The 61906-nt window shown below is 44.1% G+C and overlaps 2 protein-coding genes across 2 annotated transcripts; one reads left to right on the top strand and one right to left on the bottom strand.

Moving 5' to 3' along the window:
- Positions 1-992: 992 nt before the first annotated feature.
- Positions 993-9059, top strand: c11h2orf69 (chromosome 11 C2orf69 homolog). Its single transcript, XM_078551808.1, has 2 exons — positions 993-1882; positions 7895-9059. Exons 1-2 carry the CDS (start codon positions 1520-1522, stop codon positions 8765-8767), a joined length of 1236 nt encoding a protein of 411 aa, XP_078407934.1. The 5' UTR covers positions 993-1519; the 3' UTR covers positions 8768-9059.
- Positions 9060-41382: 32323 nt separating this feature from the next.
- LOC144686264 (histone H2B 1/2-like) lies at positions 41383-41757 on the bottom strand. The gene has a single exon (XM_078551352.1). The coding sequence runs from the start codon at positions 41755-41757 to the stop codon at positions 41383-41385; it is 375 nt and encodes a 124-aa protein (XP_078407478.1).
- Between the last annotated feature and the right edge of the window lie 20149 nt (positions 41758-61906).

Genomic DNA, 61906 nt, shown 5'->3' with positions numbered 1-61906 from the left:
TGAGAGAAAACAGGGAACTACCGATCAATTAGCCTGACATTAGTCAACAGGAAGGTGCTGGAATCTATTATTGAGGAGATCTTAGTGCACTTAGAAAAGTATAGCATGATTATAACAAGTCAACATGGTTTTATGAAAGGGAAATCCTGTTTGACAAATTTATTTCAGTTTTTTGAGGATGTAACTAGAAGGGTAGATAAAGTAGAACCAGTAGATGTAATATACCTGGATTTCCAAAAGGCATTCGATAAGGTGCCACATAAAAAGTTAATACACAAGGGCTCATGGAGATGGGGTGATATATTGGCATGGATAGAGAATTGGTTAACGCACATGAAGCAAAGCATAGGGATAAATGAGGTGTTTTCAAGTAGGTAGGCTATGATCTGCGAGGATTAATGCTGGGACCTCAGCTATTTACAATATATATGACTTAGACAAAGGGACAGAGTAATGTATCTAGGTTTGTTGATGATACCAATCTAGGTGGGAATGCAAGCTATGAGGAAGACACAAAGAGGCTGCAAAGAGATATAAACAGGTTAAGTGAGTGGACAATAAGATGACAGGTAGAGTATAATGTGGGGGATTATTCACTTTGGTTGTAAGAACAGTAAGGCAGAATATTTTTAAAAAGATTTGAAACTTGTAAATGTTGAGGTTCAAAGAGATTTGGGTGTACTCATAAAAGGAACTCAAAAAGTTAGCATGCAGGTACAGCAAGCAATTAAAAAGCAAATGGCATGTTGGCTTTATTACAAGGGGATTGGAGTACCAGAATAAAGAAGTCTTGCTACAATTGTACAGGGATTTGGTGAGACCACATCTTGAATACTGTGTGCAAATTTGGTCTCCATATTTAAGGAATTATATACTTGCATTGGAGGCAGCACAGTGACGGTTCACTAGGAACTGTTAAATGCTGGCCTCGCCATTAATGCCCACATCCTGTGAAAGAATTTAAAAAATAAGATTACGGACTAGTTAGTTAAACGCGATTTGTATTTAACAATCCATGATGCTTTTCTTAATTAATCCAAACATATCCAAATGTCTGTTAACTTTTTCTAGATTATTGCATCTAAAAGCTTTTCCACCACTAGTGAAGCTGACTGGTCTGAAGTTGCTGGGTTTATCCTTGCACTGTTTTTTGAATTCTACAATTCTCCAGTCCTCTGGCACTACCCTTATACCTAAGGAGGATTGGAAGAGCCGATCCTTTGGTTGGCATCCCATGTCTCTGCAATTTCCATCCTTACTTCTCTCAAGTATGCATCAGACCCTGGTGTCATATTACAGCCAGCCTTTCTAATACCTCTTTGTGAATTTTAGTCCATCCAGTGTCTCAGTTACTGGTTATGATGAAAGTTCACAATCTGAAACTTGAACTCTGTCTCTCCACAGACACTGCCAGACTTGCTGAGTATTTCCAACATTTTCTGATTTTATTTCCGATGTCCAGTATCTGCAGCATTTTGCTTTTGTCTCATTTATCTCCTCTGGCAGTTGGGAACTGGGCATGCGCACTCTGTCCCTCCCTGATGGCTGCAATGGTCTCAGGCGCCTCCAGGAGGCGCAGATACTCGGCGCCGCCGCCCTGGAGCGGAACTCTGGACCGAGCCGCTCGGAGTGCGGAGCTGCTGTCGAGGCCTTTCTCTCCGCGGTGGTGCTGCTGCTCCAGCTGGGTACCGCAACGATGACCAGGCCCGGTTGGGCACCGGCGGCCAGTCGGCTTTGGAAAGTGCCGGGTTTTGAAGTGCTGAGGTTGAGCGGTGTGTCGGGCTGGGGCTCGGCCAACAAGAATGACCTGGTGCTGGGAGTCGGCGACAGCAACCGGACCGGAAGCCGGCAGCATGTCATCTACTTCCCGGGGGATGTGCAGGTCGGTGCGGAGGCCGGGCAACCTTCATTCTCTCTTCCTCTCCCCGCCGCAGTCAATAGCTCGGGCGGGCAGACCCGGTCCATTCTGGGTCCGGCCTTGGGGGGCAGCCAGTTGCAGTTCCATTTTACGCAATGCTGCGCTGGTATTTGGTTTCTTTTTTGCTTAAATCTGTTGGATATTTATTAATCACTGGGTACTTTCCCCTGGGGAATGCCAGTGGACCTGCTCATCAACTTTGGATTCCGCCCAAGTGTGTGTTTTTGTTTATTCCATCTGAGGGTTTAATTAAATTTCATCCAGCCTTAGTATCTGCACAGCCTTGCCTTAAGCAGATTTTTTATAAAGATTTAATTCGTTTCGAGGTTGACAACCTTTATCAGGTCTGTTTTATATTTATAAAAACAAAAAGCTAAAAGCTACTGCGGATGCTGGAAATCCAAAACAAAATAAAAACAGAATTACCTGGAAAAACTCAGCTTGCTGAGTTTTTCCAGGTAATTCTGTTTTATATTTAACCTGAAATCATTTTTGATGCTGGACAAAGGCCATTCACCATTAGTGGCATGTGCCTTCAGCTGCCCCTACTCTTAGGAATTTCCTCTCTCAACCTCCACCTCCCTCTCTTTTGAAGCCTCTCCCTTAAAACCTACCTCTTTGGTTATCTGTTCTAATGTTTCCTCCTTAGGCTTGATCATTTTCATTTGGATAATTATATCTTGGGATGTTTAACATAAGTTGTGAGCCAGACAATTGAATTAGAGGGCAGATTGTGGGTCTGGACAAGAAGGATGACAGATTTCCTTCCCTAAAATAGATTAGTGGACTGGTTGCATTTTTATGACAACCCAATAGCTTAATAAACACCAAACAAACTTTTTATTTTGGATTTATTGAATTAACTGCATTCAAATTTGAACTTGTTTCCAGGCCTCTATTATTAGTCCAGTAGCATAACCACTATACTACTGTACCCGCTCCGGTCTGTTCTTTGAATACTCTAATAGGGGCAAGAACACTGAGGTGGGGAAGAGTGAATAGAAGAAATGCTTAAGGGATGCTCATGAAGTTGTTTTTGACAACCATACCCCAGATTTTAAGTTAGGTTAGTGAAATCTTGAATATTGTGACTTTTAATAAAAATATTGAGAAACTAAGAATTGGTCAAGGATCAAGGCCTACAGTGTAGGGGACATCCAAGTTGAAAAGATTAAAGGAAATAACAAGGTGAACCAATGGATGATTAAGTGACACCAAGTTGGGATGTTTCTATATATCTGAACATTGTTGGAGGAAGGGCAAACAAGACAAGGTAAAGTGGTCATGGGGTGGGGAAGGTATTGCATAACAGACTATAATCTTAATTTCAGCAAACTGAGAATCTAGTTTTTCCATGTGATTATATTGCTTTGAAATGATAGACAATTTGGAATTGTTGGATATAGAGTTTGGTGCTGACTGGAATATATATTTCTTATCCAATGCTTTTCCAGGTGAAATAAGGAATGCAGAAGAACATTGAGAACAAATTAGTTTGAGTGATCACACTCCATTTCCTAGTGTGCATGGAGTTAGAAAACTGAACTGTGTCTAATTTGGCAGTAATTAGCATTCTCAGTCAAATGCCATAAGTATGAGAAAGGAAAGAAAATGTTTTACAATATGAGATACTTATGAAGTTGGGACTGAGGCTGTTGGGAAAAGTAGAGGAAACTCAACTCTACAATTAGCCTGGGAAAGTTTGTTTCTGACGCTGGGTTTGTGAATTGATGAGTACCAATTGGGCAGGGTGGTCTTGGTGAATTATAAATCAGATGTGAAGCCAGAGGAATTTTAAATTTTGTTAACCTATTGAACTGGGAGATAAAGCGGTAGGGACCTGTATCTGTCCTTTTCAATTAACTTTCGCTGGGATGTTTCTTTATCCAACTTGAAGTCTCCTTTCACAGCTGAAAATCTTTGGCCATTGGAGAGTACATGTTTGTCAGATCTAATCAATTTGAAAGGGAGGCTGCTACTATTTTAAGGAGGAAAAGAGCTCAGAAAAATCATAGTGATGCTTTACAGGCGGGAAATCATATTGACGAGCTACAAGCTTGGTGCTTTGCAGGTAGATAACCGATTCCAATTGGATACAGTATACTCACTATTAGGCTGCAGCTCTGTTGTAGAACTGAGTGCAGGAAAGTCACAGATATGCAGACAATCTTAGCTGCGTGTGTGTTTACTTCAGGTTACTGTCTCGAGGTTCCAATGACCACAGCCTAGCTGTTGTCTAAATTAGAATTGCTACCATCAGAAATAGTGCTGCATTTATATATAGGTAAGATATTGGAGGTTGTGTGATCACTGTTAACAAAGTACAGCATCTTGCATTTTTAATAGTGCCTTAACATATTGAAAAATCCCAGGGTGCTTCACAGGAGTGTTATCAAATGAATTTTGACCCTGGGCCATTTAAGGAGATAATAGGACAAAAACTTGGTCAAAGAGGTAGGTTTAAGGAACAACTTAAGAGTAGAAGTATGGAAATGTTTAGGGAGAGAATTCCGGAGCTTAGGGCAAAGCAACTAACAGCATGGGTGCCAGTGGTGGTGCAGTTAAAATCAGGGATGAACAAAAAGCCAGAGTTGGAGGAGAGCAGATATTACAGATGTTAACACGGTGCGCACTCTCTAGCTTTCAGGACAAAGAATTGAAGCCACTCTGTAATCAGCTGTAACCCCACCTCCCCATTTAGTTCCACTAACAATGGTAAATCAATCCTAGTATTGTGTATGTGATCCTGGTACGCAATAGGCAAACTATAATTTCTGTGTTGCATTTTTAGTGAGGAGGTGGCCACAAATGATAGCTTGAAAATTCAAAGAACTATCATTGGATTGTAGTATCTTTTTGTCAAGAAAGCAAAATTATTAAACTTGTCCTGTGTATTGGTAAGAATATGTGAACTTTCTGATATGAATGGTGATTTGGTTTGGTAAAAATTTAATGTGCATTATGAGCAGATGAATGTGATTTACAGACAGACTATTTTAAAGCACTGCATTTTGTGAAATAGGGCCATTCAACTTAAATTTCCAGCACATGAAACTGAATTTAGTTGTTGCAATTGACATCTTCTGGTTATAGAAAGGTCTGCTCACAGAGGACATGGCTTCTGGAATTCAACAGTTCCTCAGATGCAGGGACCATGAAAACACCATTCTAAAGATGATTTTCGGCCAAACAGTGTAAGGTTAGGTAGATCTTAGGAACTTTTGCTTTGCCTTTTAGGAGGGCAAGGAGAGAAAGAGTCTGACGTGGCAGGAAAGAACAGCAAATGCTGAAAATATGCAGCAGTTCAGACAGTATCAGAAAAAGAGGTTATTAATGTTTTGGATGTGTACATTTCATCAGAAAAGACAGTTCAGTAAACTTGACAAACTATAAATGCAGCTGAAATTGAAACAGACTGTAGGCAAAGCTAAGTGAGTTTTCTGGCTGTGGAGGAGAAAGAAAGAAGTTAATAGAATGTTACAAAGGATGAGGGACTTCAGTTAGAAGGAGATATCAGAGAAGCTAAGATTGATTCCCTTGGAGCAGAAAAGGTGAAAGGAATTTTAGTAGAGCTGTTCAAAATCTTGAAGGATTTTGATAGAGTAGATAAGGAAAAACTATTTCCAATGACAGGAAGTTCAGTAAGCAAAGGATATCGATTTATGAAAAGAACCAGAGGTGAGAGGAGGAGAAACTTTATACATAGTGAGTATTGGTGATATGGAATGCACTGCCTGAAAGTGGTGGAAACAGGTTCAATAATTTTCAAAAATAAATTGAATAAATACTTGAAGGGGAAAATTTGTAGGGCTATGGGGAAAGGATTAATTGAATAGCATGCACCATGAGCTGAATAACCTCATTCTGTTGTGTCCCATTCTATGATTCGGTGATCACTACAATTTGCTGTTAAATATCCTATGTCTATCTCATCGTGCAAATGACAGCAATCTTTTACGGTACCATGGGACAGTGTTTTCCTAGTACATGCTCACTCTTTGCTTGTATAGGACATTAACATTTATATAATGTGTGAGATCAGTGGGGCTTTGGGTGTGCAAAAGGTGAATTTTTTTTAATAAATTGCCTAATGGAGATGATATAGTTGATCAGCTCTGAGAGTTTACGCTTGAAATCCATTAAGTTTCTCCTCCTTTTTCTTCCGCCTTGTTCCACATTTGGCGATTGGTATGTTGCCCAAGTGGCTCGTCATATCAGTTTAGACAGTAACCATTGGTAGGCTTTTGCATTGTTTCACTGGACATCAACCAAATTTAATTCTGCCTTGATGTACATGTGTGCGCACTTTCTAACAGCTGCCACTTTCCAGGAGTGGGACTTCTGGCTCATTTCATTGCCCTCTCCCTTCCCCCAAAAAATTGGAGGCACTGAGGCGAATTGTGGCAGCAGGCCCAGCAGTTAAGTCAGCGCAATCCTGACTGGTGATCAAACTTGTTAATTTCCTGGTGTGTAACTCTGTTCATAGCAGAGGATGGAAGTAAAGTTGTAGCCACCAATGGAATTCTGATTGGCTGTAAGTTTTTTAAAGTCCATTTGACCCATTTATTCTATATCCGAGCTGAAGTTTCCAACAGAAAAAGGGATACGGTTGGGAATGTGATGTGGTTTGGCTCTGAATCTATGGTTACAAAGTTTCAATAATGGTAGGTGTCAACTGATGACAGCCTGCATTCAATACATTAACCACATTTAAATATAATTTTGATGCAATCCACAAATCAGCTATGTTCATAACTCCTTCGCATACGTATGAAAATAGTTCTTTAAGCTAGTAGTTCAAAAATGTTTGTCTGTGGAACATTTAAGATAGGTCAAAAACCTCTCAGACTACCTACTGGTCTTACCCCAACTGTTATTGCGTGTCACTGCAAAAAAAACTCAATCAATGGGAAGAATGGCACTGCTTTTGATGAGACATCAATGAGCTGATGTCTGGTTCCAAGCTGGAGAGCAAGAGTCTCATGTCAGATTCCACGTTTAGCCGGTTCTCCCTTTTTGATAGTAAGTTCTAACTTGGGCAGTGTAGCTTTCTACAACTCTGCTCCTTGAACTTAGAATTTAAACATAGGGTAAGTCATCACTTCACAGTCCATGATTAATTGAACATGCATAAACCTACGTAACATCCGTGTCGTGCAGTTGTTGCCACAAAATATCCCCGGATCTTTCTGCACTGTCAGCAGCTAATTCAGTAAAACCTTATTTTTCCGGTGCCAAGGATTGTCATTTAAAAAATAAGATGAAAATCATGTATGATATACTCTAAAACTATGATTTTGTGTCATGCAAAAAAGAGGTTGTGTTGGTCCCTATTGCAGGCTTGCTTGTGCCTGGCACTCAGGCCTTTGCCAGATTTTGCATAGTCCAAGAAACCTAGGGAGGATAATATAGGTTCATAGGGAACATTTCTATTTAACTCCTTTAGTTACGTATAGCAACATGGTTGAAGCTTACACGTTGGAAGTTCAGGTTAGCGATTACCAAATTGAACTCCCAGTGCACTCAGTATTTTTATTTTGTTGTGGATTATTTACCTCCACTACCCAGCACTGGAAGAAAATATTGGGACATCCTCAGAGTTTCTAGAATTTTTCTCATGTGTATTAGAGATTTGATGCTTTATACTATTAGGATAATGATGTGCCTTTCTTAATTGGTCTTGGAATGGAGAAACATGTGGAAGGTCACATTATGATTTACAATGAATCTGAACCTGTTATATTATTTTGTCAAAACAAGTGCCGTTGAAAGACATGTATTGAATGTGTAATACTGAGGGTGCAGGTGATTGATTGGAACTCAGTTTTTCAAATAAAAGTAGAAAAACCTGTGCAAAATATATTCATCCACACCTTAATTCTAGGTAGAAAAAACAACTAACACTAGTGTCTCAAAGCATAAAGTCTAAATTTTTCTCACTGTGACAGCAATTGATGCATTTAATTATTTTTTTAGAATTATCATGATGAAATGATACGCCATCCAGAAAACATCCGCTGGCAGCAGTGGAGTCTGGAAGAAGTTGCTGCTTTGCTGTTCCGTCGCTTTCCTGACAGTCACATCTGGATCATAAAGGCTTCCCGGATTCACCTACATAAGTTCAGTTGCTACGACAACTTTGTGCAAAGCAGTCTGTTTGGTGTGCCTGAACATAACTTGGACTCTAGGGCTTTCAAGCACCTTCATGCACTCTTGACCAATGCTTTCAAGCAGGTGCATAGTATCCTACATACATGGACAAAACCTAGTGAAAGTGCTCACAGTTCCTTTGCCATTGCACCTGATGAAAGCTCCAGTACACATTGTGAAACACCAAATGGTTTTGCAGCTAAAAATAACCTGGGTATTTCCGATCTGGAGTGCGCTCATCCTGGAACACAAAGAGAGTGTGAAGACTTGAAGTGTACCGATCCTTCATTGAAATTTATTTTGATTGGTTTCAGCAAAGGTTGTGTGGTTTTGAATCAGCTGCTGTATGCATTGCGTGAAGCAAAGAAAGACGAGGAACTAGCTGCCTTCATTAGTAATATCAAAGAAATGTATTGGTTGGATGGTGGTCACGCTGGAGGAAACAACACCTGGGTCACCAGTCCTGAAATCTTGAAGGGATTTGCAAAGATGGGTATTCCTGTGCACGCACACGTTACACCTTATCAAGTGCGGGATGAAATGAGAGCTTGGATTGGAAAGGAACACAAGAAATTCATTCGGCTCCTTGGGGAGTATGGTGCAAAAGTGACAAACCAACTTCATTTTGAGAACGAAGCCCCTTCTGTGGATAATCACTTCAGGGTGCTTCAAACGTTCAAAGCTGCTTTGGATCCATAGTGACAGAATTATTCCACGATGCTCTGTTTCAACTGTTCCCAGTGAAGCAGAGTAGAAAAATCATGACAAGTAAATGTGTTTAATAGTTTGAGGGCTGAGTAATTACATGTAATTTTGCCTACTACAAATCTCTAATAGAGACTAATCTGTTTTATGTACGTTGAAGTACTGTCTTGTTGCATTTATTTTGCATTTCTTTCTGTTGCATTCTGTTGACTTCCTGTAATAATATTGATGGGTGCAATTGTCATCAATCTTCAAAAAACAATTAAAACTCTGGTTTCAGGGGAAATGTGGGACAACTGAATTTTTGTACTAACCCAGATCAACTGAATAGAAAAGACAAACTAATCCAATATATTGAAAATGCCTGAGGTTATCTTATTATGAGCATTCTAACACTATTGCTGGACCTCCCTTCCAATATCGATCCTCCAAAAGTGCTGGAGGAACTACACACATGTCCTAACATGATGAAGGATGATCGTCGATGGTGTGAATTTCAAAGGGCATGGGGTGAATCCCAATGGCTAGATTAACATTTTCCCAAAATCTTTCCAGTTCCTTGTTGCCTCTCATGATCTGAATCTTAGTAACCTCCTGGGTGATGCTACTTGATTATCAAGTTACTAATTAAAGTTTAATGACTGGAAATAAAAGGTATATAGAATTATAGAATAGTTTAATACAGAAGGAGGTCATTTGGCCCATGCCAGCTCTCTGCAAGAGCAATTTAGCTAGCCCAAGTCCCACATCCTGTCCTCGTAGCCCTGCAAATTCTCTCTTCAGGTGTTATAGCTTATGTACAAACATATGAATTAGGAGCAGGAGTAGACCATTCAGCCCTCGAGCCTGCTGCACCATTCAATAAGATCATGGCTGATCTGATTGTGGCCTCGACTCCACCTTCCACCTCCCCAATAACCTTTGATTCCCTTGTTAGTCAAGAGTCTATCTATCTCTGCCTTAAAAATATTTAATGACCCTGTTTCCATTGCTTTCTGGGGAGGAGAGTTCCAAAGATTCACGACCCTCAGAAAAAATTCTCCTAATCTTTGTGTTAAATGGGGGATTCCTTATTTTAAAACTGTGTCCCCCTAGTTCTAGTCTGTCCCACAAGGGGAAACATCCTTTCAGCATCCACCTTGTCAAGTCCCCTCAGGTTCTTATGTTTCAATAAGATCACATCTCTATCTTCTAAACTGCAATGGACACAGGCCCAATCTGTCTGACCTTTTCTCGTAAGATAACCCCTCCTCCCGCGCCACCCCGCGCCCACCTATTCAGAACCTTCTCAGAACTACTAATGCAATCATATCCTTTCCTCAAATAAGGAGACCAAAACTGTACACAGTACTCCAGGTGTGGTCTCACCAACACCCTGTACAACTGTAGCAAAACATCCCTACTTTTATATTCCATTCCCCTTGCAACAAACAACACTCCATTCCATTTACCTTCCTAATCACTTGTTGTACTGCATACTATGTTTTTGTGATACATGTACAAGAACACCCAGATCCCTCAGTACCTCAGTTCTGCAAACTCCATTTAAATAATATACTGCTTTTCTATTCTTCCTTCCAAAATGATAGTGTAGACATTGGACATTTAACATGTGCTGGTGTCATGAAATACATCTTTTGACTTTTACAGCAGATTTCATTGGCTGTTCCTGGAAGTAGACCTTGCATACCTTACGAAGTGCTGCCTGATATCTAATTAAATGTTGGCAATACTTGTAGATTAGTTTGTAACAATCTCTATCAACTACTGAAATATAATTTTGTCAGCATGTAATTCTCTTTTGTAAGGAAAGAAATGCACACTATCAGACCCCCACTCATTCGGAACTCATTAATGATTTTAAAATAGACAAGGTAGTATACTTTCCTGACTTATGGATGTTCTAAATTTGTAGCCAACTAAGTTGAAGTGTAGTAATAAGACAGTGAGTTGCACCTTCCACCCTCCTCAATTAACACCACTCACTTTCTATTTAAAATCTTTTCAGGTGCTATGAATATTGTTTTATAAAATAAATTGGACACGGACAGAACCACTCGAAGGACTTGCACTACTGAAAAAGAGTTTAGGCATAGCCAGGTAAGTTTTTTTAATCGGAGTAGTATAACTTCAAAACTGATAGCTGAGACTGAAAATATATATAGTTCATGCACAAGCAAACATGCAGACAAATCAGGGGCAAAGTTAAATCAAAAGAGGAACAAAATTGAAAGAGGGTGATGCCATACAACCAAAAGAGCACTTGAACTGTTAGGCGTAAACAATCGTAGCTCAAAGGGCACCCATGAGTTAAAATAGGTGAATTAGAGAAGTAAGGTTTGAAAGATGAACAGAAGTATACATGAGATGAAGTCATAAAGTGTGTTTTCTGTAAGATATTTGTGGAGACCGCTAGGTTTAACAAGGGTGAAGTGATGTGATCCTCTCCTGATATATAAACTTTATAAAAAAAAAAGTGTTATAGCTTCAGAGAGTAGACCACAGGGGCAGATATTTATGAAATGGCCAGGAAAACATTGACCCTTAACAATGGCCCATCAGGGATTGGAGCTGGGAACCAGCATGATCAGAAACCAAGTTGCTACACAAAGACCAGTATTGAGGGGATAGTGGAGGGTTTAGAGTTGGTTAGAAATGTCTGTGAAGCTACCCAAGAGATCACATTAAATTTTAGTCAATACAGCAGGAAACAAAGGGCTACAAATTTGATTGCCCCTGAAAAGGGGCATGGGAACCATGATGTGTGATTAACCTGTGCCTGTTCAGAAGTAATGTAGAGAGCACATAAACTTCTTGCTGGTTGCTTATGTACATGATGGTCTGCAGCCCAGTGCTAAACACTAGTATGTGACTGCATGCCCCAGCAGGGGCCCTAAGTTCATGTGAGGCTGCAGTACTTAAAACCAGCCTGCGGCGCTTCTTAAAGGGGTGGTACATAATGGCTGTAATAGGTACTGGAAGTGGCTGGGGAAGTGTTTTTGACTCTCAGAAGAGCAAAGATGGGATAGCAGAGTGAGTTCCCAGATTTTCCAGTGCAGAACTTGCTCTAGTGCAAGAGGTGATCAGGAGTAGAGAGGTCAACTTCCCACAGGAGACCAGAAGGACTTCCAGACAAGCACTTGGTAGGGAATGGGAGCAGAAAGCCATGGAAGTTAATGGGAACAGTGTGGCTCCAAGAAACTGGATGTAGTGATGAAAGAAGCTTAAAGACTATACAGGTGGGTCAAGGTCAGTGAATTCATCTTCAAATGTCATATCCTTACAACTGAGCCACAAGCCTCACTGCACTACACATTATCACACACCTACTGATAACCCCTGTTTTAAGTGCATTCTGATAATATGTTTCCCTCTTAATGAAGATAAATCGAAAAACGTACTCAAACTGCGCAACATTTCATTTTGATTTAATGTGGTTTCTTTCCATATGATGGAATGCTGTGCATGTACAGTTTGTTGCACGTGTGCAGTGCGCCATGTTTGCAATTCCAAGCAGTCGTGCATACATTGAAAACTAAATTGCTTTCTGTGACAACGCTAGAAACTTCATTGTGAAGATTATGCATCACTGTATAGGTGTCTTATTTTCACTTGCAGTATTTTAAGTTTTATTTAACATTCACTGCAAATCTGTTCTTCAGTGTAAGAGATGATATCTTGGAGGGGGCATCGAATGAAGCTTTGTGGATAGAGCTTAGGAATAAAAAAGGGGCAACCACATTATTAGGTGTTTATTATAGACCCCCAGATAGTCAGCAGGAAATTGATGAGCAAATATGTGCACAATTTGTGGAGGTGTGTAAAAACAGTAACAATAGGGTAATTATATTAGGTGATTTCAACTTTCCCAACAATAATTGGGATAGACATAGTGTTAAGGGCTTGGATGGAGTGGATTTCTTGAAATGTGTACTGGAGAACTTTTTAGGTCAATATGTAGAGGGTCCAACAAGGAACAGTGCAGTGCTGGACCTAATTCTGGAGAACGAAGCCAGGCAGGTGGCTGAGGTGGTGGTGGGCAAGCATTTTAGCGATAACGACCACAACATGGTGCAGTTGAAGTATGTTATGGACAAAGAAATCGACAAGTTGCAAAAAAATGTTTTGGATTGGGGGAGAGGGGATTTTAGTAAAATAAGGCAGGATCTGGCTAAGGTAGACTGGGAACGGTTACTTGTGGGGAAATCTACAGAGGAACAATGGAGGGTGTTCAAAAAGGAAATGGGGAGGGTACAGGCTAAACATGTTCCCTCTAGGGTGATAGGAAGGAGTAACAAGCCCAGAGAACCATGGATGACCAGAGATATTCAGGTTACGATGAGAAGGAAAAGAGAGGCTTTTAGCAGGTACAAGGGAAGCAAATCAGCAGAGGCATTAGTGGAGTACAGACAGTGCAGGGTGGAGCTTAAGAAAGGAATTAGGAGAGCAAAGAGGGGATATGCGAAAGCTCTGTCTGGTAAAAGTAGGGAAAATCCCAACGTATTCTATAAGTATATCAATGGGAAGAGGATAACCAGGGAAAGAGTAGGGCCCATAAGGGACCGGGGGGACAATCTATGGGTGGAGCCAGAGGACAGCGCTAGAGTGTTGAACAAATACTCAAGAGAATGAGGATGAAGGTTTTGATCTCGGGGAGAGAGACTGCGAGGTTCTTAAGCAAATTGATATAGGGATTGACAAGGTATTGGAGGTGTTGGCAGGCTTAAAAGTGGACAAATCTCCAGGTCCAGATGATTTGTGTCCCAGACTGCTGAGGGAGGCAAGGGAGGAGATCGCAGGAGCTCTGACCCGAATTTTTAATTCCTCTCTGGCCACGGGGGAGGTGCCAGAGGACAGAGAACGGCTAATGTGCTTCCGCTATTTAAAGAAGGGTTGTAGAGATAAGCCAGGGAACTACAGGCCAGTGAGTCTCACGTCAGTGGTAGGGAAACTATTGGAGAAAGTTCTGAAGGAGAGTATCTATCTCCACTTGGAGAGGCAAGGTTTGATCAGGGATAGTCAGCATAGCTTTGTCAGAGGGAGGTCATGCCTAACAAATTTGATTGAATTTTTTGAGGAGGTGACCAAGTGTGTAGATGAGGGTAGTGCAGTTGATGTAGTTTCTATGGATTTCAGCAAAGCCTTTGATAAGGTCCCACATGGGAGACTTATAAAGAAGGCAAAGGCATATGGAATACAGGGTAATTTAATAAGGTAGATTCAAAATTGGCTTAGTTGTAGGAGGCAGAGGGTGATGACAAAAGGATGCTTTAGTGACTGGAAGCCAGTGTCCAGTAGCGTACCACAGGGATCTGTGCTCGGTCCCCTATTATTTGTCATTTATATAAACAACATAGATGACTATGTGGGGGGTAGGATTAGTAAGTTTGCGGATGATACAAAGATTGGCTGGGTGGTTAACAGTGAGGTTGAGTGTCTTGGGCTGCAGGAAGATATAGACGGGATGGTCAAATGGGCAGATAAGTAGCAGATGGAATTTAACCCTGAAAAGTGAGAGGTAATACACCTTGGAAGGAGTAATTTGACAAGGAAGTATTCAATGAACGGCATGGCACTAGGAAGTTCTGAGGAACAAAGGGACCTTGGCGTGTGTGTCCATAGATCTCTGAGGGCAGAGAGGCGTGTTAGTGGGGTGGTGAAAAAGCCATATGGGACACTTGCCTTTATCAATTGAGGCATAGATTACAAAAGTAGGGAGGTCATGTTGGAGTTGTATAGAACCTTGGTGAGGCCACAGCTGGAGTACTGTGTGCAGTTCTGGTCGCCACATTATAGGAAGGATGTGATTGCACTGGAGGGGGTGCAGAGGAGATTCACCAGGATATTGCCTGGGATAAAACATTTAAGTTATAAAGAGAGGTTGGATAGACTTGGGCTGTTTTCATTGGAGCAGAGAAGATTGAGGGGGCGACCTGATCGAGGTGTACAAGATTATGAGGGGCATGGACAGGGTGGATAGGGAGCTGCTGTTCCCCTTAGTTGAAGGGTTAGTCACAAGGGGGCATAAGTTCAAGGTGAGGGGCAGGAGGTTTTGTGGGGGATGTGAGGAAAAACCTTTTTACCCAGAGGATGGTGACGGTCTGGAATGCACTGCCTGGGAGGGTGGTGGAGGCGGGTTGCCTCACATCCTTTAAAAAATACCTGGATGAGCACTTGGCACGTCATAACATTCAAGGCTATGGGCGAAGTGCTGGTAAATGGGATTAGGTAGGTAGGTCAGGTGTTTCTCACGTGTCGGTGCAGACTCGATGGGCCGAAGGGCGTCTTCTGCAATGTGATTATGTAAGTGATTTGTACTGTATAAAATTTACCCTAATCATATCTAAGTGACAGCCCTGGTCACTTAGAGGAAGACCATTAATTTAGAGGTTAAGCTTAATGTGCTTAGGGATCTTGAATAAAGTGATTGTGTGATTGATACTGCTAATTCCATGAACCTGGCTGAATCTACTGTGCATACATTAGGAAAACTCAAGAGAAAATAAAGATCAGTAGTCAGAGTGCTGCTCCTACAACTGCCATAAGGTTGCAACATCTGTGCAACTTTGTGATAGAGAGAATAGAGCACTAGGTATTTGGATTGAAGATCAATGCCAATGGCAAATTCCTTTAAGCACAGCCTAATTTGAGAATTTTAAATTAGAGAAGGGGGAAGCAGCTTCAAATGCACCATTTAAAGCAAGTTCAGGCTTACTTGAGCATTTCAAGAGGAGGGCAAACTTACATAACCTGATTTAAAAACAGAAAATGCTGGAAAAACTCAGCAGGTCCAACAGCATCTGTGGAGAGAGAAACAGTTAATGTTTCGAGTCCGTATGACTCTTCACATGGACTCAAAACGTTAAATCTGTTTCTCTCTTTATAGATCCTGCCAGACCTGTTGAGTTTTTCCAGCATTTTCTGTTTTTATTTTGGATTTCCAGCATCTGCAGTATTTTGCTTTTACGTCGCCTGAAATTTACTGGTGAGGGAGGAAGTGTTGACTCAAGTGCCGCAGATGCATACCTGCAACTTTTAAGACTATTATTGAAGGGAGGTCACTTACTCTGACAAGTCTTCAACTTTGATGAGACAGGTCTCTTGGAAAAAAATATGTAACGGAACTTAATTTCTGCAGAAGAAAGGCATGCTCCTGGGTTTAAGGCTGTGAAAGATAGGAATGATAGGTTTTTGGATCCAGTACTGAGGGAGATTTTAGATTAAAACCTAGGCTTTTGTACTGCAGTGAAAATCCAAGCACTTTAAAAGGGGTTTGTTAAGGCCTATGATATATTTATTTATTCATGGGATGTGGGTATCGCTGACTGGGCCAGCATTTATTGCCCATCACTAATTGCCCTTGAGAAGGTGGTGGTGAACTGCTTTCTTGAATGGGTCTAACAAGAAAGCATAGGTAACCAGGAACATTTTTGAAGATGAGTTTACTTCTTACTTCTACCTTGCTGGTGAAAATTATTGCTAAGCTAAGAACATTGTCTAGAAGGAACAATGCTTTATAGGCAATGTGTCTGGATATGCAATTAACTTAATTATTTGTCTGTTAATATCAGGATTGAATTTCTCCCAAAGAATACTGCAGCTTTAATCCAGCCCATGGATTAAGGTGCAATCACTTCATTCAAGGCACATTACCCCAAGGAAGACATTAGCCCAGTGTTTGCTGTGACTTGGATAAATAAATCTATTGAATGTTACAGAGCAAGCTACACGGAATGACAAAAGTTTTCCAAGAAAAGTCAACCATTGACTTCAAACACCTTAGACTCTCCATCAGCTCTCCTTCCATCAGCCCTCCCTCCAATTATGGCTACCAAGTGAGATCACAATGAGTCTTCTACAGACAGACAACTAATTTTCAATTTTCACACTGTACAGTACTGTAAATGCCAATTTATCACTTTGTTACTTATTCCTGTGTTTGTTGTAATACCTAAATTACATTAAATACATTAAATGAATGCATAAAATAAGTTTTTAATCTAAAAATTACAGATCAGGAATGTAACCCACCCTTATTACATGCTTCGTTATGGGAAAACAATTTTCATTTAACATGTCTTTTAGCATGCTGTTTTTCAGGAACACATTAGAAGTGTGAAATGAGGGACAGCTGTACCAACAGTATCGATCTCAACTCGTACTCAACGTTCATAGCTGCACCTCACCCTCACACACTTCACTGCTGAAAACCTCATGCCCACATTTTACACCTGCCACACTGCCAGTTATTCAACCATGACAAGCATATCACCCAAAAACATTGCACCACACTCAATGACACACTTCAATCTCTCTCATATGACAAATGTCAACCACAGGCAGCAGCACTTAGCCTGTGGGGGAAATGTACAAGTGTATGCCCTCACCCCCCCCCCACCCACACGGAAGATGGTAGTTGCTAGCTGCTGACGATATCAGAATGCACCTTTTACTTTCTCCCACTGCAACTCTATCCTTGTGCCTTTCTCCCTGCATCTACCCAAGAACTGTAACAAAAACAGAAAATGCTGGAAAAACTCAGAGGTCTAGCAGCATCTGTGGAGAGAGAAACAGAGTTAATGTTTTGAGTCTGTATGAAAAACCAGGTGGGTTTTTATGACAATCTGGCCATGGTTTCATGGTCATCATCAGACTTTTAATTCCAAATTGTTATTGGATTCAAATCTACCATGGTGGGATTTGAACCCCAGTCTTCAGAACATTTTCCCTGTGTTTCTGGATTACTGGTCCAGTGACAATACCACTATGCCACCACCTCCCCTCAAGAAAATGCTGTGATAGTCCATAAGAGAGGGATAATGAAGTGTGGGACTATTGTGCCATAGGAGTCTGGGTTTGTATTCACTGGAACATGGTGTTGGCTATTGCCTCCCTTCTCCTCTTCCTTCTCTTCCCAAGATGCTCGCTAAATCCCTGGTGGCAAGTGCTGTGCTTTCATGATGATAATGTTGTGGTGAAAGCACCATAAATCAGGACACCTGCTCTAGCAAGTACTGGATGGCTTCTTCCAAGCATTTGTAGCTGTGGAATCATTGCTTTAATGCCCCAGTGATCTGCTCGATAATGTTTCCTGTGGCAGCATGGGTCCCAATGTATGTATGTATGTGGGTCATGTGTGGTTGGGTTGTAAAGTGGAGTCATGAGCCAGGTGTAGAGTGGATAGCCCTTGACGCTCCATCTGCTTCTCTCTGTTTAGAGAGAACACCATGTACTTCCCTCTTCTGGCATGAAGAGCTTCTGCCATGTCTCTCATGCAACATTTCACTGAAAACTGGGAGATGCTAGGTATGTCACCTGTTCCAGTCTGGAAGGATCCCAATGTGCCAAAAACCAGGGTTATCATTGCCTCTGGCAGTACCATCCTTACTTTGCTCTGAGACTGCAGATCTGGTTCCTAGAAGTGGCAGAATTATATAAGCACCTCATTCATAAAATTCTTTCGAGTTATCAACAGTCACAGATTGCAACTCTTTCGAGTACAATCACAGTTCTTGGTTTCCGGGAGTGGGACATGAACCCACAACCCTCTGATTCAAAGGTGAGGGTGCTATGAACTGAGCCACAGCTGACACCAGCAGGACAAATCCAACCCAGCTAATTACCATCCCATCAGTCTACTCTCAATCATCAGCAAAGTGATGGAAGGTGTTATTAACAGTGCTATCAAGTGGCACTTACTCAGCAATAACCTGCTCACTGATGCTCAGTTTAGGTTATACCAAGGTCACACAGCCGCTGACCTCATTACAGCCTTGGTCCAAACATGAACAAAAGAGCTGAACACCAGAGGTGGGGTGAGAGTGACTGCCCTTGACAACAAGGTAGCATTTGACTGAGTGTGGATTCAAGGAGCTCTAGCAAAACTGGAGTCAATGGGAATTGGGAAAATCCCCATTGGTTGAAGTCATACCTAGCACAAAGGAAAATGGTTGTGGCTGTTGGAGGTCAGTCATCTCAGCTCCAGGACATCACTGCAGGAGTTCCTCAGGATAGTGTCCTAGGTCCAACCATCTTCAGCTGCTTCATCAATGACCTTCCCTCCATCATAAGGTCAGAAGTGGGGTTGCTGATGATTGCACAATGTTCAGCACCATTCAAGACTCCTCAGATATTGAAGCAGTTGGTACCCATATGCAGCAAGACCTGGACAGCATTCAGGCTTGGGCTCATAAGTGGCAAGTAACATTCATACCAAACAAGTGCAAGGCAATGACCATCTCCAACAGGAGAGAATCAAACCATCCGCCCTTGACATTCAATGGCGTTACCATCACTGAATCCCCCACTATATTTTTTTATTCATTCGTGGGATGTGGGCTTTGCTGGCTGGGCCAGCATTCATTGCCCATCCCTAATTGCCCTTAAGAAAGTGGTCACCCACGGTGGTCATCCAGCGACACCCACATTACGTGAAATAATTTTTTTAAAATCCCAGGTGACACACATACTGCTACTGGCCCAGGTGGAGATAAGAAAAATGCACCGGAATATTTTACGTGGTAAGGCTTTCCACCAGGAGTCCTTCTCCTTCTCCTCTTCCTCCTCTTCCCTTAGCAAGCAGCTTGTCCTCTTATTTGATGCCTCTGTCCTCCCCCCTCTCATGTGCAGCCCAAGGGGGATTGCAACAATAGCAGCGATATCTGGAAACGAGTGGTATGCTCAGAAGCGTTTCACTCACAATCATCACCTTCTCCTCGTGCATCATCACTCCCCGCAGACTTCATTAACTGTAACCAAACCCTCAAAACACCCAACACATCCACAAATTCAAACAGAGCCAGTAGAAAGTAATCATCAATTAACTGGCAAATTGATGATCCTTTTAAGTACTGCTGGTGGGGAGTCCTTCCTGAACACACAATCAGGTGTCAGCTGTGGCTCAGTTCATAGCACCCTCGCCTTTGAATCAGAGGGTTGTGGGTTCATGTCCCACTCCCGGAAACCAAGAACTGTGATTGTACTCGAAAGAGTTGCAATCTGTGACTGTTAGGGAGGTGTCAGCTGTGGCTCAGTTCATAGCACCCTCGCCTTTGAATCAGAGGGTTGTGGGTTCATGTCCCACTCCCGGAAACCAAGAACTGTGATTGTACTCGAAAGAGTTGCAATCTGTGACTGTTAGGGAGGTGTCAGCTGTGGCTCAGTTCATAGCACCCTCGCCTTTGAATCAGAGGGTTGTGGGTTCATGTCCCACTCCCGGAAAACCAAGAACTGTGAATGTACTCGAAAGAGTTACATGCGATCTGTTGATAACTCGAAAGAGTTATACCCTGAGCTAATACAATACAAACTGAACACACAATGAACTGAGAGAGGTTAAGGGAGGGCATTAGCTGGCGTGGAGGTCCAAAATGATAGCACTGGCATCAAATCAACACTACATGCTGACTGATGTCATGATCCGTCTACTCTGCATACTTCCAGTGCATACCTCTAACACCTGCACTGATGCCTTCATCAAGATAGCAGTTGTCAAGGGCCATGCTGCAAGTGAGTGTGCCAAGCCTGGATACCATTTTGGTGGCATAACAACATCAGTAGTGCCAAAACCTTTGGCACTGTGAAGTTGGAGCCTAATTTTGTGGCCACTGTCTCATACATATGTACAAACATACAAATTAGGAGGAGTAGGCCATTCAGATGCTTGAGCCTGATCTGCTACTTGATAAGATCTTGGCTGATCTGCTTGTGGCCTTAACTCTATTTTCCTGCATACTCCTGATAAATCTTTGATTTTCTTGTCAATCAAAAATCTATTTAACTCAGTCTTAAAAATATTCAATGACCCTAGCCCCACTGCTGTCTGGGGAAGAGAATTCCACAGACTAACAACCCTCTAAGAGAAAAAATATCTAATCTCTATCTTAAATGGGAGAGGCCTTTTCTTAAACTGTGTCCCCTAGATCTAGTTTCTCCCACAAGGGGAAACATGCTTTCAGCATTCACCCTGTCAAGTCCCCTGAGGGTCTTATATGTTTCAATGAGATCACTTCTCATTCTTCTAATCTCCAATGGACATGGCCCAAGCTGTCCAACCTTGCTTCATAAGCCAACCCCTTCATCCCAGGAATCAATCTTCTCTGAATTGCTTCCAATGCAATGATATCCTTTCTTAAGTGTCCTAGCCCCAACCATCTTCAGCTGCTTCATCAATGACCTTCTTTCCACCATAAGGTCTGAAGTGGGGATGTTCGCTGATGATTGCACAATGTTCAGCACCATTCACAACTCGTCAGATACTGAAGCAGGTCCATGTCCAAATGCAGCAAGACCTGCACAATATCCAGGCTTGGGCTGACAAGTGGCAAATAACATTCGTGCCACACAAGTGCCAGGCAATGACCATCTCCAAAAGAGAGAGTCTAACCATCATCCCTTGACATTCAATGGCATTACCATCACTGAATACCCCACTAACATCATCCTGGGGGTTTCCATTGACCAGAAACTGAACTGGACCAGCCATATAAATACAGAGGCTACAAGAGCAGGTAAGAGGCTAGGAATTCTGCAGTGAGTAACTCACCACCTGACCACCACCCCCCACCCCCCACCCAAGCCCATCCACCATCTTAAAGGCACAGGTCAGGAGTGTGATGTAATACTCTCCACTTGCCTGGATGAGTGCAGCTCCAACAACACTCAAGAAGCTCGACAGCATCCTGGGCATAACAGCCCGCGTGATTGGCATCTCACCCACAAACATTCACTCCCTCCACCACCGGGCACAGTGGCAGCAGTGTGTACCATCTACAAGATGCACTGCAGGAATTCACAAAGACTCCTCAGACAGCACCTTCCAAACCCATGACTGCTACTATCTAGAAGGACAAGGACAGCAGATACATGGGAACATCACCACCTGGAATTTCTCCTCCAACCACACACCATTCTGACTTAGAAATATATCGCTTTCCTTCAATGTTACTGGGTCAAAATCCTGGAACTCCCTCCCTAACAGCACCTACACCACATGGACTGCAGTGGTTCAACAAGGCAACTCACCACCACCTTCCGAAGGTCAATTAGGGATGGGCAATAAATGATGGCCCACATCTCATGCACAAATATATAAAAAAGGAGACCAAAATGGTACACAGTACTCCAGATGTGTTCTTACCAATGCCTTGTACAACTGTAGCAAAACATTCTTATTTTTATATTCCATTCCCCTTGCAATAAACAACATTCCATTTGCCTTCCTAATCATGTACTGTACCTACATACTAACTTTTTCTGATTCATGTACCAGGACACCTAGATCCCTCTGTAGCACCGAGATCCGCAATCTGTCTCTATTTAAATAATGTACTGCTTTTCTATTCTTCCTGCCAAAGTGGAGAATTTCACATTTTCCCACAATTTACTCCATCTGCCAATTTTTTTCTCCTCTCATTTAACCTATCTATATCCCTTTGCATACTCCGTATGTCCTCTTTGCAACTTACTCTTCTACTTATCATGGTGTCATGGCAAATTTAGCTACCATACATTCGATCCCTTTATCCAAATCATTGATATAAATTGTAAATAGTGGAGGCTCTAACATTGATCCTTGTGGCACTCTACTAGTTACAGCCTGCCAACCCAAAAATGACTCATTTATCCTTACTCTGCTTCCTGTTAGCTAACCTATCCCCTACCCTTGCTAATATGTTATCCCCTACACCATGAGCTCTTATTTTGCGAAGGAACCTTTGGTGTGGCATCTTATAAAATGTCTTTTAGCAATCAAAGTACCACATTGCTTGTTACTTCCTCAAAGAAATCCAATAAATCAGTTAAACAACAAAACCATGTTGACTCTGCCTGACTGTATTGAGATTTTCTAAGTGTCCTGCTCTAACCTCCTTAATAATAGATTCTAGCATCTTCCTTCTTTCAGATGTTAGGCTAACTGGCCTGTAGTTTCTTGCTTTCTGTCTCCATCCTTTCTTGAATAGAGGAGTTACATTTGCTATTTTCTAATCTGATGGGACCTTTCCAGAAACTAGGGAATTTTGGAAAATTGTAACCAACTATCTCTGCAGCCACTTCTTCTAAGACCCTAGCATGAAACCCATCAGGTCATGGGGATTTGCCAGACTTCAGTTCTAATAGTTTTCTCAGTATCCTTTGCCTGATGGTTGTAACTGTTTTAATTTCCTCCCTCCTTTTCACCTCTTTATTTACAAGCATTTCTGTGTATTCTATAGTGAAGACAGACACAATATCTGTTCACAGCTTCTGCAATTTCCATATTTCCCATTGTTAATTCCAAAGCCTCACTCTCAAGTGGACCAACACTCACTTTTCTTTTTAAGTACTTTTAGAAACTCTTACTACTATCTGTTTTGATATTTCAATCTAGCTTTTTCTCATACTCTAATTTCTCCCTCTATTATTTATTTAGTCATTCTTTGTTGCTTTTTGAATTCTATCCAATTATCTGACCTAGCACCAATTTCCAAAGGATGGTATGCTTTTTCTTTCAATTTGACACTATCTTTAACTTCCATAGTTAGCTACAGATGGCGCTTCCTTCTCCAACAGTATTTCTTTCTTACTGAAATGTATTTTTCTTGAATGTTCTGAAATATCTCCTTAAATGTCTACCACTGTTTATCTACTGTCCTATCTTTTAACTTAATTTCCCAGCTCACTTTGGCCAACTCTGTCTTCATATCCTTTATTTAAGTTTAAAATACTAGTTTTAGACCCACATTTCTCACCCTCAAACTAAATGTGAAATCCTATCATGTTATGATCACTGTTGCCTACAGGCTCCTTTACTTGGAGGTCATTAATTAATCCTGTCTTATTGCACATTATCATCTCTTGAATAGCCTGCTCCCTGATTGGCACTAGAATGTATTGCTCTAAGAAATTGTCCCAAATACACTCTGTGAACTCAAGTTCCAGGCTACCTTTGCCCAATCTGATATATCCAATCTACATGTGGATTAAAATCACCCATGATAATTGCAGTATCTTTCTTGTAAGTCCCCATTTTTTCTCTGTCCAGGGGGCCTATACACTACCCCTAAAAGTGACATCTTAGCTTTGCTATTTCTTATCTCTACCCAAACTGATCCTACATCTTGATCTTTAGAACCAAGGTTGTCTCTCACTATTGTACTGTCATCCCTAATTAACAGAGCTACCCTACCACCTTCTCCTAGCTTTCTGTTCTTCTAAAATGTCAAGTACCCCTTGAGTATTCAAGTTCCAGCCTTGGTCACCTTGCAGCCATGTGTCTGTAATGGGCATCAAGTCATTCATATTTATTTCTATTTCTAATTAACTTTTAACAAAAGAATAAAACATTTATTAAACAAGATGAAGTATATTAAAATACTCCTTCACCCACAACTATATCTCTGCAGATATATCCAGATTTGTAAGGATAATACAAGTTACAAAAGCCATCTTATACTTTAATGTTCACAACAAGCACATAGTCCATGTAAACCAATAGGCAACCTGTGGTCAGGCACATCACGCGCTAAAGCCAAGTGACAGATGCCACCCCAGAGAGATGCTATGGATCTCTCCCCAACTGCTGCTTGTCACACCATGAGCCAATCAGTCTCACTGAACTCTGTCTTTCACACAAGGGTTTCCAATCTCCACTCCCCAAGAACTCACTTTGGAATTTTCTCCCAAACCGACGCCTTCTCTCAGATGCCTTCTGCAAGAGTCCACCTCCAGGGTTTTGAATTCTCCTTCTGATGTTCCTCTTCCCTGGGTCACTACATGCATTCAAGCTTTCTTCCATGCACTCTGTCTCACCGACTCAGCCGCCAACAGTACACCACTGCTTCACATGCCCATAGCAAAGAGTTACAGACCTTCAGCCATTTCTTTGGACCTTCTGGCTTCTCACAAGCCTTTATCTCTTTAAGCTTGAAGCCTTTCTCTGCTCCTCACTATTATCTTCACTTAACAGGACCTTTTCCAGGTTCCTGTCCTTCCTTTGGCTAAAAGGTCTGCTTGGGACTTTCTCCTGTTTCACTCCCCTGGATTCTTGGGAGACTTCCTTCTTTAGCTTGGGGTTTTCTGTCTTTCCCCTTTGCTCTAGTCTCTCCTGGCACATACTTTCAACCAGCTTTAGCTTGGAACTGGCTATCCGAGCCTTCTAGGCTGCTTCTGCTTAGCAGCTGTCTTCAAAACCAACTGAACTCAAACAGCTTCCAAATCAAACTGCTGTTTCTGGTTTCTTGTGTGTGTGTCTCTGTGGGAAGGGCCTGCCTCTCTGGACCCCTGTTGCTAGGCAACAGCCCAGTTTCTCTACTTGTTTGTTTAACTTAGCTGCAATGGTCGTAAAATTCTCATTAGAAGTGCAGGCACCTTTTAAAGTGAAACTGAAGTGCATCCAAGAATATTGAAGGAAGTGAGAGTGGAAGTTGCAGAGGCCTTGGCAATAATCTTTCAGTGTTCCCTGGATTTGGGGGAGGTCCCGGACGACTAGAGCATTACAAACATTTTGTCCTGGTTCAAAAAAGGTTGTAAAGATCTGCCCTACAAATACAGACCAGTCTCAGTCAGTTTAACTTTAGTGGTGGGGAAACTTCTAGAAAAAATAATTAGAATTAATAGTCACATGGGAAAATGTGGATTGATTCGGAAGAGTCAGCATGGATTTGTTAAAGGAAAATCGTGACTAACTAACTTGCTGGAGTTTTTTTGAAGAGGTAACAGAGATGGTTGATGAGGGCAAGGCCATTGATGTGGTGTATATGGACTTCCAAAAGGTGTTCAAAGCAGTGCCACACAACAGCCTTGTGAGAAAAGTTATAGGTCACGGAATAAAAGGGACAATAGCAACAGGGATACAGAATTGGCTGAGGATAAGAAACAGAGAGTAATGGTTAATGGTTCAAGCTGGAAGAAAGTTTGTAGTGGAGTTCCCCAGGGGTCGGTATTGGGACCCTTGCTTTTCCTGATATATATATAAATGATCTAGATCTTGGTGTGCAGGGGACAATTTCAAAGTTTGCAGATGATACAAAACTTGGGAGAATTGTAAACTGTGAGGAGGACAGTGTAGAACTTCAAAACACATTGGCACATTGGTGAGTGGGCAGATGAAGTTCAATGCAGAGTAGTGTGAGATGATATATTTGGTACAAAGAACATGGAGAGACAGTACAAAATAAAGGATACTATTCTAAAGGCTGTGCAGGAGCAGATAGACCTGGGTGTGTTTGTACATAAGTCATTAAAGTTGGCAGGACAGTCAGAGAGAGCTGTTTCTAAAGCATACAGTATTCTAGGCTTCATTAATATGCTCCAGGGTTGCAAAATTTCAGAGAATAGTTACTAAGTGAACTCCTGTTTGCTGACAACTGTGCTCTCATTGCACACACACCAGAGAACAACCAGCTGGTTGACTGCTTTGCCCATGCCTCAGAATACTTCAGCTTTACAATAAGTCTGAAAAAGACAAGAGATTTTGTACTAACTGTTATGATCCCCAACTGAGGTTACCATTAGTAGAGTACAAGAGCAGGAAGGTTATGATGAACTTATAAAAGACACTGGTTAGATCTCAGTTGGAGTATTGTGTACGGTTCTGGGCACTGCACCATAGGAAGGATGTGAATGCATTGGATAGAGCGCAGAAGAGGCTTACGGGAATGTTTCCAGGGATGAGACACCAGTCATGAGGAAAGATTGGAGAAGTTGGGACTGGTTTCCTTGGAGAGAAGACAGCTAAGAGGAGACTTGATAGAAGTTTTCAAAATCATGAGGAGTCTGGACAGAGTAGTTAGGGAGAAACTGTTCCTGCTCATAGATGGATCGAGAACCAGAGGACACAGTTTTAAAGTGTTTTGCAAAAGAAGCAAATGCGAGGTGAGAAAAAACTTTTTCACGCAGCGAGTAGTTAGTGTTTGGAATGCACTGCCTGGAAGTGTGGTGGAGGCAGGTTCAATTGAGGTATTCAAGAGGGCATTGGATGATTATTTAAATAGTAACAATGTGCAGGGTTACGGGGAAAAGGCAGGAGATTGGCACTAAGTTAAAATGCTCAGAGAGCCGGTGCAGACACGATGGGCCAAATGACCTCCTTCTACACTGTAACAATTCTGTGATTCTGTATCACTGAAACTCAATTTGACATTTTCTTAACATACAGAAACAAAGGGTAGAATTTTCCCCCCCCCACCGTTGGGGGGGTTGTGCGGAGGTGGGCACGGGCCTGATCGGCACCCCCGATCAGGTCCACACCACCATTTTACGTGGGCGGGCCAATTAAGGCCCACCCAGCGTGATGGGCACCCGGAAGCGTTGTGCTCTCCCTGTGCGGGCGGGGGTGGGGTGGGCGGTTTCCTGAGTCTGGAGTGCGCACGCAGAAATCTCCCTGAGTCACAGAGGTGCCTCAGGGAGATATGTTTTAACTTTTAAAATATTAATCAAGTGGAGAAATAATTTTTATGACATATCCCCTCATATGAAACTACCACATGAGCTGGGACACGTGCATTAATTTGAAAAAAATGTGTGTGAAAATTTAAAATCATTCATGAAACCTCATCCCACCCATGGATGAGGTTCCATGAAAAATGCGAAGGCCACCTGGGCTCTTCCCCTTTGCCAACCTTAAGGTTGGACGGCCAACTCAGGTAATTGCTTAATTGCCTTTTTAAATGGCCTTAATAGGCCTTTGACATTTCGGCGGGCGCGCTGCCAACTCGGCTGTGCACCTGCCAAACTGAAGATCTAAATGACATGCGGTGATGTCAGGAAGCACACCCGACATCACCCCGCGTCATTTTACACCTTGGCAAGTGGGCCCCACCCCCGCCCACCGAGCCAAAGATTAAGGCCAGAGATACAAATCAAACTTAAACTTTAAAGCAAAAACTCATTTCTAACACCCACAAATAACAATATAACTTACTTAAGCCATCTCTATTTCCTAACACAACCTACTCCTGGCCACAAACGCCAAGACCCTATGGTCACAATCAACAACACACCCCTGAACTCAGTTCAGAGGTTTTCTATCTTGGGAGTATCACCTCCAACAAAACCACATTCACCCATCACCTTGCCTGGCATAAGCAAACTCAGCAGTCGGCAAGTTCACCCACAGGTTTTGCAGAGAGCATGGAGTTTGCCTCAAAACATAGATCAAAGTCTATCAGGCAGTGGTTCTCACATCACTTCTCCATGGCTGTGAGGCGTGGATTACCTGTCACTAAAAAGCAACAAGATGCAGTCCACCTTCACTGCTTAAGATCAATCTGCAACATTAAATGGCAGGACAAAATCCCCAACACTGAAGTTCTTGCAATGTGCCACATACCTGGTATCAAGACCAAGCTTATCAGAGCTCAGCTTTGCTAGGTTGGCCATGTGACTCACATGGAGTATTCCCACATGCCAAAGGCAGCATTCTACAGCCAGCTGAATGTGGAAACCCACACCATAGGATATCCCAAACTCAGAGGCAAAGACATCCTGAAAGCCAATCTCAGAGCCTGTAAATTGGCCCCTACTACATGGGGAAAAAACAACCTTAGATTGATCCAAATGGAGAAGTCTCTGTCATCAAGGAATCTCAACATTTGAAGAGAAGAGAGTCAGGTCCTTATAGGAGAAGTGAGTATGCTGCAAAGCCAATGCCTTCACCCACCCCTCTAACAGTGACTTCATATATAACATCTGCAATGGAATCTGCAAATCATGATTTGGTTTAACATCACATACGAGACAGCAGCAACTCAGACGGTGAACAATTGTTCTCCTTGCTGAACACTCATCCATGGGAGAATCCATCATCCCCTAACATGACATACAAGAAATTGCTGCAAGAATAGGCAGAGAGGAATATGAAAGGAAGTAAATGTATAGGATGTATCTTCATGAACCTTAGAAAGACTAGAAATAAACAGGAAGCACCTGATTCTATGGTAGCAGTAGGAAACTACAGTGTAGTGTGATTAACAAATATGACTATGTCCAGTCAAACTTAATATTCAGTGAGCAACATGGAGTGGTCAGAGACACATTGGAGGTAAATGAAGTTGATCCTGTGGGAGTGGGAAAATGACAAAATTAACTACTTTTATTTTTTTCATATTTGAAAAAACATCCACTAGAAGTATGCTACAGATCTCTAGGTCCACATAAAGAAAATTAAAGGTCTTAAAACACGCTGTTCTGACGAGATAGCACAGAAAAGTTATTCTAACAAGAAATGTCAGACAACAAAATATAAACTGGGAAACCCAATTGTATTAATCAGAGTTGGTAAAATGCATGACTGTTTCATAACCCAATGCATCAAAGAATCTTTTACGGATAGTACTTATATTAACCTGCTATGTGTTAATGATCCAGACAATGGACAGGAAACGGAAATCATAGGATCCCAGGGGTAAACTGATCATGGAATAAACATGTTCTTCATGATTTGGGAGTCAGGTATCTAACTTGAAGGGGGCTAAATTCAAACAAATGAGGTAATATTTAAAGTAAATGGATTGGACAAGGTTGCTCAACAACGTTTCAGTAGAGAAAAAGTGGAACACCTTTCAAAGCAGAATGTTTAACATGTAGGACAAATATATTTCTAAAACCAACAAACACAGACTAATCAAATGTGATCTTAAATGGATTAGCAAATTAATTAAGTGTAAAAATCCTGCAGGGAGCAAGGAAAAGGAGCTCACTGGAATGAAAATAAGAGAATGTGGAAACTCTTTCAAAGTGTGATCAGCGGAGCCTGGGAGATAAAAATGCACATCAATAGAGGCTAAACACAACAGCAAAAAAATCTTTCACTGCTACACCAATAATAGAGCAAGCAACACATAAAAGTGCAAGCAGGCTTGTAACTAAGGATAAAAGAAAATAATAAATGCTCTCAATAACTGATTCCTCCAAATATTCACAAGGGAAGGTTTGTGCAAGCTTTCTCAAATAGATATAATCTATGCAAAATCAATGACTTCAACTAAAATGAGGATGGAAGGCCTGGACAGGCTCAAAGGGTTCAAAACAAATTAATCGATATGAATTGACAGTATTTATCCCAAGAGACTAGTGAAGAAGTTTTCATTATTCTATCATTAGGTATCAATAAATTTAAAACAGACCATTGTACCACTCATATTCAAAACGGGAAACAAAACTGATACAGGAACTACAAACTTATCAGTCTTACTTACATGTCATGTTTATTAATAGAAATCAATTATCCAGAAAAAAACCTTAAGAATTACCTGTACAATTATAGCCAATGTAAAAAGTAATGGATTCAGAAAGGGAAGGTTTTGACTGACAAACCTCCATGGCATCAAGCAAGTGACTAACCAAGTGGATTATGTGAAACTCTTTGGGACATACCTAATCTTCCAAAAGGCATGTGAGAGTTCCATATTAAGGGCCCAGTTAAACTCTAAAGCATTAGCATTACAGGGTAAGCTTGGGACTGGATAATCAAAATGGCTGATGGTTATAAAATGAGTACACAGAGTACTCACTGGAATTTTCCATTGCAAGTTTAAGATGGCTCCTGGGCAATAATCTCCCTAGGGATCTCTTTCTTGTGCACTTACATCTTTGGCCATCCACTACAATCCTTTGCTCTTTTTCCTCCAATAGCCTCTCTTCTACAGGTAAAGTTCCCCTAGTTCTAATAGTGGGTAGGTTTTAGCCCTAACTACAGGTTAACTGCTAGTTTAAACCACCGCTACCTATACCCTGACCATGTTTTCATCGGTGAAAACTGGACCTTCTTAAATTTACCTTCCAAATTTCTGGACTTCTCTAGACATGAAGACTTCTGTATTTGACTATGCTGTAAGAATCGGTATGGGAGGCAGTAGCGTAGTGGTACTATCACTGTACTAGTAATCCAGAGACCCAGAGTAATGCTCCAGGGACCCAGATTCAAATCCCACCATGGCAGATGGGAAGTAAGTGTCTAATGATGACCATAAAGCCATTATCAATTGTCATAAAAACTCATCTGGTTCACTAATGCCCTTTAGAAGGAAATGTGCCATCCTTGCCTGGTCTGGCCTACAAGTGACTCCAGAACCACAGCAAAGTGGTTGACTCTTAAATGCCACTCAGCTCTATCAGCCTCTAGAAAGTCAGTAAGGAACAAAACCGGACAGACCACCCGGCATCAATCTAGGCTTAGGAAACGGCAAACCCTCCTTACTAACATCTGGGGGCTTGTGCCAAAATTGGGAAAGCTGTCTCTCAGACTAGTCAAGCAACAGCCTGACATAGCCATACCTTACAATGTCCCAGACACCACCATCCCTGGGTATGTCCTATGCTGCCAGCAGGACAGACCCAGCAGTGGTGGTGACACCGTGGTATACAGTCAGGAGGGAGTTGCCCTGGGAGTCCTCAACATCAACTCCAGACCCCATGAAGTCTCAGGCATGGACAAAGGAACCTCCTGCTGATTACCACATACTGCAAATGCCCCCACTCAGCTGACGAATCAGTACTCCATGTTGAACACTACTTGGAGGAAGCACTAAGGGTGGCATGGGCACAGAATGTAGTCTGGGTGGGGGACTTCAATGTCCATCAACAAGAGTGGGTCAGTAGCACCACTACAGACCGAGCTGGCTGAGTCCTAATGGATTTAGCTGCTAGACTGTCTCTATGGCAGGCAGTGAACCAACAAGAGGGAAAAACATAATTGACCTCGTACTCGCCATTGGTAGGAGCAGCCACTGCACAGTCATTGTGAAGACAAAGTCCCATCTTCACATGGAGGATACCCTCCATTGAGTTGTGTGGCAATACCTCTGTGCTATATGAGATAGATTTCAAACAGATCTAGCAAGTCAAGACTGGGAAACTACAAGGCTTTTGTGCACCATCAGCAGCAGTAGAATTGTACTCGACCACAATCTGTAACCTCATGGCCCAGCATATCCACCCCCACTCTACCATTACCACCAAGCCAGGGGATCAACCCTTGTTCAATGAAGAGTGCAGATGAGCATGTCAGAAACAGCAGCAGGCATACCTAAAAATGAGGTGTCAACCTGGTGAAGCTACAACACAGGACTATTTGCATGCCAAACAGCATAAACAGCAAGTGATAGACAGAGCAAAGCTCTGCAGTCCTGCCACATCCAGTAGACAATTAAACGGCTCACTGGAGGAGGAGGCTCCACAAATATCCTCATCCTCAATGATGGGGGAAGCCCAGCACATCAGTGTAAATGATATGGCTGAAGCATTCGCAACAATCTTCAGCCAGAAGCGCCAAGTGAATGATCCATCTCAGCCTCCTCTAGCGATCCCCAGCATCACTTACAGCTCATACCCCACTGTTGCTGTTCCCTGTGACTGGCCTATTGATTATACTGGCTTTTCAACTTCAGCTACAGTCTGGTTCCTGGCCAGATATGTACTCTCCTGCTGGGCCTAAGTACATTGCTCCACCGCTTCTGGATCTTATGATGATCACCAACTTTGCCACTGTTTTTCTAGCTGACAACCGATTCTGCACACTTCTTGGATCTTAATTTCTTAAAAATCTCTCCATCAGTGTGTCCTCTGATAATCTACTCTTCAAATAGCTTCTGGACTTCACTCACCTACCATACCTGTCTGCAATCTTGGACAACAGTTTGTTGATGCTCTATACTAACTCCACCCTACCTACATCAGTTTTATTCCACCACAGATTTCTGACTTCAACTCTGAACTCCCTCCTATTATCTCCTCTTTTATGTATCCTATGACCTCTAACTTATTTTTACCCATTCTAGATCCCATTCCCATGTAGTCACACCTCCTGTTGGTTACTCTGTCCTCCTAAATCCCAACCCTACAGAACTCCTCCACCTTTCTGCTCATCTGCTGCCATCCCAGGCTTGACCCTCTCTTAGATAAGCTGACAACTCCCCTCTGTGCCTTCTGTTGACACCTGAAACTCTTTCGAGTTATCAACAGTCACAGATTGCAACTCTTTCAAGTACAATCACAGTTCTTGGTTTCCGGGAGTGGGACGTGAACCCACAACCCTCTGATTCAAAGGCGAGGGTGCTATGGACTGAGCCACAGCTGACACCTCTGTTGACACTTGAAACTCTTTCGAGTTATCAACAGTCACAGATTGCAACTCTTTTTGAGTACAATCACAGTTCTTGGTTTCCGGGAGTGGGACATGAACCCACAACCCTCTGATTCAAAGGCGAGGGTGCTATGAACTGAGCCACAGCTGACACCTCTGTTGACGCTTGAAACTCTTTCGAGTTACCAACAGTCACAGATTGCAACTCTTTTGAGTACAATCACAGTTCTTGGTTTCCGGGAATGGGACATGAACCCACAACCCTCTGATTCAAAGGCGAGGGTACTATGAACTGAGCCACAGCTGACACCTCTGTTGACACTTGAAGAAGGACTGGTCACTGCCTCCTTATGAGTAGCAACCCCAACTGCCCCATCTTACTCTTTTGCTAACTTTCCTGCCTATATTGGGGGCTAATCCTATCAATCTCTTACCAATCCAACTGACTCCTCCCAGTGCTGATCCTGTGGGTCTGACCACCCAACTTGCTTTCCCGGCTCCCAATGTTCGTGGACATTGTTAACAGTTCTCTCTCCTCAGGTATTTCCCATCTCCTTCAAATTTACAGTCAACACTGCTACACTCCAGAAAGCCAGTTGGTAAAGGATAGAACTGGAGCCAATCTTTACATACTTTTATATATATTTATCTATACATTACAAACAAACACTTCCTTACCCAACAACCACTGTTCCCGTCTGTGTCTGTTACTCTTTCGAGTTATCATCAGTCACAGATTACAACTCTTTACGAGTACAATCACAGTTCTTGGTTTCCAGGAGTGGGACATGAACCCACAACCCTCTGATTCAAAGGCGAGGGTGCTATGAACTGAGCCAGTTAATGTCCATCACCTGCATACAATTAAAAACAATTACTATACAATTAACAACCACTGCACTCTTCAAAAAACCTACTCTCGACCCTTCCATCTTGGAACTCCTTGTTTAAATTCCTCCAATCAGGTTTCTGCCCATGCCACAATACCAAAACAGCTTTTGAGCAAGTCACAAATGATAACTTCTGTAACTATGATAAAGGCAAACTATCCCTCCTCATTCTTCTTGACCTGTATGTAGCCTTTGACACAATTGAGGACACCATCCTGCTCCAATGGCCCACCATCATTGTCTGGCTGGGTAGGACTGCCTCGTCTGGTTTCCATTCTTATCTATCCAGTTATGTCCAAATAATTACTTGTAATTGTTTGTCTACCTGCTCTCACACTGTTACCTTGGGTGCCCCTCAAGGATCTATCCTTGGTCACTTATTTCTCAGCTGCATGTTATCCTTCGGCAACACCATCTGAAATCACATCATTAGATTCCATATGTACACTAACAACAGCCAGCTCTACCTCTCTCAAACCCACTGCTGTCTCTGAATTATCAGACTGTTTCTCCAACATCCAATACTGGATGAATAGAAATTTCTTTAAACTAAATAATCACTTGATGTTCAGTGGTGGGGTCATGGTCCAGGGGGAGGTAGGAGGAAGTGTCTGCGAGCTGACGCTCAGCCTCTGCGATGTAGAGGTCAGTGCGCCAGACAACAACAGCACCACTCTTGTCAGCAGGTTTGATGACAAAGTCAGGGTTGGACCTGAGAGAACAGAGTGCAACACCCCGTTCCACCCCTCCATCATTTTCACATGGTCCATCACGGACACTTCCCTTCCCTTCCTTGACTTCTCTGTCTGAATTTCAGGTGATAGACTGTCCACCAATATTCATTACAAGCCTACCAAATCCCACAGCTACCTTGACTACAGCTCCTCATACCCCGCTTCCTGTAAGGACTCCATCCCATTCTCTCAGTTCCTTCGCCTCCGTCACATCTGTTCTGATGATACTACCTTCAAAAACAGTTCCTCTGACATGTCTTCCTTCTTCCTTAACCGAGGTTTTCCACCCACGGTGGTTGACAGGGCCCTCAACCGTGTCGGCCCATCTCCCGCGCATCCGCCCTCACACCTTCTTCTCCCTCCCAGAACCATGATAGGGTCCCCCTTGTCCTCACTTATCACCCCACCAGCCTCCACATTCAAAGGATCATCCTCCACCATTTCCGCCAACTTCAGCATGATGCCACCACCAAACACATCTTCCCTTCACCCCCCTGGCGGCATTCCACAGGGATCGTTCCCTCCGGGACCCTTTGATCCACTCCTCCATCACCCCCTACACCTCAACCCCCTCCCACGGCACCTTCCCATGCAACTGCAGAAGGTGTTACACCTGCCCCTTTACTTCCCCTCTCCTCACCGTCCAAGGGCCCAAACACTCCTTTCAAGTGAAGAAGAACTTCACTTGCACTTCCCTCAATTTAATCTACTGCATTCACTGCTCCCAATGCGGTCTCCTCTACATTGGAGAAACCAAACACAGACTGACGACCGCTTTGCGGAACACCTTCGGTCTGTCTACAAGCATGACCCAGACCTCCCTGTCGCTTGCCATTTCAACACACCACCCTGCTCTCATGCCCACATGTCCGTCCTTGACCTGCTGCAATGTTCCAGTGAAGCTCAACACAAACTGGAGGAACAACACCTCATCTTCTGACTAGGCACTTTACAGCCTTCCAGACTTAACATTGAGTTCAAAAACTTCAGGTCATGAACTGTTTCCTCCATCCCCACCCCCTTTCCGATCCCCCTTTTCCCATAATTTATATTTTTAAAATACATTTTTCTTTTCCCACCTATTTTTAAATCTATCGTTTTATCTCCACCTTTTAGCCCATTTCAATCCCTTACCCCCACCCCACCCCCATTAGGGCCATCTGCCACTTGTTTGTCCTGCTTTCTACCCTTAATGTCACCATTAGCACATTCCTTAGATAATATCACCATCGTCAACACCCCTTTGTCCTTTTGTCTATGACATCTTTGGCAATCTCTTCTTTGCCTCCACCTATCACTGGCCCTCTATCCAGCTCTACCTGTCCCACCCCACTCTACCAGCTTATATTTCACATTTCTGTAGTTCTTTAGTTCTGATGAAGAGTCATACGGACTCGAAACATTAACTGTGTTCCTCTCTGCAGATGCTGTTAGACCTGCTGAGTTTTTCCAGTTATTTTTGTTTTTGTTTCAGATTTCTAGCAGCTGCAGTATTTTGCTTTTATGGATAGAAAACTGGTTGGCAGACAGGAAACAAAGAGTAGGAATAAACAGGTATTTTTCCGAATGGCAGGCAGTGACTAGTGGGGTACCGCAGGGATCGGTGCTGGGATCCCAGTTATTCACAATATATATTAATGATTTAGATGAGGGAATTAAATGTAATATCTCCAAATTTTCAGATGACACAAAGCTGGGTGGGAGGGTGAGCTGTGAGGAGGATGCAGAGATGCTTCAGTGTGATTTGGACAAGCTGAGTGAGTGGGCAAATGCATGGCAGATGCAGTACAATGTGGATAAATGTGAGGTTATCCATTTTGGTAGCAAAAACAGGAAGGCAGATTATTATCTGAATGGCTATGAATTGAGAGAGGGGAATGTGCAACGAGACCTGGGTGTCCTTGTACACCAGTCGCTAAAGGTAAGTATGCAGGTGCAGCAGGCAGTGAAGAAGGCAAATGGTATGTTGGCCTTCATAGCCAGAGTATTCGAGTGCAGGAACAGGGATGTCTTGCTGCAATTCTACAGGGCCTTGGTGAGACCACACCTAGAATATTGTGTGCAGCTTTGGTCTCCTTATCTGAGGAAGGGTGTACTTGCTACAGTAGGAGTGCAGCGAAGGTTTACCCGACTGATTCCTGGGATGGTGGGAATAACATATGAGGAGAGATTGAGTCGGTTAGGATTATATTCACTGGAGTTCAGAAGAATGAGGGGGGATCTCATAGAAACCTATAGAATTCTAACAGGACTAGACAGGGTAGATGCAGGAAGGAAGTTCCCGATGGTGGGGGAGTCCATAACCAGAGGTCACAGTCTGAGGATATGGGGTAGAACATTTAGGTCTGAGATGAGGAGAAATTTCTTCACCCAGAGAGTGGTGAGCCTGTGGAATTCGTTACCACAGAAAGTAGTTGAGACCAAAACATTGTATGCTTTCAAGAAGGTGTTAAATATAGCTCTTAGGGCGAAAGGGATCAAAGGGTATGAGGAGAAAGCGGGAGAAGGCTATTGAGTTGGATGATCAGTCATGATCATAATGAATGGCGGAGCAGGCTCAAAGGGCCGAATGGCCTACTCCTGCTCCTAGTTTCTATGTTACTATGTATCCTCACACCAACTCCCACTCACAAGCCACCTATGTGCTCACTCCTACATTGGCTATTAGTTAAACAATGTTTCATTTTAAAAACTCTCATCCTTATTTTCAAATCCCTCCGTGGCCTCCATCCCTATCTATAATTGTCTCCAGTCCTACAACCATCCAAGATGTCTTCATTCCTTCACTTTCATCTCTTGAGCATTCCTGATCTTAATTGCTTCATGCTTTGCCTTTCGCTGCCACCACACTAAGCTCTGCAATTCCCTTCTTAAACCTCTCCCTCCCTCTCTTTCACTCTTACCTCCTTTAAGACACTCTTTAAAACCTGCCATAGAGGAACAAGGGAAAAAAACACAAACCAGCAAAGAATCATGAAACAAAATGGGAGCAGAGGATATGATCTAAAATTGTTGAACTTGGTATTGAGCCCAGATGGCTGTATAGTCCCCAGTCGATAGATGAGATACTGTTCCTTGAGCTTGCATTAAGCTTCATTAGAACACTGTAGGAGGCCAAGGACAGAGAGAATAGAATGAGAGAAGGTGGAGAATTAAAATGACAGGCGATTGGAGGTTTGGGGTCATGTTGGCAGACTGGACAGATGTGTTCCGCAAAGTGGTCATCTAGTCTGCACTTGATCTCCCCAATGTAGAGGAGACCACATCGTGAGCAGCAAATACAGTAGACTAAATTGAAAAAAGTACAAGTAAATAGCTGTTTCATCTGGATCAAGTGAATAGGGCCTTGAATGGTGAGAAGGGAGCAGATAAACGGGCAGAAGCTGCACCTCCTGTGCTCACATGGAAAGGTGTTGTAGGAAAGTGTGTGTTGGGGGTGACTGAGAATGGACTAGTGTATCATGGAGGGAATTGTCCTTTTGGAATGGTGAAAAGGGAGGGGAAGATGTGTTTGGTCATGCTGGAGGTGGCCGAAATGACAGAGGATGATCTGTTAAATATGGAAGCTGGTCATGTGGTAGAAGGTGAACACATGGGGATCCCTATTGTAGTTTTGGGATGGAGGGGAGGGGACAAGAGCAGAAGTGCATGAAATAGAATAGACATGGTTGAGGGCCCCATCAGCCACAATTGGGGACGAAATCCACTGTTGAGGAAATAGGAAGACATATCAAAAGTGCTAGGATGGAAGGTTGCATCATCTGAACAGATGAGACAGGGTCGGAAAAACTGGGGGAATGGAATAGATTCCTTACAGGAAGCAGGGTGTGAGGAAGCATAGTCAAGGTAGTTGTGGGAATCAGTGGGCTTATGGGGAATATTGGTTGATAGTCTATTCCTAGAAATGGAGACAGACAAGGGAAGAGTAGAGTCAGAGATGAATCATATGAAGGTGAGAGAACAGTGGAAAGTGAATGACATGTCAATAAAACTTTCTAGTTCAGGGCCGCTGAGAGAGCAGACCTGATTGGAACTAACCTTTCTAATTTTTTCCAGTTCTGATGAAAGGTCTCAGACCTGGAATGGTAACTGTGTTTTACTCTTCACAGAGGCAACCAGATCTGCTGAATATTTCCAGCACTTTGTGTTTTTATTCCCAATATCCAGCATCCATAGTATTTTGCTCTTTAAGAAACAATAGGATATTAAAATGAGGTGAATTAGGACCTTCCAAGTGGATAACCTAAGATTAGTCAAATGACCTTCCTCATTTGTAACTAATTTGTGACCTTGTGAAACACAGGATCATTTCCTGCAATGTGGAATAAGCTGTAATTTGAAAACAAACCAAACTCTTTTGCTAACTTGCACAGGCAAAAAACACAGAACATCGGTTAATGCTTAGGAAGCTAAAACTAACTTTCTCCAATAAAGCACAGTTTCCCAAGCAAACACAATTCCAAACCCTTTGAAACTCTACAGAAAGAAAAGGTAATAGATGAATGTATATCATAGTTACATTAGATGAAGGCTGGAGACTATGGGTGGAATCGTCCCAGATTTGCACTAAGTGCGGTAGCGAGCAGGTAAAACGATATTTTACCCGTCGGCCACAATGGCGGCTTTTCACGCTGCATCATCCTAAAGCCGCTGCATTAATTATGCATTCCCGGGAAACATGCCGTTGCCATAGTGGGCGGGCTTTCATTCACCCACCAAGCCATCACTTCACTGCTTCATCACGCCGGGCGCCATATTTAAAGTGCATCCGCGCACACACCTCTCAGTGCTTCCAGCCCAGCTGCAAAGAAGACATGGCCCTGAAAGGTGAAAAGACTGCAGCGACCAGGTTTAATGGCGCGTCCTTCGAGCGTCTTTTAGACACAGTAGAGGCTTGCTGTGATGTGCCCTACACCCGCTCTGGCCGCAAGGTGGGCAGCAACCTCACTAATCCAGCTTGGGAGGTGGTGGCAGCGGTGTTCAGCGCCAATGCCCTGCAAAAAGGGATAGCCACCCAGTGCTGCAAGAGGATGAATGACCTCCTCCGTTTGGCCAGGGTAAGTCACTCTTCTCATCACTCTCAACTCACACACTGACAAATCCATCACACATCTACAGGGCCCTCACTCACTGCCAGTTCAAGGGACATCACCATTCACGCTCTCACACACACCTTCATTGTCCTCATCCCAACCGTGGGACCACTCACCACCCACAAAGGCCATGCATAGTTATCATCTGGCCTGGCAGGCATCCTGCTTACACTCTCTCCATCTCTATTCATGCAGGACAAGCTGGCACACAACAAGAAAGAGAGGTCGCAGACTGGTAGAGGAATGCCGGACATCAAGGCCCTCACGGACTTTGGAAACAGAGCCATCCAGCTGGCCGGAGAGGATCTGGATCATTCCTGTGCTGAGGGTGAGGTCGGCGGTGCTCTACCAAGTGAGGATCCAGCAGTGCAACATCCATCAGACAACCATGCTGTGAGTGATGTGTCCTGTTTCACAAGCCACGGCCATGCACTAATTATCTCTCCTTGCTTTCACAGGCACATCTGCCAAACAGCTGACGGAGTCCATGACCCAGGGCCTCCAATCAAGCCCTGAAGAAACCTCTGGAGAGCAATTTGAAGGCACCTCCCTGAAGACCCATCACAGCGCTCACCCACACCCTCCACCAGTGCAGAGACACACGCGTCGGTGGGACCCAGCTCTAGAGTAGCCTCGGGATCACAATCTGGTGAGCACATCACACTGTCTGATCCATAGCAGGCAGCGGCAGGGACTTCCCAGGTGTCCGGCACTCGGAGGACTGCTGGAGGCCAGACATTTGCGGAGTCTGAGTCAGATGATGAGCCTCTGGATTCAGTCATATCACAGTTGCTGGAGCTGTAAAGGCAAGCTCGGGAACATCAGGAAGGGATGTCCTCTGCACTCCTCAGATTGCAAGGCACGATGGAGGACTCCATCCGCCTTCAGATTGAGGTGATAGCGCCGGCATGCCAACACATCGAGATCAACACTGGTAGGATGGCGGCCGACATGGAGACCTTGGTCCGTAATGTCGGTCCTGCACTGCTGTGCGGGCTGAACTCCATCGCTGATGCCATAATTGGCCTCCAACAGTGTGTATGCGACAGCGGTGCAGGGCAGCCCGATCTCACTCCAGCTACCCTTTCTCCTCAAGGAGTCAGCCAGGGGCCCTTGGGCACCCATAGGGAAGAGGATCAGCAGGTGCACACCCTGGGGCCCAACCACCAAGATGTCTCTGGAGTGTCCGGCCCATCCTCTTCCTGTGACCACAGCAGCTCCAGCTCCACAGCTTGAGGAGGGTGCCACCGCCACACAGCAGGTTCCCGAAAGCAGGCCGGGGCCCTCTAGCTCACGGCCTTCCAGAGGACGTCCGTTAAGGTCATCACAGACAGGGCGTCTCAGTCAGCAGGCTGCCTCCATCTCCTCTGTGGATGTCGGGGAAGCACCAAGTCATAGCAGCAGGGTGAGGAAGGTTAAGAAGATGTAGTTGCGCAGCCTGGGCAGGGGTGTTAATCACTTGGATATAATGTTCATTATTGTCAATAAACTCCCAAGAATGTCTCCCTGCCTATGGTTCCTTGTTCTGATGAGCAGTGTTCATGTCACAAGATAAAGGCAGGTGTCTCAGTCCAGGGCCTCTTCCCTGTGCTTTGTGCAGCCTTCAGACCAAAGTGATGGTCTGGCCTCACACTCCTTGGACACATCAGTGATGCCTGCACTTCGATGGTGCTTGTCATTGCTGCCAGAATGTCGTGGGTAGGCGCTCTCTCTGTGTGCTCTCAGCATCTATGAGGTGGGGCGTGCCTCATCGCTTCAGCATCTCTGACCAGTGACACTGTGGTCCTGAAGGGCTCAGGTACTGAATGCTTTTTCAGTCCTTTCTGGAGTTTCACTTGGAGCTGGTGTACTTGGTCACCACCTTTGTCCTTTCTGACACGGCGTGCTTGGCCGGTTCCCCAGGCAGCAGCAGGTGCATGGCGGTCTGGATCTCCCGGGAGCTGATGGTGCTGTGCTTGTTGCAATGGGCCATGCGGGAAGCCTCACCCACAATGCGCTTGAAAAGATTGTTCACGAATGAGTTCATGATGCTCATAGCCTTGGAGGAGATGCCAGTGTCGGAGTGAACCTGCTTCATCACTTTGTAGATGTAGATGGAGTAACTCTCCTTCCTCAACGTTCGCAGCTTCTTCCCACTCTTTGCTGATGGTTTCTTTAAGGCTTTCTTGGCTCCCTTTTTGGGAGCTTGTTTCTTCTCATCAACCATCTTCAATTTCAGACACAGAAAAGGACAAAGGATCAGATGCTTTTAAAGTTTCATGGCTGCATCTCTCTGATATGACCCTGATCACAGAGCACAAGCGAGCTGCCCTTGGCCAGACAGGAGTCAGACATTCTCAGAGGCTATGTGAAGATCTATGGAGTGTCCTCACTGCATGTCATCATCAACGTCCTGCAATCGAGCATTTATTAGGGCCTCCAATGCATCTCAATGACAGGAGCATTCTCACAGAGGGTATCTGCCATCAGCCAGACAGGAGTCAAACATTCACAGATGCAATGTGAGGATCTATGTTTTCTCCTCACTGCATGTCATCATCATCCTCCACAAATCTAGCAGTTATGATGGCCTCCCGAGCACACCTGCCTTGTCTGGCCCATGCGAGGGCCTCATTGCCGTCATCGTCACCTTCAAGGACCTGCTCGCTCTCATCACCGTCTATACCCTCCTCATCGGAGCAGACCTCCAGATTCTGCATCTCCTCCTCAGCCAGCTCCTCTCCCTGTTGCAGCGCCAGGTTCTAAAGGGTGCAGCGGGTGACAATGATGCGTGACACCCTCTGCGGACTATACTGTAGGGCTCCTCCAGACCGGTCCAGATACCGGAACCTCATTTTCAACATTATCAATGGCTTTCTCCACCAAGCTGTGAGTTACAGCATAAGCCTTGTTGTACCTTCACTCTGCTGCAGTCTGAGGCCACTGCACGGGTGTCATCAGCCACGTCCTCTGTGGGTAGACCTTGTCCCAGAGGAGCCAAACCTGCAGCCTCTGTGGATCCTGGAAGACATCAGGGATCTGTGACCGAATGAGAGTGTAGGAATAATGAAAACTCCCTGGAAACCATACAGGATGCATTTGTGGTGGTCGCACACCAGCTGCACATTCAGCAAATGAAGTCCTTGCGATTGACATAGTTGACTGTGTGTTGTGATGGAGATCTGAGTGCCACTTGAGTGCAGTCGATGGTACCCTGCACCCGTGGGAAACCCAAGATCTGGGCAAATCCAATCATTCTTGCTTCCTGGCTGTCCTGGTCCGGGCGAAATGCACAAAGTTCTGTGCCTTCGCGATGGTTGCACCCGTGACCTCACAGATGCATTTATGGGTGGAGGCTTGTGATATCCCACAGTGTTCACCTGTGGAGCCCTGAAAGGAGCCGCTGGTGTAGAAGTTGAGTGCCTCTGTCACTTTCATGGCCACTGGCAGTGGATGCCCTCCATGTCCCCATGGTGCCAGATCCTGCAGTAGCTGGCAGGTGTGACCGACCAGTTCCCTAGACATGCGCAGTTTTCAGCAACACTGGTTCTCAGTCATCTGCAGGGATGAAAGGTGCTGTCTATAGACCCTGGGTCTATCTAGGCGCTGACCAGTGATGGCTCGCTGTAGCTCTTTGGTGGCGTGTGTGGGAGCTCCAGCTGCCCCTTTTTCCATAGGGTGCTGCTCCCCCCTCTGCACAGCCAGGCGCCTCAGTCACTCTCTTCTCCGTCATCTTCGCTCTCTGTTTGCCACGAGGCATACAGCTACTTCACCAGGCTCCATGATCCTGATGTACTCCTCCTGCAGGATGAAAGAGAGAGACACGTGGGTTAGCTTGGTTAGCAAGAACCTGCCTTGGTTAAGTCTGAAGGCCCAGTAACACATCCTGGAGAATGCTGGCCACCACTTGAATGGCCAGAGTTTAGTGCGCTGCATGGCTGCCCGAAACCCCAACCACCTCCGCCCCACTCCACCTGACTGATTGGCAGCTGCTTTGCCCATTGGACTGCATGCTGTGCTCTCAGCTCAGGTGCAGGCATTCTCCGAACCCGCACTGCAAGGCTGCACTGTTAGCTTGAACCATGGGGGAGACTTCTCCAAACCAGGATGATGACATTGCAAGGGGCTGTGAGCACCTCCATCAGTGACTGCTCCATGGCCAGCTTTAGCAAGGAGATTGTACAACGTGCCCAGTTGTCCAACTGTTCTGCAGTCTACTAAAATGCTCATTAGTTTGCAGTCTGTGCCCAAGGGGTGAAAAGGTCTGGAGCGCTTAGTGACACTTTCATGCCTCTGCATTGCTTGAGTGGGCAGATAAGCTAGAGGCCTGACTCCATGCATGTCTATGTGGCTGCGCCTGAACTGTCTCAGCTGCAGAGGAATGGTCACTTTATACAATGTCCATAATGCGTGGCTGCTTCCCTCGCCCACCGCCCCCCCCCGCCACCCTGCATGTGCTTATGCGCTACCTTCAACTGCAGGGCAGCCTTTGCCCTCTCCCAACACTCTACAATGTTACTCTGCACTCACCTCTGACTTCCCCTCAAGGTGCAGCCCGCAAAGTGCACACCTTTTATATGCTGTTGTGAATGACGTCGACGGGCAATCACACGAATCCCACGGGCGGACAATCCAGCAGGGGGGATGAGTCCAGTGGGCTGGCCTTGTAATGATATGCTGATGTACTACAATGAGGTTCCTGACGTCCGATGTCAGGAAACACAGCCTGCCATCGACAGGCTGAGCGGATGATCGCAAATTGGTTTCACAATGTTGTGAAACTAATTTTGGCCTTCTCGCCATATTGTCCGCTCTCGCCACTGAACATGCCAGATGCCAGCGGGCATAGACAATTCCGCCTTACAGTTCTATTACTAATATTGGATGGATAACCAATCTTTGACAATGATAAGGAAGATTGAATATGGTGACTTTTTGGCATTTAAATAATTAAACATTTCAGATATCCCATGCTTTTTTAGTAACTCACATCTTGTGAAATCCACTACAGTCATCCATCTGGTCTCTTGAGGTCATTCCGCAAGCATGACCCAGACCTCCCTGTCACTTGCCATTTCAACACACCACCCTGCTCTCATGCCACACGTCCGTCCTTGGCTTGCTGCAATGTTCCAGTGAAGCTCAACGCAAACTGGAGGAACAGCACCTCATCTTCCGAATAGGCACTTAACAGCCTTCTGGACTGAATATTGAGTTCAACAACTTTAGATCATGAACTCTCTCCTCCATCCCCACCCCCTTTCCTATCCCCCTTTTTTCCAATAATTTATATAGATTTTTCTTTTCCCACCTATTTCCATTATTTTTAAATGTATTTCCATCCATTGTTTTATCTCTACCTTTTAACCTATTTCAATCCCTTCCCCCCACCTCACCCCCACTAGGGCTATCTGTACCTTGCTCCTACTGCTTTCTACCCTTAATATCACCTATTAGCACATTTCTTAGCTAATATCACCACCGTCAACACCTCTTTGTCCTTTTGTCTATGACATTTTTTGACAATCTCCACCTATCACTGACCCTCTATCCAGCTCTACCTGTTCCCCCGCCCCCCCCAAACCAGCTTATATTTCACCTCTCTTCTATTTTTCCTTAATTCTGTTGAGGAGTCATATGGACTCGAAACGTTAACCGTGTTCCTCTCCGCAGATGCTGTCAGACCCGCTGAGTTTTTCCAGGTATTTTTGTTTTTGTTTTGGTCTCTTGAGCTGCTAGCTTTTCTTTGAGAAAAATCTTAAGTGACCTTGTGTGCTAACCTCTTACATGCAACTTCTAAAATATAAAATTCAAGTTTTTAGAAATCCATTTTTTAACTACAGCGCGATAGATAGTCTGCAACACTTGGTTGGTGTGAGAAAAGTGTATTAAAAAAGAATAATTGTCTGACCTGAAGATGGAAACTTACAGTTTGTGCCAATCTGCAAAGTTACCTCACCAATGGCAAATAACTCCTAATTCACATCAGGTTCTCCCGTTCAGAACATTTAGATTTAGACAAACCTAATTAAACACAGCTGCAGCTTTGCAGCAGATTCGTGCATGATATTATTACTTGGTCTACATCATCTGACTTACTGTTACTAACATTACATGAGAATCACCAGTATTTAAGCAAACTTCCACCAATAATATTCTATCAATAATTAATAATTTCCCCAATATAAATCCTTAGGTTATTGTCCCAGTAGGTGCCACACTGCTTAATAATTCGGATAGAGAAACCTCAAATAGAAATATGCAGATAATTTATAACCTTTAGCTGTTCCTGAAAGAAAACCTTTCCCATGAAAGTTAGACTATTTTGAGAATCCAGCAAAATGTAGCTCCCAAAAGGACAAGCTAAGGGGCAAGTTGGTTAGTGGTTAAGTAACAGTCGATAGTACTGTATAGTGTGATCCTGTTTCAAATGGCTGGTTTTACTCACTCTGCCCACTGTTAACAGTAACAGAAATGACTCACTTTTCAGCTTTAGGCCTTGCTACACTATCGTGGAGTGTGTAATACTTTTTCTATTATGAGCATTTGGTTGGTAATTGCATTCCAATTGCATTAGTGAACAAAAGCAGCTTTGTGGCTTTGCTGTTTAATTGGTCTGGAATTGATTGCACAAAATGGTTTCACATGTAAAATTAATTGTAAAATATAGTGGTTTTGAACTGGAAAACATTAGATAATTCAGAGAATTATCCTCCACTAACTGAACCATTCCACTAATCATGTGACCTAATGATGTCATGGAAATAGGTAAAATGGAAAAGTCTTATAAAGATCACATTATTATTTTGTTTCTGGCAGCATTGTTTGATTACAAAGTTGTGATGTCTGAAAGGCATACTCACCACAGATGTTAATTGTTTGCTACTCAGTGGATTGCACATATTCAGATATATCATTGACTTTCTTAATCTCACTAACTCTTATAATATAAAATGTTAAATCTGTTTCCAACAAACTTAGTATCATCTTATGAAAAGGCTTTTTTTGTCTCCTCACTAGCTTTTAGCTCTCAATATGTTTAAGATTTGAATATTGTTCCTGTGTTTGTCGTTGCCCCTGGAGAGGATGCATTGATAAATGTGTTCTCTGTTAGATCATCCTCTGTCAGCTCTACTCTCCAACTTGTCTCTCCTCCACAACCTTCCCTCTCCATCTCCATTGTATCAATACTCCTGTAGTCATTGAGCCTTTAAAGTTCTTGTTCTTCTTGAGCTCCAAATACACTAACCTACACATCCCTCCTCTTTACTGCATTTCAATTAAGACTGGTTGTGGCTCCTACTGCACTCTTTTCTAAGATCTCAAATTTACCTCCCTTAATCTTCCTACCCTTTTCGCAAAGGGGGGAGGCAGTGGCATGGTGGTATTATCACTGGACTAGGGGACCTGGGTTCGGATCCCACCAGAACAGATGGTGAAATTTGAATTCAACAACAACCTAGAATTAAAAGTCTGATGATGACCACGTAAACCATTGCTCATTGTCGTAAAAACCATCTGGTTCACTAATGTCCTTTACGTAAGGAAATCTGCTGTCCTTATCTGGTCTGACCTATATATGACTCCAGACCCACAGCAATGTGGTTGACTTTTAAATGCCCTCTGAAGGAGAACAATTAGGGATGGGCAATAAATGCTGGCTGAGCCAGTGACGCCCACATCCCACGAATGAATAAAGAAAACTGAATCCTGCCCTGTCATCTGGCCGCTGCTTTTTGGCCCACTTCTTTGTTACTATTTTCAAAGTTGATGGGTCTTGGCCTATAATTTCAATTTCTCAATTTAAAGAAATGTGCCAGAAGGCTCTAACTCAGAGACTTGCTTCAAAGCCAGTCTCACTTAATATGGAAAATTGTAGTTAACATCCATTCATCCATCCATCCATTTTCACACCACTTCTCCTATAAGACCATAAGATGTAGGAGCCAAAATAGGCCATGCGGCCCATCGAGTCTGCTCCACCATTCAATGAAATCATGGCTAATCTGACAATCCTCAACTCCACTTCCCTGCCTTTTCCACATACCCCTTGATTCCCTTACTGATTAAAAATCTGTCTATCTCAGCCTTGAATATACTTAACGACCCAGCCTCTCTAGCCTTCCGTGGTAAAGAATTCCACAGATTGACTACCCTCTGAGAGAAGAAATTCCTCCTCATCTCTGTTTTAAATGGGCGACCCCTTACTCTGAGATTATGTCTCTGGTCTTAGACTCTCCCACAAGGGAAAACAACCTCTCAGCATCTATCCTGTCAAGCCTCCTAAGAATCTGATGTTTCAATAAGGTCGCCACTCATTCTTCTAAACTCCAAGAGTACAGGCCCAACCTACTCAACCTCTCCTCATAAGAAAATCCCTCCATCCCTGAGATCAACCAAGTGAACTTTCTCTGGACTGCCTCCAATAACAGTATATCTTTCCTTAGATAAGGGGACCAAAACTGATCACAGCATTTTAGGTGTGGTCTAACGAGTGCCTTGTATAGTTTTAGCAAGACTTCCCTATTTTTATACTCCATTCCCTTTGAAATAAAGACCAACATTCCATTTGCCTTCCCTCTTACCTGCTGAACTTGTGTGCTAGCTTTTTGTGATTCATGCATAAGAACTCCCAAATCCCTCTGTGCTGCAGCTTTCTTCAGTCTTTCTCCATTTAAGTAATATTCAGCTCCTCTATTCTTCCTGTCAAAGTGCATAGCCTCACATTTTCCCACATTATAGTCCATCTGCCACGTTTTTGCCCACTTACTTAACCTGTCTGTATCCCTCTGTAGACTCTTTCTGTCATCTTCACCACTTGCCTTCCCACCTATTTATGTGTCACCCGCAAACTTGGCAATAGTACATCCAAGTCATTAATATATATTGTAAATAATTGTGGCCCCAGCACTGATCACTGTGACACTCTACTTACAGGTTGCCATTCTGAAAATGCCCCCTGTATCCCAACTCTCTGCCTTCTATTTGTTAGTCAGTCCTCTATCCATACTACCCCAATAACGTGGGCTCTTATTTTATTAAGTAGCCTTATGTGTGGTACCTTATCGAATGCCTTTTGGAAATCCAAATATATTACATCTACTGGTTTCCTTTTATCTATCCTGCTTGTTACCCCCTCAAAGAATTCTAATAAATTTATTAGGTATAATTTCCCCTTCATGAAGCCATGCTGACTCTGCTTGATTATGTTATGTATTTCTAAATGCTCTGCTATTACATCATTTATAATAGACTCTAACATTTTCCCAATGACAGATGTTAAGTTAACTGGCCTATAGTTACCTGTTTTTTGTCTCCATCCCTTTTTGAATAAGGTGTTACATTGGCAATTTTCAAATCCTCTGGGACTTTTCCAGAATCTAAGGATTCTTGGAAGATTACTACCAGTGCATCCATTATATCCATTATCTCTGTAGCTATTTCCTTTAATATCCTAGGATGTAACCCATCAGATCCAGGTGACTTATCGGCCTTTAGCTCCATTAGTTTCCCTAGTACCTCTTTTCTAGTGATAGCTATTGTATTTATTTCCTCCTCCTCCCCCACCTCCCTCCCACTACCCCCCCCCCCCCACCCCACCACCTTTTGCCCCATGATTATTTAGTATTTTTGGTATGCTATTAGTGTCTTCTAGTCTTCCACCATGAAGACTGATGCAAAGTATTTATTCAACTCCTCTGCCATTTCCTGTTTCCCCATTATTATTTCCCCAGCCTCATTCTCTAAGGGGTCCATATTGACTTTGGCCTCTCTCTTCCTTTTTATATATTTAAAGAAATTCTTACCGTTGTTTTTATATTACTTGCTAGTTTACCCTCAAAGTTTATTTTCTCCCTCTTTATTATTTTTTTCGTCATCTTCTGTTGGTTTTTAAAACTTGCCCAATCCTCTGGCTTACCACTTACCTTTGCCACATTGTATGTTTTTTCTTTCATTTTGACACTATCCTTGACTTCCTTGGTTAACCCATGGTTGGTTTATCCCTTTCCTACAATCCTGCTTCCTCACTGGGATATAACTTTGTTGCGAGTGATGAACTATTTTCTTAAACGTCTGCCATTGTTCATCAACCGTCTTTTCTGCTAAACTTCTTTCCCAGTCCACTGCAGCCAACTTTGCCCTCATTTCTCTGTAATTACTCTTATTTAAGTTTAGCACAGTTGTTTCCAAACTAATTTTCTCACTCTCAAACTGAATGCTAAATTCCACCATGTTATGGTCACTGTTTCCTAGGGGATCTTTTACTCTGAGATCATTTATTAAATTTGCCTCATCACATACCACCAGATCCAAAATAGCTTGATCCCTGGTTGGATCCACAACATATTGTTTTAGGAAACAGTCCCAAAAACACTCTATGAATTCTTGCTCATGGCTACCTCTGCCAATTTGATTTTCCCAATCTACATGAAGGTTAAAGTCGCCCATGATTAATATACTGCCTTTTTTACATGCCCTCATTATCTCTTGATTTATTATCTGCTCTACAGCATAGCTACTGTTAAGGGGCTTATAGACTACTCCCACCAGTGTCTTCTTCTCCTTGTTATTTCTTACCTCCACCCATACGGATTCCACATCTTCCAATCCAAGATCATTTCTTGCTATCATACTTATTCCATCTCGTACTAACAAAGCTACCCCACCACCCTTTCCTTCCTGCCTGTCCTTTTGAAAAGTCACATACCCCAGAATATTTAGTTCCCAGCTTTGATCTCCTTGTAACCATTCTCCATAATGGCTATAAGATCATGCTCATTAACCTCTATTTGTGCTATTAATTCATTTATTTTGTTCTGAATACTACGTGCATTTAAGTAAAGAGCCATTAATTTTGCCTTTTTACCATTTTTTCCCCCTTTGATTTGCTGTCTTTTTTTATGTTTGTACACTCCGTCCCTTCCTGTCACACTCTGGGTATCATTACCTAAGTAGCTGCCCTGCAATGCCACTTTTGCTTTGTGAGCATACTTATCCCCTCTCCAGAACCCGTCCCCGCCTCTCTTTAGTTTAAAGCCTCCCTACAGCCCTAGTTATTCGACTTGCCAGAACTCTGCTCCCAGCACGGTTCAAGTGAAGCTCATCCCACTGGAACAGATCCCTTCTACCCCAGTACTGATGCTAGTGCTCAATGAACTGAAACCCATTCCTCCCACACCAATCTTTGAGCTGGTGAGGGTCATGGTGGCAGTAAGCTGAGCAGGCCTAACCAGACTTCCTTTTCCTCAGCCACAGATCCCAGCTCCTCCCCCGGGGGAGTTCCCAGGCATTCCCAGGCCAGTGAAGAGGTGTAATCCCTCCAGTGGGTCGGCCTCAAAGTCTCCACCCAGTGGGCCGTGCCTGGTACAACTTCAGTGGGAGCCTACAAGGGGGCATCCTTATCCGATGCCTGCCTGAACCACTCAACTGGCCCCTCTGATCCAGAGAAGCAACGACTCTACTCCGAGGCTCTCCCAGATTACCGAACTCCTCACCCTGTCCCGGAGAGGATGCCCAGCAACCCTGCGGTGAAACCTCATTTCCGCCGCTTGTACCAGCAATCTTATCCTTTTGAGTAGTTACCCACAGTTCATGGCCACAGGTGAGGATGGAGGCGTCGATCAACCAGTAAACCGAGAACTTTGACCTAAAACTCAGCTCCTGCTCCACCAATGTAGTTCGCATTTCTTCATCAATTTCCAGGGGTATATACTTCTAAAGAATTGCAGAGGAACATTGAACAGGAATAATTTTTATTGTGTTCTCTGATAATCAAGAGAGAAGCTCAAATGAACAACATCAAAAATAACAACTTTTGAGCGGAGATAAAATAAGCTCCACCAAACTCAGTATTGAGAACCATACCTGTTCTCTGGTGATCTCCATGCCTGATGTCAGGCAACAACAATATTGAATCTTTGCCTAAAATGAGAGATTGCTAGGATCTATTCAGGAACCCTGAAGTGAGAATTGGTTTAAAATGTCCTTTTTAAATACCCAACTGTTCTTGGATACATAACTGCACTAATGATACATTTGAATAAAAAATGCATCACCAGCCTTGAGGCTTCTATAATACAGTTGATGCCTGTTAAATGACACTTGGTAATGTGGTTGCATTTTTAACACAGGGCATTTTCAGGAATGGATTGATTCATAAAGTACTGAAATCAGTACTGATGGGTTTTGTTTAATGGGGATAATTGAATAAATGGGTGTGCTAGTATTAGGCAATCTGAACTAAGAGGTTTTAGCTGCATTTCTGTATTGTGAAATGATGAACATCACTGTTTTGGAGTGCAATATTAAGCTTAATTATGGACATACTGAAAAATCACTGATCATCACACACTTCTTTAAAATATATATAATTTGTCTAACCAATCAAAGTTCACGGGGTTCAAAGTGGAAGAAATTACGCAGGACCATTAAAGCAATATGGTCAGGCTTACCTCAGAAACAGTATGGATTTGGGTGGCAAGGCTTCTAACAACCATTCCTATGCCAAGACAGATGACTAACAAAGAACCAAAAGAAATGTTTAAAACTCGTTTGTTCAATTAAATGTTCACTGTCTTGATGGTGATGTAATGTTAATCTACCCCATCTCTCCCCTCTTGTCTTTCTCACCTTATTCTCTCCACTCCTGCCTACCATCAGTCTCTGTACTGAGAGCTTCATTACACTTTGTCATTTCAACCTCCACCTTAACTTGTCCTATTTACCATAATTGACCTTTTTAGCCTTCTCAGCTCTCTCACTCCCAAGATCTTATCAAAACTTTAGACTCAAATTTTCTGTAGCCTAATATTTCTCTTCTTTCTTCTATGTATCGCCAAACCTTTCCAGCATTATTATCTTCCAGTCTTGGAAATAACTACCACTATTCCCCCACATGGGGCCTCTCACACTCTAAACTCTGGCCAATCAGGATGACATCAATATCTCTGCCCATCTCCCTCACAACTGCATAACTTGCTCTTTCAACACCTTTGTTTTCATTAGGTTCTGGAAAGTCTCCAATCTCCAACTCACCAACCTATTCAACAGGCAGTCAATGGGCTTGGATATGCAAGCCACAAGCTTGACTACACTTAGTGATTGATTGGTCTGTCTGTCCTTCACCAAGTATGATCCCATCACTTTAAAAGCTGCTGTTACTCCTTAACCAAATCAGAGCATTTATTTATATGACTCTAAGATTACCTGCGAAACCAGGGGCAGCATTTTCTCCTCGTCAGGTGGGCGCGGTGGGCGGGCCCAGGAGCGGCCGCAAAACCGACTGCCACCCGTGATTGGACCCCGGCCGTGATTTCATGCTGGAGGCCAATTAAGGCCCCCCCAGCATGAAACGCGGCTCCGCACTGGCCAGGAAGGGCTGAGCCGGGAAGGGCCTGTCGGCCACCAGGCGGCTGGTTTAAAAGTGGCCCAGGCAGCCTCTGGAAGGCTGCCAGGGAGGATGTGTCCTGAGCTGGCATGAAGGACTCGAGTGAAGCTGGACACGGCAGGTGGGAGGGCAGGTCAGTTGGACACTCAGCCTCCCGCTTCTCTGATGAGTGCCTCACCGTCCTCCTGAAGGAGGTGGCTTCCAGGAGGGACACCCTTGCCCCTAGAGATGGGATGAGGAGGCCACCGCATCTCACGAAGAGGGCATGGGAGGAGATGGCAGTGCTGGTCAGCAGCCGTGATGTGGAGTGGCACTCCTGGGTGCAGTGTCGGAAGAACTTCAATGACCTGCGCTCAGGAAGGGTAAGTACCTTGTTGGCATGGGTCAGTGTTAAGGTCTGGCTGTCCTCCCGTGGACCTCAGGGGTGCTAGAGTCTGAGTGCCAACTGTCAATCATGCTAGAGCTGGCCAAGGGGATGAGCCTAGGCTGCTTGGACTGATTGCCTTGCGGCTTGAGGGCCACAGCTCGGAAGTGCCCTGCCAGGTGCTCCTCAGCTGGGGTTGGCCAGGCTGCAGAGTGGACTAATCAATGCTCCTCTGTTGTTTCAGGAGAAGACAGCCCTCAACAGTATTGAAAGGTCATGGACTGGCGAAAGCCCTACTAGTCTCCTAATCCTTTCGAAGTATGAGTAAGATAGTCTGGAGCTTGAGAGTTGGCATGCCCCACGTGCTACCGGGCATGGAGAGGTGGGTATGCCAGACAAAGGTGAGAGTGCAGTGCACAGACATGAGAATTTCAGCTTGTGCAGCCATTCTAGTGTAGTCTCTTCATTAATGTAAGCCTCAAACCTGGAGTCCCCATTGATCATTGGAAGGCGATGGCACCATGATGCAGATCTCTGTTGTCTCACCAGGGTGCCTGGCATGCACAGTGACAGTGTGATGACTTTAACTAATAACATGTCCTTCTTCTACCTTTTAAGGTTCACCAGCAGCCGTCCGATCTGCAGACCACGAAGGGCCACTCCTGACACTGGAGGACCACCGGGCGTCATTTGCACCTGCGTCACACCAGCTCTGCGTTGACCGTCATGGCCGACCACACTGCCTCCTCCATTGAGAGAGTGGTGACTCTCATGGAGAGGCAGCATCAGGGACAGAATGAGGGGTTCCTGGGGTTGCGCTTAGACCTGCAAGCCCTCACACAGGCACTGACCTCAGATGGTCAGTGCCAGTGTGGGAGATGGATGAGGCATCCAGTATCCCAGGTAGGTGCCCATCCATCAATGTCCACAGCAACCTCACATTGGCGCACGAGCTGCCTGTCGACTCTGCGGGCTCCTCTCCGGGTGCTCTGGATGACGGCAGCAGCCCTCCGTCAGTGATGAGGCTGCAGCCACTGGGGAGATGCCAGCCCTGGCACTGGTTGTTCCCTCTCAGGCAGGGCCAGCACAGGCTCCACTGGCTAGAGGATAACTGCTAAGGTCATCAAGGCCAACAAGACAGCAGAGTCAGCAGGCTGTCTCCAATGCCAGTGTCAGTGAGGGGGGAGCACCTAGACATAGCACTTGAAAAATGTAAATTAACGGCACCATGAGCACAAGAGGGACAGGTCACAGGTGATTTTATGTTCATTTAAGTTTACCATATCTATACTGGTCTGGGAATGAAGACCAGAGATGTTTATGTAAATAGTTTGGAATTGTCAAAATGAGATAAATTTTGTTTTTCTCGTCGTGGTCTGAGTATGCTTCACCTTTTTATTTCAATGGTGCAGGGTACACCAGTATGTAATGCTGGACATAGGTAGCTTTGAACTTTATTGCATAGGCACCGAGTGTTCTTTGGGTTCCAAAAGGGTCCTTTCACACATCCGGGATGGAGGTGGCAGCCCTGGCATGCGTTTGAAGCTGATCTTTGGTAGCCTAGCTGAAGGAGCATTGGATCAAGGTGTCCCTGGTGTCCCTGCCTCCTTGGAGGCTACTCAGGTCTGCCTCCACACCCTCAGCGCTCTCCTCACTGTGCTCATCTTTGGACTCACTACTGAACTCATCATCCGTGGCCTGTGCAGCTGTGTCAAGATCTTCTTCCTTCAGTGGATGCCCCCCTTGCCAGTGCCAGATTGTGGAGAGTGCAGCATGCAACCATGATCAGTGACATCCACTCTGGGGGATATTGTACTGCTTCCCTGAATGGTCCAGGCATCAGAGGTGCACCTTGAGAAGACCTGTGGTCCTCTCTACCACTGCCCTTGTGGAAAGATGACTTGTATTATAATGCTTCGCTGCCTCTGTTCTTAGGTGGCAGAGAGGTGTAATGAGCCACCTCTTCAATGGATAGCCCTTGTCACCCAGCAGCCATCCATCCAGTTGGGCTGGAGCACTGAAGAGCCTCGGCACCTTGGGAGTGTCTGAGGATGTAGGCGTCGCGGGAGCTGCCTGGGTACCTTTCACGCACTTGCAGAATCTGCATCCTGTGGCCACACACTATCTGCACGTTCATGGAGTGGAAGCCCTTCCTGTTGATGAAGGCACCCGGCTGACCTGCTGGCGCTTTGATGGCCACATGCCTGCAGACGATGGCACCCTGGACACGGGGGAACCCAGCAATTGCTGCAAAGCCTCTGGCTCACTCAGCCTGGCTGGCCTCGTCCACACAGTAAAGAATAAAGATCAGTACCCACCTGAACAGAGCTTCTGTGACCAGCTTGATGCAACTGTGGACATCTGATTGGGAGACTCCACAAAGATCCCCCACTGATCCCTGGAAAGAGCCAGAGGCATAGAAATTGAGGGCCACTCTGACGTTCGGAGCCACTAGCATGGGGTGTCCACTCATACAGTCGGAGCTGGTCTCAGGCCCAATCATGTGGCAAATGGAGGTCATGGTCTCCCTTGTGCCAGCGCCTCCCTTCCCACAGGTCCCTCCTCTCGAGGCTGCATAGGGACACGTGTTCTCTCTCTTCTGTCTCTCTCTTTCTTCTCAGAGGAGGTGCCTCCAGCAGAGACCAGAATCCCTATTACCAGGGTAAGGGAAGGCTGTCTGATATCTGGAAGGGTGCACACTGTCTGAATCCTCCAGGGGGCCTGGCAGACAGCAATGAGTCCTGAAATGAAGCCTGGAAATGCTAAGAATGAAGCCCCAAACAGAGCTGCCAAGTACCAATAAGCAACCATCTGCAAACTATCTCCAAAACTGCTCATTACTTACACTGGCTGACCCTTTTTGTCCAGCCCTTGGATGAGATTTGTGAAAATGTTGGCTGGCCGCCTGCCTGTTTTGCCCATGCGATGAACAGAAAATCAAATGGGCAAGGTAAAATCAGTCACTTGGACTGTTAAGGGCCTTTAGTGGCTGCTTCATTAGTGGCGGACGCAGCTCCGGCACCCACGTGCACCCGCTGAGTGACATATCACGCGAGTGCACGATGACGACACCTACTTCATCATGCACTATTTTACTCCCATTTGGGTCGGGTGTGTGCCCGCCCGTGGGACAAAAAATTCTGCCCCAGAAGTATTCCAAACTTCTCCCCATCCTTAATTATTTGCTATGACCACTTCCAACTGCACCTTCCAATTGCATTTCTCACACTGAATCGGAGGAGCTCGTGTATATGTTGGGCTGGATTTTCACCCTAGAGGTGGGTAGTGGGAGTCAGGAAATTTCCAGCTTGGCATGCCTGCCTTGCGAGAATGTGCTTGCAAAGGTGGGATTTTCATTTTGGGGGTTGGTGGGGACAGGTACTAACAAGAGTCGGGCATGCTGTCTGGAAAAACAGCGAGGCAGCCACAAGGGCTGCCAGATGCCTGGTGGGCTGTTTAAATGGCCTGCCTCAGTAAACAACAATAAAACAGCCCTCTAGCCCTCATCACACTCCTTCACCCCTCACACACTCCCCATGCACTGTCCATGCCAATGCATGCCACCTCATGCACCCTATCCACACCTAATGGTGCCTCATACTCTCCATGCCAACCTATGGCACATTAATAGCCATTTATCCAGCACATACTGTGTACAGAACCAATGAACCCAATTATAACAATGGCATATGTGAAAAGCTTTAAAAAACAGTATTTCAGTCATAGCTTTCTTACAATAAACCCCTTTTATTACAGCCCTATAAAAGTGTCTATAACCAGCCCTTTAAAGTATCAATTGCAGAAACTGCAAGCACTTGACACCTCTTTCTTGTGTATATAAACATTGAACAATTGAGAAATAGATCTAAGAAAAAAAGCTGTCAATGAAGCAATGAATTTCCTAGGGCACAGATGTTTCAACAGTGCCATTGGGGTGGTTGGACAGGCATTGGAGGCATGGAAGGCATGAGGGGTCATCGGGGCTGGGTGGAGAGGCATAGGTTGGTTGGGGGCATAGGTAAGACCTTTTGAACTTACCTTTAAAAATGTTCCTTTATCCAGACTATGGTTCCCAACACGTCTGTGGGGCTGTGAACCATGACTCATTGAAAAGCCAGCCTGACTCCACAAAAATTGCAGAGGCTTAGGAGATGCTTATCACCACAATGGAGCCAGCCAGGCCGGGAGTGCAGGGTGCAGGCTCACGACCTGTTTTAGCCCACACCGTTATTCTGCGCTGATGAAAATTGAGGGCACCGGGAATGGGACCGGGAATCCCGGAATCCCAGCTGCTATTTTTAAAGATCCGCAGAGTCTCTCTGACTCTGCAAAAATCCTGCCCCTTGTGCACAGTATTGAAACCATCCAATCTGCTGACTCTCCTTCCCCTGATGCTATTGCTTCCCAGCCTTTCCCCTTGTTCAGTTCCCATCCAAAAGCTTGGTCAACCTTACTCTCCCTCCACGCCCTCCTCTGACCCACCGCACCCCTATACATCTCTACACATATTTGCTCATCTGAGTCCTCTCATCTCAATTGCTGACCTTTGAACTTCCTGCCTCAGTACCATGCTGATATCAATCTATCCCTTTCCCCTGGCATGTGGTCATCAATAACTTTTCCAAAAAGTCAACTGCTCCATTCTATCCAACTATCACTCTATCTCCAGCTATGCCTTCTATCTAAAGTACTGGAATATGCCACCCCATAATAATAGTCACATTTCTCTCTTGTAAAGGTTCTTCAACTTGGCTTCAGTCCCGCTCACAGCACTGAGGCCTCATCGATGAAACTCACCAATAACCTTTGGTGTGACTGCCGAGCACTTCATCATCTTCCCAGACCTCTCTGCTGCCTTTAGCGTAGTCAGTCACTCCATCCACCTGAAATGTCCTTCCTCTGCAGTCCATCTCTGTGGCATGATTCCACTCCTATCTGTTGCCTCATACATACTTTTGTTTTCAATGGCTTCTCCTCATGTCACACATCATGCTTTCATTGTTATCCCCCTCTATTTCATCATTACTTGCAATTCTTCAGTGATCTCATGCAGAAGCACTTGTCACTGAGGACAGGCTTTCACTTGCACATTGATAACATTCAGCTTTACGCCTCCATCTTCTCCATTGACCCTCAAGGTTATTGCCACTTTCTGCAATTGCCTAACATTAAGGCCTGCATGTGCCAATACTTCCTCCAACAAAATAGTAGCAAAACAGCAGACTTCCTCCTTAGTCATGCAAACACTTATAAGACCTCCAGTCTCAGCCCCACCAATCTGATGGGCTGTAGCCTTAGATTATACCCAGAGTTGAGGAATGTGAACTTCCTGCTTGATCCTGAGCTCTGCTCCTTCTTTCATGTCCAGTTCATTGACAAGGTTGCTTCCTTTTAACTCTGATGCACAACATTCCTCCACCCATACTTTTTCCCCTATCCTACACAAAACTTTATCCAGACATTTATCATCTCGAGCCTGAACTGTTCCAATCCTTTTCTTGCTGATCTCACTATCTCCATCCTCCATGAATTACAAATCATCAAGAATTCCATTGCCTGGGTTATCACCAGCACTATGACTCAAATCACCTCTGTCCTTACTGAGATCCTTTAGCTCCCCATGCCCGAGAGAATTTGCTTCTAAATTTTCATCTAAACTTTCAAAATCTTTTATAGTCTTGCACTTCCCTATCTACATACTCTTCCAGTTGTACATCCTTATGTGCATCCTCTTTTCTTCTGACCATGGTCTATTACTCATTTCTTGCTCCCTCTGTTTCATGACAAACAGCCACTTTTTCAAGCTCTATTCTCCCACCTTCTGAAACTCCCTCCCTCAACATTCCTGCCTGGTCACCTCTCTGACTGTTTTCAAAACTTCCTAAAGATTTCCCTTTGACTATTTAACTATGGGCTATTCCCCCATCTTAACCCATTGGTTCCTCCTCTCCCTCCTGCTCAGTATCCAGTCTTTGTCATTGCCCTGTAAAACGCTTGGAGATATATTTCTGTACAAGAGGAGCACAAGAGAAGTGTAAGTGGTTGATGAAGAAAGAAACTTTCCTTGGCAGGGAGAGCTTAATTGCTGTTTTTCTAGGCTTGATTTTTGTATTATTAAGGTGTTGGGTCAATAATGGTTTGCAGTTATGAACGTTGGAGTGCCTCAACAGCTTTCAAAAAAGTGGATTATCTAAATTAAGTTTAATTTACACAGTGATTCTTCATGTTATCACTATTATTGATTAAAGAGTAACCCCCATAACTCAGGGCAGGCTGGGAAAATTGAAAGATCCTGGAATATACAATAAAGCTTTTAATGTTTGGTGTAAATATTCCTAAAAAAATGATCAACATTACAGTTTCATCAAATACAAAAATGTGCTTTTAGAAAAATGAGATCGCAGCTTAATTTTAAATTTTAACTAAATGATCACAGCCTTTATTGGAGGGTAGTTGAATATTTATGTAAAATGATAAACGTCTGTGGCTCAACTTGAAAATTAAACACAAGTGTCAGAGTGTATTGTGCAATAAATTGGTTTTCATGATCACTTAATGTTGACAAACGCCATGAGTCTCAAAAAGAATTTAATGTCCCAACAGGAAGTTGCTGTCGCCAACCGCTTGGCCCAAGGTTCATGGAAAGATAATTATTTTCATCAGTGGTTAGATTTGGCTCATTAATTCATAGCTGTTATTTTATTCCACTTACATATTATTTCCCCACCAACCATACCCCCAACCCCGTCCAATCTTTCTCGTCTAAAAATGCTGATTTGTGCTAAGGTACATCTCCAAAAATACTGCATGTGCTCTGGTACCTCACCCAAGAGGGTATTCTTCATTGATGAGCCTAGATATTGAGTAGTTTTATATCTGTGGAGGATATCACAAAAAAACTGAATGACCCAGATTTTTTAGATGCCGGGGTTTCCCTTCCTGCCATCTGAAGAGTCAGCGGAGAACACATCCCTGCTGATATTGCCTGCCCCGCAGCCGTTTAATGCTCCAACAAGCTCCATGTGGGACTTGGCTACAGGCGGGACTTCTATCCCCAACTCTGGAGGAAGTCCTTCCTCAGAGGACTGCTGGCCAATCTGATTGGTCGGCAGGTTTCTAGTCCTAGCAGTGCCAGAAGCTGCAGTGGCCAGGACTGGCACTACAAGCAGTCCCAGAGCTTAAGTCCCGCAATCCCAGGACTAGCTAAGTTTTGGGGGCCTTAGGGTGGAGAGGGGAGTTGAGGCCGGGGGCGGGGGGTGGGCTGGCAGGGTGGTGGGGGTGGGCGTGTTGGTGGAGAGGCTGGGGGTGGGGGAAGGGAGGACCTTCAGGGGCTGGACTTTCTGGCGGGGGATCACCCAATGTTACAAGGAGGCTGCTGATGGGCATTCTGCCCAATGCCTGAACATGGTTAATTTTCAGGCATCCCCCCTGCCCCTGAACCCCTCCCACCAGCCTGCAAATTGAGACTGGGTGGAAAGCAGCCCTTAAGTGGTCAATAATTGGCCACTTAAGGGCATCAATTGGGGCAAGGGCCATGGGCCTGCCTAGGCCTCAACCATGCAAGCGTAAACTTGCGGAAAGATTGGGGTAGGCGGGAGCCCAGTGGGAAGGCCATCCAAGAAATTTTACAGTCACACCCCTCCCCGCCTACAAACCCCCGAGCAGGTGAACGTAAAATTCTGCCCAATGATTTCCTTGTCTGACACCCAGACACTTTGCACTAGCCAACAAAGTAATCAGATAACAGTCCAGAACAGTGACATTTTTCCCCTCATTACCTATCGTTTCTCACCCCTGGTACTGAAGTCAATTTTTTCAATGTGCCATGACGCTGTTTCAGATCATTTAACTCAGCACAGACTAGGAACTAAGTGTGAAACCCTCCCCGTCTATACAGTTCAGTTCCATATCAGAAAACAAGATTCAAAGCATCCATCAGGTGCAAGGGTAAGGGCTAATGTCTCCAAGATTAATGGTTTTCAGTGGATGCCATCCGTAACTTTGGTATCAGTCTCCTGGAATGACCTGAAATTAGGCTGGGACCCACATATCCCAGGTCTGGTCCCTTTGCTCATGTTTCCAGGTTGGCTTTGTGGGGTATAGCCTCTGTAATTGAGGTGGGTCCAGCACCTTCCCTCAGCCCAATTGAGCACCAATGTTGGACTTTCTGGCTTCTTTCATATGGTAGGTACCCCTGATGGTGTGGGCACTCCTTATGTTCAGGCTTATTCAGTCACTTCTCATTAGCCTAATCTGTTTGCTGGGATCAACCATGGAGATTCTCGACAGGCACAATCACAGTGTAACTGTTGGGATCGCTGACCCATGGATTTTCAGGGCCAATGTTTCTTTTTATCAAGAAATACCATGCAATTAGCCTAGTTTTCTACTCTTTGCCAAAACATGAACAGTTATTTTTTTCTAGAGACAATAAACAAAAGAGATGTGTTATTCAAAGATATTTGGCAGAAATATTGCTTGTAATACAAAACAAGTAGATGGCATCTTGTTCCAAGTTATTTTGGCAGAGGAGTTAAGAGCAATGCAAAAAAAACCACAAGTAATCATCCTCAAAGTGAATACAGTTGGAAGAGCCAGAGGAAGAGGGTACTGTGGTCAGAATAA

The sequence above is a fragment of the Cetorhinus maximus genome, chromosome 11, assembly GCF_964194155.1.
Source record: "Cetorhinus maximus chromosome 11, sCetMax3.hap1.1, whole genome shotgun sequence".
Lineage (NCBI taxonomy): Eukaryota > Metazoa > Chordata > Chondrichthyes > Lamniformes > Cetorhinidae > Cetorhinus > Cetorhinus maximus.
Note: the sequence above shows the minus strand (reverse complement) of the source record. Positions and strands in the feature narration are given on the sequence as shown.

Excerpts from the sequence above, each read along its gene's own strand:
- LOC144686264 (XM_078551352.1), bottom strand. The coding sequence starts at position 41,757 with ATGGTTGATGAGAAGAAACAAGCTCCCAAAAAGGGAGCCAAGAAAGCC.
- c11h2orf69 (XM_078551808.1), top strand. The coding sequence starts at position 1,520 with ATGCGCACTCTGTCCCTCCCTGATGGCTGCAATGGTCTCAGGCGCCTC. Across the intron at positions 1,883-7,894 it reads ACTTCCCGGGGGATGTGCAG|AATTATCATGATGAAATGAT; the intron begins GTCGGTGCGGAG and ends TTATTTTTTTAG.